Source organism: Trachypithecus francoisi, unplaced genomic scaffold (assembly GCF_009764315.1).
Source record: "Trachypithecus francoisi isolate TF-2019V2 unplaced genomic scaffold, Tfra_2.0 Lachesis_group5, whole genome shotgun sequence".
Taxonomy (NCBI): Eukaryota; Metazoa; Chordata; class Mammalia; order Primates; family Cercopithecidae; genus Trachypithecus; species Trachypithecus francoisi.
Genome location: NW_022681470.1, coordinates 96,104,639 through 96,176,359, shown reverse-complemented (window position 1 = coordinate 96,176,359; position 71,721 = coordinate 96,104,639). Strand labels below are relative to the sequence as shown.

The 71,721-nt window shown below is 40.8% G+C and overlaps 4 protein-coding genes and 2 pseudogenes across 5 annotated transcripts; 2 read left to right on the top strand and 4 right to left on the bottom strand.

Moving 5' to 3' along the window:
* Positions 1–4,297: 4,297 nt before the first annotated feature.
* On the bottom strand, positions 4,298–25,576 carry LOC117075820 (late cornified envelope protein 3D). 2 transcript variants are annotated; one of them, XM_033198551.1, is made up of 2 exons: positions 25,547–25,576; positions 4,298–4,881 (listed from the first exon to the last, which is right to left on the bottom strand). In XM_033198551.1, exon 2 carries the CDS (start codon positions 4,854–4,856, stop codon positions 4,578–4,580), a length of 279 nt encoding a protein of 92 aa, XP_033054442.1. In that variant the 5' UTR covers positions 4,857–4,881; positions 25,547–25,576; the 3' UTR covers positions 4,298–4,577. The 2 variants fall into 2 exon arrangements, with proteins under 2 accessions (XP_033054442.1, XP_033054441.1); XM_033198550.1 differs by lacking the exon at positions 25,547–25,576 and adding an exon at positions 5,385–5,447.
* LOC117075821 (late cornified envelope protein 3D-like) lies at positions 24,457–25,588 on the bottom strand. The gene is made up of 2 exons (XM_033198552.1): positions 25,547–25,588; positions 24,457–25,033 (listed from the first exon to the last, which is right to left on the bottom strand). The coding sequence occupies exon 2, from the start codon at positions 25,010–25,012 to the stop codon at positions 24,734–24,736; it is 279 nt and encodes a 92-aa protein (XP_033054443.1). The 5' UTR covers positions 25,013–25,033; positions 25,547–25,588; the 3' UTR covers positions 24,457–24,733.
* A 20,168-nt stretch (positions 25,589–45,756) lies between these two features.
* Positions 45,757–46,720, bottom strand: LOC117075593 (annotated as a pseudogene).
* A 2,605-nt stretch (positions 46,721–49,325) lies between these two features.
* On the top strand, positions 49,326–50,376 carry LOC117075105 (late cornified envelope protein 3C-like). Its single transcript, XM_033197169.1, has 2 exons — positions 49,326–49,376; positions 49,799–50,376. Exon 2 carries the CDS (start codon positions 49,816–49,818, stop codon positions 50,098–50,100), a length of 285 nt encoding a protein of 94 aa, XP_033053060.1. The 5' UTR covers positions 49,326–49,376; positions 49,799–49,815; the 3' UTR covers positions 50,101–50,376.
* An 11,752-nt stretch (positions 50,377–62,128) lies between these two features.
* LCE3B (late cornified envelope 3B) lies at positions 62,129–62,416 on the top strand. Its single transcript, XM_033195675.1, is given in 1 exon segment — positions 62,129–62,416. A coding segment is annotated over 1 exon segment (288 nt).
* Positions 62,417–68,227: 5,811 nt separating this feature from the next.
* Positions 68,228–68,497, bottom strand: LOC117076745 (annotated as a pseudogene).
* Between the last annotated feature and the right edge of the window lie 3,224 nt (positions 68,498–71,721).

The following is a 71,721-nucleotide window of genomic DNA, read 5'->3' as shown; positions in this document are numbered from 1 at the left end:
GATCCACCCGTCTCAGCCTGGAGTGCATTTTAATCAGGCCGTGTAAAACACACATAAATGACAATCTAAATAACAAAAAGATCTTCTTCATTTCCCGCAGAACAGAGTTTCCTTTCAGTTTAGGACCTTCCCATCCCCAAACCATTAGCATGACCATGGCAAGCAGCTGAGACAATCTGGGTTCTCAACGTTATCCTTGTGCCCCTATTAGAGACACAGGTACCACAGAGAGATGTGAATCCCTCCCTCCATGTTGTGGTGGTTGGGAGTAAAAGGGGAATGGGAAGAGAGTCTTACTAAAGGAAAGGATCCAGGAAGCCCCCAAACTGTCCAAATATCTGTTCTTTAAATCTTCTGTAGTTCTACCATCTCTTATTTTTCTTTTTGTCCTCCCTTCATCCCTTCCCTTCTTCCTTCCTGCCCTCTTGCCCTTCTCTTTCCATTCCTGCTCCCTCCCTCTGTATTCCTTCCCCATTCCTTTTCCCTTTCCCTACCTTTCTTTCCCTCCTGTCATTCCTTCCTTCTTTACTTTGGAATATGTTGAGCTGAATAGCTATAATCTCTATTACTAGGCCCTCTATATCTTCTTGGGCAGATGCTAAGAGTTTTCTTATGAGGGAAGTCACAGGACTCTTGAAATTCCTGGGACCCAGGCTTCCTGTAGGCCTGTCATTTAAATTTTTTCATTTATTCAATTATCAAATGAGATGTGTTGCACTGATATGGCACACCAGGCATTTTGCTATACACGGGAGAGTTATAAATGAATAAGATTTGTTCTCTGTTCTTGAGTAGCTCACAGTGCAATGGGACAGACAGACAAATAACAAAATAAGCATGATCCAGCGTGGCAAGTGCAGGAATACAGGTGTGTGGAATGTCCTTGGGCTCAAGTTCAGACTCTGTGGGTGTCAAACCCCCTTTACTTGGAGTGACTCTGTGGGGGAAAATGTGTTTAGATGTTGCCACATGCTGTCATTTGAGGATGAGATCACTGGCCTTTGACAATAGTATTTGTGCAAGTAGCAGGAGCAGAGGTATAAATCCTTGATCTGTCTGTGGGCAGCCAGCCCAGATGGTGATACCAAGAGGAGCTAATGGAACCCAGCTGATGGAACCTCACCAGGAGGAAGAGATAATCCTGGTGCTAAGGAGAAGGGAGCTGGGGGGGACCCTGGGGGATCTAAGACAAAGTGGAGTGGGCAGGATAATGGGCTTGTTCAGAGCATTCATTTTAGACTCAGACATTCCTGAGTTTGAATCCTGCTTCCCCAGGTATCAGCTGGTATGGTGGTGGGGAGCTATAAAGTGATGAAAGCACAATGGACCAAAGATGTGAGGGGTAAAATCAGAGAGAGACAGTAAGTCTATAGAGGTTGTGAGGACATGGTTTACAAATTAAAGTACATCTGAGGGCCATTGTATCAGTATCTTAGTGACTGTGGTATTTACTCTAAGAGTTCCATCGTAGTTTCTGGGAGGGAGTGATCCACCTTAGCTGGGGTGGCTAAGGGAAATTAGCTGAGTTGTGAATAATACTTCATGGATGTGGTGATGATGAGGCCAACAATGGGGAAACTTGTGAACACTGAATGGGCAGTGACTGAACAGGATTTTGCAAATTGCTATTACACAAGCTATGTAGTATATTTTCCATTGCATTTTACTATAACATTAGAGATGCATTGCCTCTGAAACACCACATTTAAAAATGGGACAAATCTTTTAAATCAAAACACTAATTAAAATGATCACAAAATGTTACTGTCTTTTATAAACGTTGATGAAAATTTTGTGTCTGGTTATCCTGTTACAGGAAGACTTATAAGTGATGAAATCTCCATTAGATGATGAAATAGGTAATATTCATGGGATGAAAAGAGAACCTGTGAGAAGAGGTTTATTCACTGGGCTGTGGAGAGAGGGAGGGAGATGGGTAAGGGCATGAGGAGAGAGGCCTGCTTGTGCAATAACTTTGTCCCCTTGGTAGTCATGATTTATCCCCTCTTCTTCCTTGGCTGTTGTCTTTTGATATGGAAGCTGGAAAACACTTAATGCCCTTTCCTTTTGTCACCACCAAAGCCACCGTCTCAGAGCCTGAATATTTTGCCTAGGCTGAGTGTCTTCTTTGGGTTTATTAAATAAATAGCAGTGTCCACTCACCTCCAGAGGCTGAGAGGCCAACTGAGGAGAAGGCCACTGTGTTTCACTCTGCCATGCATGCGAAATCGGGAACTGTCTCCTTTGGACCAGTTTTGAATGTGAGTTCCCAAAAGAAGGAACTTTGTCTCTCTGATTCCCTATTGTGTCCCTAGTGCCTACAATCAAGCACATAATCAAGGCTCAGTAAAAATGTGTCAAGTGAATAAATGGGTCCAGGGCTCAGGACTTGGTATTGCCCAGATGCAGTTTGGGGCATCTGTTTTTCTCCACTGCTGGAAACTCCCTTATTGGGCTCCAGTTTTGACCTCTCAAAACTTTTATACTTCTTTATAGATTCCCAGGATCTCATTGGTTTGCCAGCAAGTTACTTTGTTGACTCTGCTCAGTTTTCTCTCCACTCAGATTTGATCCAACCCTAGCCAGAACCCTGTCATTCTTCAGTGTAGTGGAATGAGGTGCTCTGGGCCTCCAAGCTTGTTCTGCAGCCCCTGACTGGTGGCAGGATCTAATTGTCCAGTTATGTCCAGCCCATGTCATGCTGTTTCCAGGTCTGCACAGAGATGCTGGGTCTGCATGTGGGTATTGCTCACATTCCAAGTGTAGAGCTTTGCAGGCTGTTTCAGGCATGGCACACTCTTCCCTGGGTTCTGGGCCTTCCACCCCCTTCACTGTCCCTGGGTGAGAGCTCTCCAGTGATTTCAAACTGAACTTAAACCAATGGCCCAAAGATGTGCCTTCTGCTTTAATTTCAACAAATTTCTTTTTATTTTTTAAATACCCGTTGGTGCATATCTGAATATCTGATATTAAACTTCTCTCAGGGTCTTTTTTATTTCTTATTTTTGGAGATGGAGTCTCACTCTGTCACCCAGGCTGGAGTGTAGTGGTATAATCAGCTCAATGCAACCTCTGACTCCTGGTTCAAGCAATTCTTCTGCCTTAGCCTCCTGAGTAGCTGGGATTACAGGTGTCCGTCACCATGCCCAGCTAATTGTTTGTAATTTTAGTAGAAATGGGTTTTCACCATGTTGTCCAGGCTGGTCTTGAACTCCTGACCTCAAGTGACCCACCTACCTCGACCTCCCAAAATGCTGGGATTACAGGTGTGAGTCACCATGCCAGGCCTCAGGGTCTTTTTGATCCCTAAATTTTAAGAATTAATTTACAGGATTTGATAAAATCCTTTTTTAGTTCCATGGACTTATAAGGTTATCCATCTTTATTTTTAATGCCCCCCCCTTACCTGCTCTACTTAGCCCTCACGTCAACTTCTCTCAATATTTGTAATTTGACTGTAGCTCTATGTGATACTTCTTGGGCTTTCTGGTAGTCAAAGTGAGATGTTATTCTTGGTTCACATGAAAAAACATTCCTTCAACCCCAGGAACATCTCAGTCTCACAATTTAGGCCAAAACTTGTGACTCCATTGAATTTGTAACTTCCATGTGTTGATGTCAAGGCCGTGTAGTTACAAAATTAATAAATGTTTGCTTCTTTGGTATATCTATTCATAATTCCCGCAACACTTCTCATTTTCTTCCTTTTTCTTTTTCCTAAAATTCTCATTTTGCACATTCCAATCATCTCATTGACTAAACTCCCAGCCACATCTCTGCTCCATTATCTTATTAATTTAAGCACCTCTCTCAGCTTTCATCTCTCTCCCTGGATTTTCAGTCACTGAGTTATACTTCTTCCCCAGGCTTACCTCTCTTCCCTCCATCTTTTGATTCTGCTTCTCCTCCGCCTATTTTCTGTTTCTTTGCCTCTTGATTTCCTGTTTCTTAGTTAGCACCCCAGAAATGGCTCATCAAAACAAACTAGTGATCTTTTGTCAAACATTGGAAATTCCCCAACTGTATTAATGTCCTCTCAGATTTTACAGGAAAAGTCAGTTTTTGCACTGATACCCTCTTTGAGTTTGAAGTTGACTTTCAGGGCCTCAAACCAACACAACCTGTATCCTTCTCTCCCTCCCACTACAACATGAAACTCTTCCCTTCCCTTCCATCAGTGGAGCAGGGTCAGATCCACTATGTTTTCCTGGTGCAGAGCTAAGGTTTGCCTCCTGAGCTGGGTGGTACTGACTAAGGAGCTGAGGAGAGAGACAGTGAAATGCCCAGTGAGACGCCGTTGGTAATGAGGACAAGAAACTTTATTTTTTGATAAGGTTGGGCACAAGCACTGCCAATCCTTGGCAGGTACAGGGGTAGGGGGACATATGACATCCTGGATTTAAAACAGGAAGTGCCTTCAGGGGAGAGCTCAGATGCCCCACTGGAAAACCCTCAGCTCAGCCTGTGAAAGTCAGAAGAGAGTATCTGGGAAAGCGTGCGTCAGGATGGGGCTGTTCCTGACCCCTTGGGATTCTTGTTTCCTCCAAAGATCTCTTATCTCGGCATCAGGATCTGGATCAGCAGCAGCCCCCAGAACCATGGCCACAGGCAGAGCCCCCACCTTGCTGACCACTGCCCCTGTCACAGGAGTTGGACCTCTGGCGCCAGCATCGGTGGTGGTGCCTGTGGTGGCTCAGGAAGCAGCCGCTCTCGGAGCTGGGGCCACAGCCCCCAGAGCTTGGAGCACAGCCAGAGGAAGCTGGAGGCAGACACTGTGCTGGGCTCTTTGGGGGGCACTTGGGTGAGGGGCACTTGGGTGGAGGTTGGCACTGCTGCTGGTTCTGCTGGCAGGACATCTTGTCAGGAGTTGAGTTGTCCTGGCTGAAACAAAGCCACTTGTTAGTTTAAAATCTACGGTCCAATGTCTCTAAGACCAGCTGCCTCCTGAGGCAAGAGCTGCAGGAGCGTGAGGGAAGCTGATGTGGAGTTGGTGGGACATGCCAGATACTTCTCACATTGCTTTCCACCCTGGACAGATTGCTGTCAGTCTAAGTGGGCGTGTGTGTTTCTGTTTCTCCAAAGAACCCCTAGGGGATGCACCCTTTTGGGAAAAAGAATTCCGTAGAATGGATGTTACAGGAAATGTGCCTGCCTGAGTAGAAAGAGGATGGGAGGGAATCCTGAGCTCTGTGGCCTTTGCAGGTCATGGAATTGCTGTCAGCTCCTGCAGGGTCTCCCTCCTGCCCACTTCCCCCATTGCTGCTCTCTCACAGCCCCGTATCTGGGTCTTTGTTTCAAACTTCTCTGTTTCCATCTCTTCTGCTATGGCTTAGCTTTCTGTTCTAACATCCCATATCAAGCCCTGTCCCCTGCTGAACACTTACCGGGTGCAGAGTAGGCAGGAGGAGGCTGTTCCTGAGGAGACTGCGGATGTGGAGCCCAGGGCAGGAGTGCTTTTATCCTGTGCAGGGTATGTGATGTACAGGCTGGGCATGCTGCTGCTTTCACAACCAGGGAGGTGACAGCCAGGCACACCCTTGGGACTATCCATTCATCAACTTCCTGTGCACTCACCAAGATGCTTGACAAGAGGGAACCAGGAAGGTCTGATGCCTGTATACCTTATTCTCATTAAGGCCTGCTGGAGGTTGCAATCCTACCTTCCTTGAAGCAATTGTTTTTATCACCACCCATTAGTAGTCACTCCTCATTCCACATGGCATTTTGCATTAGCTTCTTTCACTTAACATATTGTTTAAGATCTATCCATGTTGTAGTGTGTATCAGAACTCCATTCTTCTTTATGGTTGAGTAATATTTCACTTCATGAACTTAGCACATTTTATTTAGCCATTCATCAAGTGATGGACATTTGAGTTAGCTCCAATTTTTGGTTATTGTGAATAATGCAGCTATGAACTTAATCTTTATTATTTCCTTCCTCCTGCTTTATGTTTAGTTTCTTCTTTTTTTTCAGTGTTCTAAGGCAGAAGGTTAGGTAATTGATTTGAGATTTTTCTTCTTCCTTAATGTAGGCATTTGCAGCCATATATTTCCCTCTAAGCATTTCCTTTGCTGTATCCCATAATTTTTGGTAAGTTGTATTTTTATTTTCATTCATCTCAAAGTATTTTCTAATTTTCCTTGTGATTTCTATCTGAACTCATTGGTTGCTTAAGACATTTCTGAATTTTCTAGTTTTCCTTCTGTTATTGATTTCTAGTTTCTTTCTACTGTGGTTAGGGATGATACTTTGTATGATTTCAGTGTTTTAAAATTTAATGACACTACTTTTATGACCCAACAAATGGTCTATCCTGCAGAATTTTCCATGTGCAATTGAGAAAAATGTGTATTCTGCTATTGTGGTTGGAGTGTTCAACAAGATGTCTGTTAGATCTAATTGGTTTATAGTGTTGTTAAAGTCTTCAGTTTCTTTGTTGATTTTCTTCCTAGTTGTTCTTCCATTAATGAAAGTGGAGTATGAAAACTTCAACTATTATTGTTAAATTGTTTATGAGTTGTCTGTTTCTCCCTTCAATTTTGTTAGTTTTTGCTACATGTAATTTGGGACTCCATTATTAGGTGCATATATATGTATAATAATTATTTCTTTAATAGATATGGATCCTTTTATCATTATAAAATGTCCTTTTTGCCTCTGCTGTTAATTTCATCTTAAAGTCTATTTTGTCCAGTATTAGTATAGCCACTCCAGATCTCTTGATTACCATTGCATGGTGTATGTTTTTCTACCTTTTATTTGAATCTATTTTGTCTTTGAGCCTAAAATCTGTGTCTTATAGACAGCGTATAGTTAGTTCATGCTATTTTATCTACTTTGCCAGTTTTAGCCTTTTGATTGGGGTATTTAATCTATTCACAATTAATGTAATTACTATTAAGGTAGAATTTTTATCTACCATTTACTATTTATTTTCTATATATTTTATAACTTTCTTTGCCCCTCTTTTTCTTCACTATAGCTTTGTTTTTTGTTGAAGAGGCATTTTGTAGTGTACCCTTTTAATTTCAATGTTATATATTTTAGTATATTTTTTGAGTTATTTTCTTAGTGATTTCATTGGGAGTTCTTATTAACATCTTAACTTAGAGCGATTATAACTCAGATCAATACCAACTTAATTTTGATAGCATGCAAAACTTTGTTCCTGTGTAGGTTTGTTCCCTCCCCCTTCTGTATTCTGTTATTTTCATATAAATCATATCTTTACATTAGAAGGCCATCATTGCAGCTCTATAAGTATTACTTTTTTTAAAAAAATTTTTAAAATTATACTTTAAGTTCTAGGTTACATGTGCATAACGTGCAGGTTTGTTACATATGTATACTTATACCATGTTGGTGTGCTGCACCCATCAACTCATCAGCACCCATCAATTCATCATTTATATCATGTATAACTCCCCAATGCAATCCCTCCCTCCTCCTCCCTCCCCATGATAGGCCCCAGTGTGTGATGTTCCCCTTCCCGAGTCCAAGTGATCTCATTGTTCAGTTCCCACCTATGAGTGAGAACATGCGGTGTTTGGTTTTCTGTTCTTGTGATAGTTTGCTAAGAATGATGGTTTCCAGCTGCATCCATGTCCCTACAAAGGACGCAAACTCATCCTTTTTGATGGCTGCATAGTATTCCATGGTGTATATGTGCCACATTTTCTTAATCCAGTCTGTCACAGATGGACATTTGGGTTGATTCCAAGTCTTTGCTATTGTGAATAGTGCCGCAATAAACATACGTGTGCATGTGTCTTTGTAGTAGAATAATTTATAATCCTTTGGGTATATACCCAGTAGTGGGATGGCTGGGTCATATGGTACATTTAGTTCTAGATCCTTGAGGAATTGCCATACTGTTTTCCATAATGGTTGAACTAGTTTACAATCCCACCAACAGTGTAAAAGTGTTCCTATTTCTCCACATCCTCTCCAACACCTGTTGTTTCCTGACTTCTTAATGATTGCCATTCTAACTGGTGTGAGATGGTATCTCATTGTGGTTTTGATTTGCATTTCTCTGATGGCCAGTGATGATGAGCATTTTTTCATGTGTCTGTTGGCTGTATGAATGTCTTCTTTTGAGAAATGTCTGTTCATATCCTTGCCCACTTTTTGATGGGGTTGTTTGTTTTTTTGTTGTAAATTTGTTTGAGTTCTTTGTAGATTCTGGATATTAGCCCTTTGTCAGATGAGTAGGTTGCAAAAATTTTCTCCCATTCTGTAGGTTGCCTGTTCACTCTGATGGTAGTTTCTTTTGCTGTGCAGAAGCTCTTTAGTTTAATTAGATCCCATTTGTCAATTTTGGCTTTTGTTGCCGTTGCTTTTGGTGTTTTAGACATGAAGTCCTTGCCCATGCCTATGTCCTGAATGGTACTACCTAGATTTTCTTCTAGGGTTTTTATGGTATTAGGTCTAACATTTAAGTCTCTAATCCATCTTGAATTAATCTTCGTATAAGGGGTAAGGAAAGGATCCAGTTTCAGCTTTCTACTTATGGCTAGCCAATTTCCCCAGCACCATTTATTGAATAGGGAATCCTTTCCCCATTTCTTGTTTCTCTCAGGTTTGTCAAAGATCAGATGGCTGTAGATGTGTGGTATTATTTCTGAGGACTCTGTTCTGTTCCATCGTTCTATATCTCTGTTTTGGTACCAGTACCATGCTGTTTTGGTTACTGTAGCCTTGTAGTATAGTTTGAAGTCAGGTAGCGTGACGCCTCCAACTTTGTCCTTTTGACTTAGGATTGTCTTGGCAATGCGGGCTCTTTTTTGGTTCCATATGAACTTTAAAGCAGTTTTTTCCAATTCTGTGAAGAAACTCATTGGTAGCTTGATGGGGATGGCATTGAATCTATAAATAACTTGGACAGTATGGCCATTTTCACGATATTGATTCTTCCTATGTATGTTCTTCCATTTGTTTGTGTCCTCTTTGATTTCACTGAGCAGTGGTTTGTAGTTCTCCTTGAAGAGGTCCTTTACATCCCTTGTAAGTTGGATTCCTAGGTATTTTATTCTCTTTGAAGCAATTGTGAATGGAAGTTCATTCATGATTTGGCTCTCTGCTTGTCTGTTACTGGTGTATAAGAATGCTTGTGATTTTTGCACATTAATTTTGTATCCTGAGACTTTGCTGAAGTTGCTTATCAGCTTAAGGAGATTTTGGGCTGAGACAATGGGGTTTTCTAAATATACAATCATGTCATCTGCAAACAGGGACAATTTGACTTCTTCTTTTCCTAACTGGATACCCTTGATTTCTTTCTCTTGCCTGATTGCCCTAGCCAGAACTTCCAACACTATGTTGAATAGGAGTGGTGAGAGAGGGCATCCCTGTCTTGTGCCAGTTTTCAAAGGGAATTTTTCCAGTTTTTGCCCATTCAGTATGATATTAGCTGTGGGTTTGTCATAAATAGCTCTTATTATTTTGAGGTACGTTCCATCAATACCGAATTTATTGAGCGTTTTTAGCATGAAGGGCTGTTGAATTTTGTCAAAGGCCTTTTCTGCATCTATTGAGATAATCATGTGGTTCTTGTCTTTGGTTCTGTTTATATGCTGGATTATGTTTATTGATTTGCGAATGTTGAACCAGCCTTGCATCCCAGGGTGAAGCCCACTTGATCATGGTGGATAAGCTTTTTGATGTGCTGCTGAATCCGGTTTGCCAGTATTTTATTGAGGATTTTTGCATCGATGTTCATCAGGGATATTGGTCTAAAATTCTCTTTTTTTGTTGTGTCTCTGCCAGGCTTTGGTATCAGGATGATGTTGGCCTCATAAAATGAGTTAGGGAGGATTCCCTCTTTTTCTATTGATTGGAATAGTTTCAGAAGGACTGGTACCAGCTCCTCCTTGTACCTCTGGTAGAATTCAGCTGTGAATCCATCTGGTCCTGGACTTTTTTTGGTGGGTAGGCTATTAATTGTTGCCTCAATTTCAGAGCCTGCTATTGGTCTATTCAGGGATTCAACTTCTTCCTGGTTTAGTCTTGGGAGAGTGTAAGTGTCCAGGAATTATCCATTTCTTCTAGATTTTCTAGTTGATTTGCGTAGAGGCGTTTATAGTATTCTCTGATGGTTGTTTGTATTTCTGTGGGGTCGGTGGTGATATCCCCTTTATCATTTTTTATTGCGTCTATTTGATTCCTTTCTCTTTTCTTCTTTATTAGTCTTGCTAGTGGTCTGTCAATTTTGTTGATCTTTCCAAAAAACCAACTCCTGGATTCACTGATTTTTTGGAGGGTTTTTTGTGTCTCTATCTCCTTCAGTTCTGCTCTGATCTTAGTTATTTCTTGCCTTCTGCTAGCTTTTGAATGTGTTTGCTCTTGCCTCTCTAGTTCTTTTAATTGTGATGTTAGAGTGTCAATTTTAGATCTTTCCTGCTTTCTCTTGTGGGCATTTAGTGCTATAAATTTCCCTCTACACACTGCTTTAAATGTGTCCCAGAGATTCTGGTATGTTGTATCTTTGTTCTCATTGGTTTCAAAGAACATCTTTATTTCTGCCTTCATTTCGTTGTGTACCCAGTAGTCATTCAGGAGCAGGTTGTTCAGTTTCCATGTAGTTGAGCGGTTTTGATTGAGTTTCTTAGTCCTGAGTTCTAGTTTGATTGCACTGTGGTCTGAGAGACAGTTTGTTATAATTTCTGTTCTTTGACATTTGCTGAGGAGTGCTTTACTTCCAATTATGTGGTCAATTTTGGAATAAGTGCGATGTGGTGCTGAGAAGAATGTATATTCTGTTGATTTGGGGTGGAGAGTTCTATAGATGTCTATTAGGTCCGCTTGGTGCAGAGATGAGTTTAATTCCTGGATATCCTTGTTAACTTTCTGTCTCGTTGATCTGTCTAATGTTGACAGTGGAGTGTTGAAGTCTCCCATTATTATTGTATGGGAGTCTAAGTCTCTTTGTAAGTCTCTAAGGACTTGCTTTATGAATCTGGGTGCTCCTGTATTGGTGCATATATATTTAGGATAGTTAGCTCTTCCTGTTGAATTGATCCCTTTACCATTATGTAATGGCCTTCTTTGTCTCTTTTGATCTTTGATGGTTTAAAGTCTGTTTTATCAGAGACTAGGATTGCAACCCCTGCTTTTTTTTGTTCTCCATTTGCTTGGTAGATCTTCCTCCATCCCTTTATTTTGAGCCTATGTATGTCTCTGCATGTGAGATGGGTCTCCTGAATACAGCAGACTGATGGGTCTTGACTCTTTATCCAGTTTGCCAGTCTGTGTCTTTTAATTGGAGCATTTAGTCCATTGACATTTAAGGTTAATATTGTTATGTGTGAACTTGATCCTGTCATTATGATATTAACTGGTTATTTTGCTCGTTAGTTGATGCAGTTTCTTCCTAGCCTCGATGGTCTTTACATTTTGGCATGTTTTTGCAATGGCTGGTACCGGTTGTTCCTTTCCATGTTTAGGGCTTCCTTCAGGGTCTCTTGTAAGATTTTAGATAAAGGCAGGCCTGGTGGTGACAAAATCTCTAAGCATTTGCTTATCTGTAAAGGATTTTATTTCTCCTTCACTTATGAAACTTAGTTTGGCTGGATATGAAATTCTGGGTTGAAAATTCTTTTCTTTAAGAACGTTGAATATTGGCCCCCACTCTCTTCTGGCTTGTAGACTTTCTGCCGAGAGATCTGCTGTTAGTCTGATGGGCTTCCCTTTGTGGGTAACCCACCTTTCTCTCTGGCTGCCCTTAAGATTTTTCCTTCATTTCAACTTTGGTGAATCTGGCAATTATGTGTCTTGGAGTTGCTCTTCGGAGGAGTATCTTTGTGGCATTCTCTGTATTTCCTGAATTGAATGTTGGCCTGCCCTACTAGGTTGGGGAAGTTCTCCTGGATGATATCCTGAAGAGTGTTTTCCAACTTGGTTCCATTTTCCCCCTCACTTTCAGGCACCCCAATCAGACGTATATTTGGTCTTTTTACATAATCCCATACTTCTTGCAGGCTTTGTTCATTTCTTTTTCTTCTTTTTTCTTTTGGTTTCTCTTCTCGCATCATTTCATTCATTTGATCCTCAATCGCTGATACTCTTTCTTCCAGTTGATCGAGTCAGTTACTGAAGCTTGTGCATTTGTCACGTATTTCTCGTGTCATGGTTTTCATCTCTGTCATTTCGTTTATGACCTTCTCTGCATTAATTATTCTAGCTGTCAATTCTTCCACTCTTTTTTCAAGATTTTTAGTTTCTTTGTGCTGGGTACGTAATTCCTCCTTTAGCTCTGAGAAGTTTGATGGACTGAAGCCTTCTTCTCTCATCTCGTCAAAGTCATTCTCTGACCAGCTTTGATCCGTTGCTGGCGATGAGCTGCGCTCCTTTGCAGGGGGAGATGCGCTCTTATTTTTTGAATTTCCAGCTTTTCTGCCCTGCTTTTTCCCCATCTTTGTGGTTTTATCTGTCTCTGGTCTTTGATGATGGTGACATACTGATGGGGTTTTGGTATAGGTGTCCTTCCTGTTTGATAGCTTTCCTTCTGACAGTCAGGACCCTCAGGTATAGGTCTGTTGGAGATTGCTTGAGGTCCACCCCAGACCCTGTTTGCCTGGGTTTCAGCAGCAGAGGTTGCAGAAGATAGAATATTGCTGAACAGCGAGTGTACCTGTCTGATTCTTCCTTTGGAAGCTTCCTCTCAGGGGTGTACTCCACCCTGTGAGGTGTGGGGTGTCAGACTGCCCCTAGTGGGGGATGTCTCCCAGCTAGGCTACTCAGGGGTCAGGGACCCACCTGAGCAGGCAGTCTGTCCGTTCTGAGATCACAACCTCCCCGTTGGGAGATCCATGGCTCTCCCCAAAGCTGTCAGACAGAGTCGTTCGCGTCTGCACAGGCCCCCGCTGCTTCCCCTGTTGGTCTTCAGCTGTGGGCTGTCCCCAGAGGTGGAGTCTACAGAGACAGGCAGGCTTCCTTGAGCTGCTGTGAGCTCCACCCAGTTCGAGCTTCCCAGCGGCTTTGTTTACCTACTTAAGCCTCGGCAATGGCGGGCGCCCCTCCCCCAGCCTCGCTGCTGCCTTGTGGATAGATTGCCGCAGACTGCTGTGTTAGCAATGAGGGAGGCTCCGTGGGCGTGGGACCCTCCCAGCTAGGTGTGGGATATACTCTCCTGGTGTGCCTGTTTGCTTAAAGCGCAGTATTGGGGTGGGAGTTACCCGATTTTCCAGGTGTTGTGTGTCTCAGTTCCCCTGGCTAGGAAAATGGATTCCCTTCCCCCTTGCGCTTCCAGGTGAGGCAATGCCTCGCCCTGCTTCAGCTCTCGCTGGTCAGGCTGCAGCAGCTGACCAGCACCGATTTTCTGGCACTCCCTAGTGAGATGACCCCAGTACCTCAGTTGAAAATGCAGAAATCACCAGTCTTCTGTGTCGTTCGCGCTGGGAGTTGGAGACTGGAGCTGTTCCTATTCGGCCATCTTGCTCCGCCCCTCTATAAGTATTTCTTTATGCAGTTGTCTTTCAAATCAAATTGGAGAAAAAAGACTTAAAAGCACAAAATACGTTTATACTATCTTTTATATTTACCAGGTAGTTAACGTTACCATTGCTCTTCATTTCTTCATAAAAATTTCAAATACTGTCTAGTGTTATTTCATTTCAGACTGAATTAATCCTTTTAGTATTTTTTGTAGAGCAGGATTTCTGGAAAAATATTTTCTCAATTTTTGTTTATCTGGGAATGTCTTAATTTTTAGAGAATAGTTTTGCTGGATATAGAACTCTTGGTTTACTTTTTTTTTTTTCTTTAGCACTTTGAATATGTTATCGGACTGGCTTCTGTCCTCCATGGTTTCTGATGAGAAACCAGCTGTTAATGTTATTAACATTTTTTTTTTGTATTTCATGGGTCTTTTCTCTTTTGCTGTTTTAAAAATTCTCTTTGCCTTTTGACATTTGTACTATGATGTGTTTAGGTATGGAGCTCTTTGACTATACCCTGCTAGGAGTTTGTTGATCTTCTTAGATGTGTAGATTAATATTTTTCATTAAATTTGATAAGTAATTAACTGTTATTCCTTTGAATATTCTTTCTGTCTTTTTATTTCTCTCATCTCCTTCTGGGATTCTTATTATAAATATGTTGGTGTGCTTGATGGGTATCCACAGGCCTCTGAGGCTCTGTTACTTTTTATTCAATCTTATTTCTTTCTGTTCTTTAGGTTGGATAATCACAATTGACCTATCTTCTAGTTCACTGATTTGTTCTTCCAGTTCAAACCTGCTGTTGAGTCCTTCTAGTCAATTTTAAATTTCAGTTATTGTATTTTTCTTGAGACAGAGTCTCGCTCAGTCGCCCAGGCTGGAGTGCAGTGGCTGGATCTCAGCTCACTGCAAGCTCCGCCTCCCGGGTTTACACCATTTTCCTGCCTCAGCCTCCCGAGTAGCTGGGACTACAGGCTCCCACCACCTCGCCCGGCTAGTTTTTTGTATTTTTTAGTAGAGACGGGGTTTCACCATGTTAGCCAGAATGGTCTCGATCTCCTGACCTTGTGATCCGCCCGTCTCGGCCTCCCAAAGTGCTGGGATTACAGGCTTGAGCCACCGCGCCCGGCCAGTTATTGTATTTTTCAAACCTCAAATTTCTATTTGGTTGTTTTAAGAAATTCTTTTTAATTCTTTATTGTTATTATCTATTTGGCAAGACAATATTCTTATATTTTCTTTTAATTCTTAAGATATAGTCTATTTTAGTACTTTAAGCACATTTAAAATAGTGGATTTTTATCTTTGTCTAGTAAGCCCAATGTTTAAACTTCCTCAGGGACTGTCTCTCTTGACTACCTCCCTGGACCTTGCCCCTTGTGTAGGCCACACTTTCTTGTTTATTTGTAGTTGTCTCTCTCTCTCTCTTTTTTTTTGGTTAATAATTGGACATTGAAAATCATATAAAATCCTGGAAATCAAATTTCCCAACCCTCTCTAGGGTTTGTTGCTGTTTGTTTTCATTGTTCATTTGCTTTGTGACTTTCCTGAACCAATTTCGTAAAATCTGTATTCTTTATTGTGTGTGGTCATTGAACTCCCTACTCAGTTAGCTTAGTAGAGATTTCCTTAAATGCCTTGAGTTAATGTCTTTCAACCTTTGCAGAGATTTTCTCTGTGTATGTTGAGGCATGTTTTCAAGACTTAAGAAGACAGTTTACAAATCTGTCTTAGGTTTCATTTCCTGCTTGTATGGAACTTCAAGATCAGTCAAAGTTGAGATATTTGGGTCTTACCAGGTCTTTTCTGTGCATGCACACAGCCTTGTAAGTCCACATAAGATCCTAGATTTCCAGAAATATGTCATAGATTTTTTAAACTCTCTATGAAAATCTCATTACTCAGATTTTCCATCTAAGTGTTTGGTCAACTTCTGGTTTGCCCAACTATTGTCACCATCACAGGTGCCTGTGATGCTAAACATTTTTTACTGATTGTTTTTGGCAAACACCCTGGGGTAAAAGCTGTTTGCAGTGAGAGAGCTCTGAGTCAACTGGAATGAAAACAAACTCTGCCAGTTGGGATTTCTAGGGGAAATGGGAATGGGATCTTCATTATGTGCTTTATAGTCAGATAATGACCTTTCTCTAGGGATGGGGTTTTCGGATAATGTCAGATATGTTCTGTTACCTCCATGTGCTACTAGGATTTTAGATTTCAAGACTATGATGGCACTGGGAACAGGGAGATGACAATAGGGCAAGTTAAAATGTCACAAAACTCACTACTCTTACCCATATGCAACTGCTTTTCTTAAGTGAACACTCTTAATATTTTTGCAAGCCTTTGGTAAAATCTCCAGAGTTTTGCAAAAGTTGATTTTCACAATTTTTCATTTTCAAGGTGTTTTTAATGGAAGAGCAGATTTTTGGAGATCCTTGCTCAATCATTCCCAACCTTCTCTTCTTAAGTGAAAACATGCGTCCCTAGTTTGTCATCTGGGTCACAAACTTCACATCCAATAAGCATTATTATTTTGAGATATACAGCTCTTCTCATCACCACAGAGATACTTCCATATAATATCCAGGTCATATATGAGAAAGTAAGATTAAGCTTTTCCTGTTTTATTGAGATTTGACAAAAATAACCACCAAGTTGTAAACAATAGGCACAAATAACTCTCCACCTTATAAAGAGGTTGGAAGGAGCCCTGATGCTATCACTCTTCCCTTGTTATAATGATGAGAAGTTTCCAAAACTGGATAGAATGCTGTGGATTTCCCCCTTACATTTCACGTGGGGAAGCAACAGGTTATTACTCTCACCCTCCACTAGAGGAAAAGTCATAGGAATTTCAAGGGGACAAATTGTAGAACTTATCAAGCCTAAAAAACGGAAAGACTTGGCTGGGAGCGGTGGCTCATGCCTGTAATCTCAGCACTTTGGGAGGCGAAGGTGGGTGGATCACTTGAGGTCAGAAGTTCAAGACCAGCCTTGCCAATGTGGTGAAACCCCATCTCTACTAAAAATACAAAAATCAGCTGGGTGTGTTGGCTGGTGCCTGTAATCCCAGCTACCCAGGAGGCTGAAGCAGGAGAATCACTTGAACCAGGGAGACAGAGGTTGCAGTGAGCTGAGATTTCACCACTGCACTCCAGCCTGGGTGGCAGAATGAGATTCCATCTCAAAACAAAACAAAACAAAATGATAAAACACACACACACACACAAACACACACACAGCCCAGGAAGAATGAAATTTCAGGCCTCAGCATCATCAGTGGACTTGCTGAACAGTTGTCTGGCTCTTCTGAAGAGTGAAAAATATTTGGAAAGAGAAAATGGAAAGGAGAATGGGGAAAAGAGAAGCAGCCAGTCCCTTACTGATTGACATGGCCAGAGTTCATGAGTTTCCCTGAGCCAGTGGACAGTTTGGAGGGCAGCTAGGCATAGCTGTACTGCCACAGTCCTGTTAGGAATGTGACTAGCAAGGCAAGAGGCCTGTACCAATGGGGCTAAGAGTGTAGGAGAGTGTCAAAAGAGTCCAAATTTTTCACATGAGGCCACTGTGCTAAAGATTCCTTAAAGAAATCAGTCATTTATCTGGTAAGAGAGCCCTCATGGGTCAGCACAGAGAGGATGCAGCCACTGAGAGACACTAGCAGTACCAGCCAAATATGAGATATTTGCTTCATCATTCCAGCTTTTCTCATTCCAGCCTCAAAACAGTGCAGAATAAAGGGAACCCACAGGGGGCAGGAGGAGGTGGACAATACATGATGGAGCGGACCGTGTCTCTTTTCTACACACTAGATGTCTGTTTTCCACACAGTCCTTTAGGAGACAGTGGGCTGTGCTGGGTTGGAGAGGGAAGAGTTAATATTCTTATTCAGAGTTATATCCAGCTGGACAGGATGGGGTGCTCCCTGAGTACCTAAAAAATGATTGGAAAGCCCTGAAACACACTTGAGATATCATCAAAGTAGAGTCAGTATAACATAGTAGAAGACAGAGACTGGAGGAAAAATAAATCCCTATTTGTATCTGACACTGAGTTCGGACTACTTAATAAACTTGTTCAGAGACCTTTGGAAGATTTTCCTGCCAAGGATCTCTCTTGGTTCTTCCTCTCTTTCCAATATCAGTCAACAAATAAATCAATACTCAATTTCATGAATTGCATAATATTTTTTAAACTGCATTTAGGAAAACATTCCTTCTTGGAGCTAATCATCACTGTAAAATCAGGGCTTTGTGGCAAAAAATGTGAAAGACTTCAGACGTCAACAATGAAAAGTTTTGTCTCCAAACCCTATGTCACCCTCAAACCCTTCAGTTCTGTAATCTGGGTGGTCTGTAACATGATCTTTCTTTACCTTTGAGCTGGGCTCCAATTTTCAGTACAGGTCGTGGTGGGTCTGAAGTGCTGAGGAGTGGGTCAGACCTCCAATCGTCCAGGGGACTTTGAGTTGCTAAGAGTGGTGTAGGGAAGGCAGATAAAGTTGAAGAAGGTTTTGTTATTTCACAAAGTCACATATAGAAAGCAGGAGATGGGGGTGGGGGAGGTAGGGAGAAGATGGATGCCAGGCGATCAGAGAGGGTGAAATTTCTGGGTAGAAAAGAGAGCTTTCTACCTCAGAAGTTTTCAGCTTTGGCTGCACATTGGCATCATCTCGGAGGGTTTTTAAAAAATACAAAACTCTGAGTTTCATCCCTCAAGACGCTGGTTGGCTTGGCCTAGGCATCAGGGTTTTACTATCTCCCAGGTGATTCTGATGTACAGTCAGGTTTGAGAGGATCAGATTACATGAGATGGAAGAGAAAAAACTGGAGGTTGGAGAATGAGATCACTATGGGCTTACATACATACGTACCTGTTGTCCACAGAACGAACAAAAAATTCTTTGACTACAGTACTAGTCTCTGGCTGGTCAGGAACTGGCTGATTTCTCTAGTCTCAACTTCTACTATCCTCTTCTATTTCTTTACCTGTCTTTGTCACACCAAGGAGTCCGAGGCTTTTGCCTGGGCCTGAGCTGGGGGCACCTTAGTGACTGATGCTTGGTGGTCAGAGACTATCTGTCTGAACACCTTGAGGAAAGAGGCGGGTGTCTCAGGAAGTTCTAGTTCATAGACTGTCTGGACAGGATCTTGTTACCAGGTTCTATGTTGTTTGCTTATAGGCTGCAGGGTCCTGGTAGTAGGTTGGGTGTGGGCGGAGGCGAGGAAAGACTGTTTTTCTAAGAGAAGGAACTGGGATGCCCCGACTGTCCAGGTACCTATTTCTTAAGCTTGTTGTTGGTGTGTTTTCTTCTCTTTCTCTCATCCTCTTTTGGTCTCCCCCTCTCTTTCTTTATACATTCCTTCTTTACTTTCTTCTATTCTCTAAAAAAGAAAAAAACAGATATTACACAGTGGACATGGTGATAGATATGCAATCCATTGGATGGTGGACACACCTCATCATAAATAAATGAGATGTAGTCCTGGTTGAGTAGCTCACTGTGTAGCAGGGCAGACGGACAGGTGATCAAATGACTATGACCCAAGATGATGAAAGATACATAAAATGTGTGTTGAGTCCTGAGGTTTAGGCAAGAGCTTTTGGGTATCAGTCTCCTGTCTCCACAGTGTGCCCAGAGGTTGTCATTCAGTATCATTTGGCAGTGGCTGAGGTGAGGTCGGCAACCTATAGGAGCTGAAGATGGACATGGACCAGTAACAAAAGGATAAGGAGTTTGACCTCTCCTTGGAGCTTCTGGTCAGGGAGACACAGAGAAACTCATGAAACCTAAGAGGTAGAGGTGTCCCTGAAGAGAGAAGGGGAATGGACAAAATTTCTGTCTGAGGACGGAATGTGGAGGATAGAAGCGGCCAGAATAATAGGTTCATTAAGAACATAGGTTGAGGAGTCAGATATTTCTGACTTTGTTTTCTTATTTCTTCAGGTGATAGTTGTCATAAGGTAAAGGTGTTTGAAGACAGAAAAAACTACAAAGGAATGAAAGCACAGTGGACCACAGACATTAGAGCTGCAACCAGAGATGGAGATAAGGAACTAACCTACATCTGATGACTGATGTGTCAGTAAGCCACTCACTTTGTAAGTTTCTGAGTTGCAGACATGGGTCAGAGAAGAAGATGATTCACCCAGGCTGGGATAGCCAGGGAGAATTTATCTGAAAGGTAAATTATAATTAATTGAAGGTGAATAATTATAGATACATTTGGTAGTGTTATTATGTATACCTGATGTAATGCAATTGATGTGTGACTAATGCCTGTAAAAATTGCATTTGAATCAGCTCTGTAGAATTTTCCTATTGCATTTTATTATAACAATAAAGATGCATTTTCTTCTGAAATGTAAGTGTACTCAAGAATAAGGCAAATCTTTTATATCACACATGTAATTAAAAATGTGTATTTTTTTCAGACAAATACACCAATGGTTCAGAATAGAAAGCCAAAAAATAAGACCACACACCTACAACCATCTGGTATCAACAAAGCTGACAAAAACAAGCAATGGAGAAAAGACTCCTAGTCAATAATTGATGCTGGGATAACTAGCTAGCCGTATACAGAAGATTGAAACTAGACTCTGTCCTTACACCATATACAAAAATCAACTTAAGATGGATCAAAGACTTAAATGTGAAACCTAAAAAATATAAAAACTTTGGAAGACAACCTAGGCAATACCATTCCGGACACAGGAATGGACAAAGATTTTATGACAAAGACACCAAAATCAATTGCAAAAATTGACAAATGGGATCTAATTAAACTAAAGAGCTTCTGCACAGCAAAATAAACTACCAGCACAGTAAGCAGACAACCTACAGGATGGGAGAAAATATTTGCAAACTATGCACCTGACAAAAGTCTAATATCTAGCATCTATAAGGAACTTAAGCAAATCTACAAGAAAAACAACAACAACAACAACAACAACACAATTAAAAAGCAAGCAAAGGACATGAACAGACACTTTTCAAAAGAAGAGGTGCATGCAGTCAACAAGCATATTTTTAAAAAGCCCAACATCCCACTGATCATTAGAGAAATTCACATCAAAGCTGCAATGAGGTATCATTTCAAACCAGTCAGAATGGCTGTCATTAAAAAGTCAAAAAATAGCAGGTGTTGGTGAGGTTGCAGAGAAAAAGGAATGCTTATACATAGTTGATGTGAGTGTAAATTAGTTCAACCGCTGTGGAAGACAGTGTGGCTATTCCTAAAAGACCTAAGGACAGAAATGCCATTCAACACAGCAATTCCATTACTGGGTATATACCCAAAATAATATAAATCATTCTATCATAAAGACACATGTACACATATGTTTATTGCAGCACTATTCACAATAGCAAAAACATGGAATCAACCTAAATGCTCATCAAAGATAGACTGGATAAAGAAAATGTGGTACATATACACCATAGAATACTATGCAGCCATAAAAAAGAGTGAGATCATGTCTTTTGCAGAAACATAGATGGAGCTGGACGCCATTATCCTTAGCAAAGTAAGACAAGAAAAGAAAACCAAATACTGCATGTTGTCATTTGTAAGTGGGATGTAAATAATGAGAACACATGGACACATAGAGAGGACAACAGACACAGGTACCTACCAGAGGGTGGGGAATAGAAGGAGTGAGAGGATCAGGGAAAATGACTAATGGGTACTAGACTTAATACCTGGGTGACAAAATAATTTGTACAACAAATGCCCATGACACAAGTTTACCTGTGTAACAAACTTGCACATGTACCCCTGAACTTCAAATAAAAGTTAAATAAAAACACATGACTTTTGAGAAAACATTATTAGTACAGTAAATGTGTATTTACTGTACTATCTTACTGTAGTAGTTTATCCTACTACAGGAAAGCCTATAGTTGTGGCTACCCACTTTGAGATAAGGTCTAACAGGAGGAAAATGAGAGTACCTTCATACTACTGGTGCAAACATTACTTTTTCCACTGGCAAGGGTCTGAGAACATAGGCCTTCTTGTGCACTAATATTCTTCCCATCACCACTAGCAACTCATCCCTTATTCTTACTTGATTGCTGCCTGTGGTATAAAAGTAAGATGTTACTACATGAGCTTTTTGCAATAGCAAAGCTAGTATATTTAATCATCAATGTTGTTCTCAGGCGAGTGTCTTTCATTGTGTCTATCAAAGCTACATTGCTGCCTCCTCAATCCAAAGATATGGGAAACCAACTGGATAGAGGGGTGTTGATACCTTACTTTGCTGTTTTACAAGCAAATCAGAGGACTGTCTTGAATGGACCCACTAGATTGGAAGTTCCCTGAGACCATCTTATTTGTTCATTTTCTGTAATGTATCTCCAGTACTTGTAGTGGTGTCTGTATATAGTAAATGTTTAATAAATAGTTTTAAAATGAGTTATTAATTATTAACTATTGAATCCTTGGCTGGGTCGAGGTGGTCTTTATTAGTTGACCTGTTGGGGTCCACTTTTAGGGGCAGCATCAGGAACTGCTTAACATCTGTCTTTGAGTGTCTTGGTATTGCAGGTTCCAACTTCGTAAGTTGGTCCAACTCCTATTTCTTCTTCCTCCCGAGTGATCTCAGTGTGTGTAGGAGTTGGTGGACAATTTGACATCAAGAGGTTGACCTTGATAGGTGCTTTGAGCCTCCAATCCTCTTTCCATAGACTTTGACAGATGGCAGGCTTTATTTCTTCAAAGGCTGGATCTTTTCTCTTGCAGGTGATATGCAGTTAAGAATTTGTCTCATCAGTTCTAGTACTGCTCCAAACAGTGGTCCTCAGTTTCTGGACTAGTGGAGTGGTTCCGGCTAGATCTGTGGGTTCCTTGGTGTGGGGTCCATGTGGCAAGGCCTCACACACAGGGTAGCAACTCCAACCTCCCAGCCAACCTTATGCATTCTCAGTATTTTTGAGACATATTTGAGTCATGACTTGACACTGTTTCTGTCCCATGGTGGAGCGCTACCCAAGAATGTCTCCAGTTTTGAGTAACAAGCAGCTTGTGGTGATGAATCAAACAGGACAGTTGTGATTCCTATCTTCAGCAACTGTGCTGACCTGGAGAGTGATCAGAACTGGTTAGAGTATTTCTCACATCAAACTCCTTGAGAGCCTTTTTCTTTACTAAATTCCAGAGATTTTAGAAATACTGAGTTCTTAGACTTTGCAGTAAAAATAGCCAGTTTGATATTTTCAAAAGAATATTTTTGATTCAATAAACTCCTAATGTGCTATCTATATTTGTTTGTTTTTGCTTGTTGTACCCAGCTCCACACAGAGTTCTCCCACATTTTCAATTTGTAATTTAATTCATGTCCTATGATGTTCCTGTGGCTTATTCTAAGAACTGTATGAATGGCTTTGATGAACTGTTTTCTCTACGCTAGTATTTCAACAATCTGGCAGACAGAGACTCATCTCTAAGGAGTAATTCAACCTAGAGGGCGGTTAAGTATCACACATCCAAAATATGACAGAGAAAAATTTTTAAAAAGTTTTATTAAAGTTATGATTCACATAGTTGGGCTCTTAGCTCTGCATATTTTAAAAAATCAAACAAGAATAAGAACACAACACAAAGTTAAACAGGACAAAATAAATGTAAAGTATAAAATACTAATTGTTTCTAGAAATCTCTTGAAAAGTCTCCAGGAAGGTACAAGTGGCATCAGCCAGGATCATGGACTTACTGGCTTTGTGGCCTGGGTCCTGTGCAGAACTGTTGGACCCACAATTTCCCTGTTTGTAAAATATGATTATTAAGAGCACGTGGCTTATCGAGTTAGAAAATTAAATGAGTTCATAGTAGTCACTTTGGGTTTTCTAGCATCTAATAAGCAAATAAATTTTTGATCTTACAATTATACTAATTTATAAGCCTAGCAATACTTCTCATTTCTCTCTTCCTTTTTCTTAATGGTCTCAGTCCACACCCTCCACATTACTACATTCCCTAAGCTCTCAGCTCTATTTCTCCCCTGACCCAGGACTTCTTAAGCTTTAATTAATTCTACTCCCTCCACCTTCTGTCTCTGGGAATTTAATTGTTACCTGTTTTTCCTGAGACCAGCTTTTTCTTTCTTTCTTTCTTTCGTTTTCTTTTTTTGAGATGGAGTTTCACTCTTGTGGCCCAGGCTGGAGTTCAGTGGCACAACGGGCTCATTGCGACCTCTGCCTCCCAGGTTCAAGCACTTCTCCTGCCTCAGCCTCCTGAGTAACTGGGATTACAGGTATCTGCCACTACGCTGAGCTATTTTTTTTTTTTTTGTATTTTTAGTAGAGACTAATCATATAACATGTGGTTTCACCATGCTGGTCAGGCAGTCTCAAACTCCTGACCTCAGGTAATCCACCTGCCTCAGCTTCCCAAAGCGCTGGGATTATAGACAGCTGAGGCCATTTTTTTCTTTACTCATCTTTTAATTTTAGTCTAAAGGTTTTCAGCTTTGCAATTATTGGCTTTTTGGGTCAGATAATTCTGCACTGTGGGGCTGTCCTATGCTTGGTAGGAGGCTTAGCTGCATCCCTGGCCTCTCCCGCTAGATGCCAGAATTCTCTAAGTTTTGACAACAAAAAACGTCCCTTGGAGAGTCAAATTTACCCCTTTAGAAGAAATGCTAATTCTGCCTTTTTTTTTTTTTTGATAATTGCCTGCTACATCTTCACCATTTTGTAATTGGGATGTCAGAAACATCTCATAGCTCCTTCTAGGACTGGGGAGTCCATTATGAAAGGAACAGTCACATTTCAGTCTCTCTTTTCTGACAGTTAGAGGCCTCACTACAGTCCCTCTCATCACATCCTGTCCCCCACTACCTCACAACTCCAGCACAAAACTGGACAGACTCCAGAATTTTGCAGCCTAGAGCTAGAATTCTGCATCTTCCTTGTGGTGGTGCTGGATGTCAGGGGCAGATGGGAGGGCACACTTCCAGCCCCACGTAGGGAGAGACAGAATGAAATGCCAAGGGAGACACCAGTGGTAATGAGGACAAGAAGCTTTATTTTTTGACGAGGTCAGGCACAAACACTGCCAATCCTTCACAGGTACAGGGGTAAGGGAACATGTGACATCCTGGACATCAGATAGGAAGTGCCTTCTGGGGAGAGCCCAGACATTCCACAGGAAAACCCCCAGCTCAGCCTGTGAAAGCCAGAAGAGGGTATCTGGGAACTCGTGCATCAAGATGGGGTTTTCCTGGGCCCTTGGCATTCTTGTTTCCTCCAAAATCGCTTGTCTCAGCATCAGGATCCAGGTCAGCAGCAGCCTCCAGAACCATGGCCGCAGCCGGAGCCCCCGCCTTGCTGACCACTGCCCCTGTCACAGGAGTTGGACCTCTGGCGCCGGCATCGGTGGTGGCGCCTGTGGTGGCTCAGGCAGCAGCCACCCTCAGAGCTGGGACTGCAGCCCCTGGAGCTTGGGGCACAGCCAGAGGAAACTGGAGGCAGACACTGTGCTGGGCTCTTTGGGGGACACTTGGGTGAGGGGCACTTGAGTGGGGGTGTGCACTGCTGCTGGTTCTGCTGGCAGGACATCTTGTCAGGAGTTGAGTTGTCCTGGACAAAACAAAGCCATTTGTAAGTTCAAAATCTACAGTCCAATGTAGTCTCTAAGACCAGCTGCCTCTTGAGGCACAAGCTGCAGGAGGGTGAGGCAAGCTGATGTGGAGTTGGTGGAACATGTCAGATGCCTCTCACTTTGTTCTCCACCTGGGACAGATTGCGTGAGTCTAAGTGGGCATCCATGTTTCTGTTTCTCCAAAGAGTCTCTAGGAATGCACCCTTCTGAAAAAAGGCATTCTGGAGAATGGATATCATAGGAAACATGTGCCAGCCTGAGTAGAAACAGGATGGGAAGGAATCATAAGCTTCTGTGGCCTTTGCAGGTCATGGAATTGCTGTCAGATCCTGCAGGGTCTCCCTCCTGGCCCCGCTTCCCGCATTGGTACCCTCTCTGCCGTCTTCTCTGGGCTTTTGTTTCAGACCTCTCCATTTCCCTCTCTTCTGCTATGATCTTAGTTTTCTGTTCCAACATCCCAAGTTGAGTCCCATCCCCTGCTGGACACTCACCAGGTGCTGAGGAGGCAGGCGAAGGCTGTTCCTGAGGAGACTGCGGATGAGGAGACCAGGGGAGGAGTGCTTTTATCTTGTGCACGGTGTGTGATGCACAGCCTGGGCATGCTGCTGCTTTCACAACCAGGGGAGGTGACAACCAGGCACACGCCCAAGACTAGATTTGTAGCTTGGGTACTTCCATAATATCCAACCTATGACACTGAATCTGGAAGCAGGATGGCTGTCCACATACCTCTCACCTGGGAGCCTACCACTGCTTCCTTTCTTCCTCCCTTCTTCCTTCTTTCAACTCAGGTGCTGTGGAGCAGAGTCTGTCCCTTACAATTTCCTGGGAATTAGTATGACATAATTCTTTCTTGAGTCATGACTGGAGAAATAATAGTCATTTCAACAAATGGAGCTGAAACAGTTGGGCATCTATATGTAAAAGAAATCATACTTAATGCTAGATATAAAAATTATTAGATTGTGATTTAAAAAATTAAAAATTAAACTATGAAACTTCTACAATAAAACAAAAAAATCTTTGTGACTTTGGGTTATGCAAAATTTCTTAGATATGCCAAAAAGGTACAATTCAAAAAGAAATATAGGACTTCATCAAAATAAAAAACTTCTGCTTTTCAAAAGGCAGTGCTAGGCAAATGCAAAGAAAATTCACAAATTCACAGACTTAGAGACAATATTGTAAAACACATATCTTACTAAGGACTTGGGTCAATAATTTTTTTTTTTTTGAGGCAGAGTCTCACTCTGTTGCCCAGGCTGGAGTGCAGTGGCATGATGTTGGCTCACTGCAAGCTCCGCCTCCCGGGTTCACGCCATTCTCCTGCCTCAACCTCCCAAGTAGCTGGTTCTACAGGCGCCTGCCACTATGCCCGGCTAATTTTTTTATATTTTTAGTAGAGACGGGTTTCACTGTGTTAGCCAGGATGGTCTCGATCTCCTGACCTGTGATCCACCCCTCGGCCTCCGAAAGTGCTGTGATTACAGGTGTGAGCCACTGTGCCAGGGCAATATTTTTTAAATTCTCAAAAATAAGTAATAAAACAGAAAATATGGGCAAAATATTTGAAGAGACATTTTAACAAAGAAGATACATGGGTGGCAGGTAAGCACATGAAAAGATACTCAACCTAATCAGTCATTAGAGAAACACAATTTAAAAGCAAAGTGAGATACCACTCTACACACATCAGAATGGCTAAAATGAAATAAATGACAATATCAAGTAATATGAGGGATGTAGAACAACAAGAAGCCCAAGTCATTGCTGGTAGAAATGCAAAATTACATTAGTTGGCAGTCTATCAAAACAATTAAACATACAACTTACAATTTGCCTCAGAAATCCTATTCTTAGATATTTAGCCAAGAGAGATAAACTTGTATGTTCACAGAAAAACCTGTAGGCTAATATTTATAGTGGCTTTATTCATAACTGCCCTGAACTTGAAGAACCCCACATGCTCTTCAACTGATGGAGTTTTTAAAATGGTATATCTGTGCAATGGAAGGATACGGAATCAACTACTGATATGTAAAACAACAGGGATGAATCTCAAATGCAAAAGAAGCCAGACTTTACATACTACATATTATATGATTTTAATTATAGGGCATTCTGGAAAAGGCAAAATTATAAGAACTGAAAAGAGGTCAGTGGTTGCCAAGGATTGGTATGAGGGAGGGATAGATTTAATAAGCACATGAGGGAATATTTTGGGGTGATAGAACTGTTGTATATCTTAGTTGTAGTGGGGTCTACCTGACTATATATGTTAGTCAAAGTTCATAGAATTGGATAATTAAATGGATGACATTTTGGTACTCAATATCTCAAGAAATGAAACTTAAAATAGAAAAAACAAAATAACAATTTTTAGAAATAAAAATAATGAAATATATAAAATGGGAAGCAAAGAATGATGAATACAAGATTTAGAATCATGGTTATATTAGATGGGACAGGCAGGGACATGGGTGAAGGCTGAATTACACAGGTGCATATAACTTTCTATCAAAGTTATCATTTTCCCTTGGATGGTGAATTTTTGTGTGTTTGTTATTCAAATAATAAACACGCAGTTAGGTACATTAATTAAAAAGGCCAAGCATGGATGAATTGTGAGCATATAATATGAACAGAGGATATTTGTTAATCCAATTTTGCGTTTCTGAAACCCAATAGTAAGAAAATTAAATGACATAAACTCCATGACAACTTGGACAACTTCCCAAGTTGCCTTTTTTGGCTTATTCATCTCATCTTACCCAAGAATGACTCAGCTGCTTTTCATAGCATCAGTCATATATTGCAAAGGAGAAGGGTTGATCCTTGGTTGGTTCGTTGTCCACTCATTTATTACTAATATGCCTTCTTAGAAGACTCACCCTGGAACTAGACCTCAGATAAAGCACTCCCTGGCCCAGAGTTAACATGCTTGTTATTAGGTCATAAATTCCACATTTTGAGCCAGTCAGGTAAATTTCTTCTTCATCATCCCAGGTCCTCAGGATGTCAGGGATACTAAGAAGTTCTCACAGTGCAGAACATTTGGAGCTGCTCCATGCTCTGAGAGAAGTAACTGGGCTGTGGACAGTATTCTTTTTTTTTTTTTTGTCTTCTTCTTCTTCTTCTTCTTCTTCTTCTTCTTCTTCTTCTTCTTCTTCTTCTTCTTTCTTCTTCTTCTTCTGCTTCTTCTTCTTCTTATACTTTAAGTTCTAGGGTACATGTGCATAATGTGCAGGTTTGTTACATATGTATACTGAGAAGAACAAGTGGTTGGAGATTTCATAAGAGATGTGTGAGAATAAGGAATTCCATCCCAAGAAGTAAAAGAATGTCTCCAAATCAGTATATGAAGACAGAAACTCAGACAGGGACTCAAGACAGAAACTCAGACAGGGACTCAGTGATGGGACTAGGAAAAAGCCAGCCACAAGTCCGTTTTCAATTTATGAGGAAACGGGGACCCTCCTGCTGACAAGTTCTGAAATGCTTTGAGTCACACAGACAGGGGGACATGTGTTATACTCAAAATGAAGTCTTACAGCAATTTAAAGTTGTACATCATTGGGATTAAATACGGACTCTGTACTTATTTCTGGACAATGACTGTACATGGAAAAGTAATTATTCACTTCTGAAGCTAGATTTGAACTCCAAGACAAAGACAGTTCTCTCACCCACACTATAATGCCTACATTTTGCCTTTAGGCTCAGTCATCACAGATATAAATACCATATTTGTGTAGTGTCTATCTTCTCTGCTAGGTTGTAAGATCCCTGAAGAAAGTAAATGTGCCCCTTACTGCTGAAACCCAAGCTGAGCAAGCCACTTACTGGCCTTAGCAGATATTTAGCTTGTGTTTCTCAAATAAAGGATGGTGAGAGTCAATTTCAGCATGTAAGATTGGTGATGGCGTGTCGGCAGGAGAGAGGCTCAGGTCAAACTTTGGGCTTGAGGAGAAAAGTTATGGAGTGATGTCTCCAGTGAGGGTTGCAGATCAAAGGTCCCAACAGGGTGTTTAGGATTCTCTGGGTGCACCCTCTCACTCTTCTCACTCAGGCTGCCCCATCCCTGTTCTCTAGGCTTTAGGTCTGACACCACCAGCATTTTTTCCAGTATTTTTTTTCCACTCTCTTGGTTCCTTTTCAGCCTCACCATCTAGTTTGACATAAAAAAGCACATTGCTCCTGTTATGGGACAGTCAGTAGATGAGCTAGTGGGCTGTTCTCAGTGCAGCAGTTAAGGTGAAAACGCAAATACAATCAGAAACCCAGAAGGGAATGGGGATCTGATTTTGAAGACCAAGAGGATTTTTGTGTATGGGGTGAGATGAAGGTCCAGTTTCATTCTTCTGCATGTGAATATCTAGTTTTCCCCAAATCATTTATTTAAGAAACTATCCTTTCTCCATTGTGTGTTCTTGGCACCTTTGTCAAAGATCAGTTAACAGGAAGTGTGTGTGTGGGTTAATTTATGGACTCTCTATTCTGTTCCATTGATCTATGTGTCTTTTTTTTTTCTTCCTGTTTTGATTACTGGTGCTTTGTAGTATATTTTGAAATCAAGTGGTGTGATACGTCCAGCTTTGTTCTTTTGTCCTTAAGATTGCTTTGGCTATTCAGGGTATTTCGTAGTTCCACATGAATTTTAGGATTTAAAAAAAAATTCTATTTTATTTTTCAAGATGGTATATTAGAGGCTTTAGCATGCCTCATCCACTTGAAAATAGCAAAATAATGCATAAAAGTTGAAATTATGAGCTTTAATTCAAGAATGAAAATGGGAATTCACTGGAATAGCAAAAGACACCACAGATCCTAAGGAGGAGAAAGCAGGCAAACAACCCTTGCTATAGAGTCCATCTGAAAAGTGAGTGAAGCCCCAGTATGTGAGAGGGGCACAGAGTTGCTCTCTGTGACTTAGTTTTCTAATGGGGATCCATGCAACCCAGGCCAAAGGAGAGCACTGTGTTTCTCCCAAGCCCTGGAGCTAACCTGAGAACAGGTTTGGAGACACTGAGAGGGAAAGACACTGGGAAAAGCGGCAGAGATTTTCCCAAACCCAGTACTGAAAGCAGGATGCCATTTTTAACCCAGGCGCATACAAACTCAACCATTCTCTGATGACTCGGCAGTATGGCTGTGCAGGCATTTTAGTCTTGGGCCAGAGACTGGAGCACTTACCCTGGAGTAGGGTAGGGGTCTCTATAGCCAGAATCTAATGGCAAGTGTGGAAAGTGCCCCACAAGTAGGTGCTGGAACTGTGTTCTCCCCTATGACAGCAGTAGGAGAACTACTGCAGCTGTTGTTTCTTCTGGATGAGAAGACTTGCAGCCAGGGCCACCTGGCATGGAGACCTGGAACCAGTCTGTATGTCATTCATGGGTGCGCCAGCCTGCTCCCTGAGATTACCCTGCTGCAGCAGGGTAATTTCTGCTCCATGCTCCTATGGATCTTCAAACATTCAAGACTCCAGTTGCCTGGATCAGCAGCCTGAGCTGCCCCATTCTTCCAGTGCAGATTGTGGTAAAGCAGAGCCCTCTATGCTCTAGGTCCAGGCAGATATTCAGGCATCTGGAGCACCCACTCTCCTGGATTAGGAGTTTAGGCTGCTCCCAACACTTCCATGCAGAGAACTTGGGGCCAAGGAGGTTTCCCAGCTCCAGGCCTAGGCACCCCTCTGGGAGCCTTTCTCCCTTGGTGCTGGTGCTTGTGCCTGCCATCGGAGGATCAGTTAGGTGGGCTGTGCAATCTGGCTCCACCCATCTTGGTATGTCCCCAAGAACTGAACAGGGACCTCAAACCACTGAGCACCCCACAGATCAGCCCATTGCCTGAGGCAATTCAGAGCTTCTGTCTGTAAACAAGTATCAAATATATGACTATTTGCATTGGCCACTGCTGGCTTTTACTCATAAGCACCATCTACTGGCCTGTAGGTCAAATTGACCAGCCCAAAATAAAACCTGCCAATAGAAGTGCATGGGGCATAGGGCTATAAAGTCAAAAGACCCTACCCAACATTTTCTACAGTCACACCTTCTAGGGAGGAAGGGGGAAGGAAAAGAAAAATAACAAATCAATAAAATTATAGGAAAATAAATAAAGAAAAAAAACTTATCCACATTAAAATATTTACATAAATTAGAAGTGCTAGCTAGCATCACCAGATGAGAAAGAGCTAGCACAAGGACTCTGGTACCGTGAAAAATCCGAATGTTGTGACACCTCCAAAAGATCTTCAGCAATGGTCCCTAACCAAAATGAAATCTCCGAAATTACATATAACACATTCAAAACATGGATTGCAAGAAAGCACAATGAGATCTAAGACAAGGTTGAAAATCAACATAAAGAAACTTCTAAAGCAATGCAGAAAATAAAGGAAGAGATAAGAAAACTTAAAGAAATCAGAGATTCTGAATTTAAAAGCTCACTTAAAGAAATTCAAAGTATGATTGAAAGCTTTACCACTAGACAAAGCAGAAGAAAGAATTTCACTGGTATGAATACCAACCTTTTGAACTAATCCAGTCAGACAAGAATAAAGAAAAAAGAATTTAAAAAATGAACAAAGTCTTTTGAGAAATAGGATATTCTGGAAAGCAACCAAACCTACAAATTACTGGCATTTCCAAGAGAGAAGGAGAAAGAGTAAACAACCTGGAAAATGTACTTGGGGGACTAACTCAAGGAAATTCCCTTCATCTTGCTAAAGAGGTAGACATTAAGACACAAGAAATACAGAGAATGTGTCCAAGATACTATACAAAACAAACATCACCAAAGCAGATAGTCACCAGACTGTCCAAGATAAATGCTAAAGAAAAAAAATCTTAAAGGCAGCTAGAGAAAAAGGTCAGACCACATACAAAGGGAAGTCCATCAGACTAGCTGCAGACTTCTCAGCAGAAAACATACATACAAATCAGAAGACATTGGGGGCTCATTTTCAGCATCCTTAAAGAAAAGAAATTCCAACCAAGAATTTAATCCCCTATCAAACTAAGCTTCATAAACAAAGAAAAAACAAAATATTTTGCAGACTAACGATCACTAAGGGAATTTGTTACCACTAGACTAACCTTACAGGAAATCTTTAAGGGAGTTCTAAACATGGAAACAAAAGAACAATACCTGGTCCACAAAAACACACTTAAGTACATAGCTTACAGACCCCATGAAGCAGCTACACAATAGAAACTACAAAGCAGCCAGCTAACAACTTCACAATCAAAACTTCACATATCAATATGTGGGCTTCAGTGTAAATGGTCTACATGCCCAATTTAAATGGCACAGAACGGCAGGTAGGACGAAAAAGCAAGACTTATCCATCTGATGTCTTCAAGAGACCCATCTCAAACGTAATTGCAATTATAGGCTCAAAGTAAGGAGTTGGAAAAGGATCTATCATGCAAATGGAAAACAAAACAAAGTGGGAGTCATTATTTTTAGATAAAATAGACTTTAAATCAACAAAAACTAAAAAAAAAAAAGCACAAAAGAAGGCAATTACATAAAAATAACACATTCAATTAAACAATAAGATTTGACTGTCCTAAATATATATGCATTCAACATTGGGGCACTTCAGTTCATAAAACAAGTACTTCTATGTATATGAAAAGAACTTAGCCACACAATAATAGTGAGGACTTCAACACTCCATTGGCAGTGTTAGACAGATCATCGAGACAGAAAACTAACAAATTCTGGACTTAAATTGGACACTTGATGTTGGGCTAACAAACATCTGCAGAGTACTTCACCCATCAATCACAGAATTCTTCTCACCTGTGCACGGAACCTACTCTAGGATTAACCACATGCTCAACCATAAGGTGAGTCTCAATAAATTTAAAAAAATTGAAATCATACAATTTATACTTTTGGACCACAGTGGAATAAATAAAAACAAAAGTCAATACTAAGGAGATATCTCAAAACCAAACAATTACATGGAAATTAAACAACTTGTTTATCAATGAATTTGGGGAAAATAACAAAATTAATGCAGAAATAAAAAATTCTTTGAAATAAATGAAAACAGAGATGAAACATCCAAAAAGTTAACAACCTAACGTCACACCTAGAGGAACTAGAGAAACAAGAACAAATTGACACTAAAGTTAGAAGAAAATAAATAACTAAAATCAGAGCAAAACTGAATAAAATTGAGATCCAAAACCATACAACTTCCTAAGACTAAATCAGGAAGAAACTGAAACCCTGACCAGACCAACATTGAGTTCCAAAATGGAATCAATATTACAAAAAACCTACCAACCAAGAAAAGCCCTAGACCAGATGGATTCATAGCTGAATTCTACCAGAGGTACAAAGAATAGCTGGTACCCATTCTACTAAAACTATTCTAAAAAATTGAGGAGGAAGGAATCCTCCTTAACTCATTCTATGAGTCCAGCATCATTCTGATACTAAAAATCTGGGAAAATTACAATGAAAAAGGAAAATATAGGTTAATATATCAGGTGAACAGACAAAAATCCTCAACAAAATACTAGCAAGCTGAATCCAGCAGCACATCAGAAAGTTAGTTAACCACAGTCAAGTAGGTCTTATTCCTGGCATTTAGGTTTGGTTCAGCATATGCAAATCAATGCAAGTGATTGACCTCATAAACAGAATTAAAAACAAAAACCTTATGATTGTCTTAATAGTGCAGAAAAATCTTTTGATAAAATCCAACATCCTGTCATAATAAAAAATCCTCCACAAACCAGGCAATGAAGGAATATATCTCAAAATAATAAGAGCCATCTATGATGAACTCAAAATCAACATTATACAGAATGTGTAAAATCTGGAAGCATTCCCCTTAAGAACAGGAACAAGACAAGTAGGCTCCTTCTCACCACTCCTGTTAAATCTAGTACTGGAAATTCTAGTCAATCAGGCACGAGAAAGAAATAGAAGACATCCAAATAGGAAAATAATAAGTCAAATTATCTCTTTTCTCTGATTTTGTACCTAGAAAACCCTAAAGACTCTGCCCTAAGTCTCCTAGAACTGATAAGCAACTTTAGTAAAGTTTCAGGATAGAAAATCAACACACAAAAATAAGTAGCACTTCTACTCACCAATTATGTTCAAACTAAGAGTCAAATAAAGAATGTAATCCATTTACAATAGACACAGAAAAATGCCTAGGTATACATCTAACCAAGATGGTGAAATATCTCTATAAAGAAGACCAAAAATCGCTACTGAAAGAAATCGTAGATGACATAAAGAAATGGGAAAACATTCCAGGCTCTTGGATTGGAAGAATCAATGTCTTTACAATGACCATATCACCCGAAACAATCTACAGATTCAACACTATTTCTATCAAACTACCAATATAATTTTTCACAGAATTTTAATAAAAACTACTCTAAATTCAATATGGAACCAAAAATGAGACAAAATAGCCAAGGCAATTCTAAGCAAAAAGCGCAAAGTTGGAAGCATCATATTACCCAACTTACACTATACTGCAAGGCCACTAACCAAAACAGCATGGTACTGGTACAAAAACAGACATATAGACAAAAGAAACAGACACATTACCCAGAAATAAAGCGATACCTCTACAGCCAGCTGATTTTTGATAAAGTTAACAAAAATAAGCAATAGGGAAAGTATTCCTTATTCAATAAATTATGTTGGGATAACTGGCTATTCATATGCAGAAGAATGAATCTGGACCCCTACCATTCATCATATACAAAAATTAACTCAAGGTGAATTAAAAATGTAAATGTAAGACCTCAAACTATAAAAATTCTGGAAGAAAACCAAAGAAATACAATTCTGAACATCAGCCTTGGCAAATAATTTATGATTAAGTCCTCAAAGGCAATTGCAACAACAGCAAAAGTCAAGTGGGACCTAATTAAACTAAAGAGCTTCTGCACAGCAAAAGAAACCATCACAGAGTAAACATACAACCTACAGAATAGGAGAAAATATTCACAAACTGTGCATACAACACAGTTCTAATATCCAGAATCTGTAAGGAATTTAAACAATTCAATAGGCAAAACCTCCCCACAAATAACCCCATTAAAAAGTGGGCAAAGGACAATACAGACACTTTTCAAAAGAAGACATATAAGCGGTCAACAAACATTTGAAAAACATTTGATATCACTAATCTTCAGAGAAATGCAAATCAAAACTACATGAGATACCATCTCACACCAGTTAGAATAGCTTTATTAAAAAGTCAAAAATAACAGATACTGGCAAGGTTGTGCAGAAAAGAAAATGCTTGTACACTGCTGGTGGGAATGTAAATTAGTTCAGCCACTGTGGACAGCAGTTTGGAGATTTCTCAAAGAACTTAAAACAGAGTGCTATTTGACCTGGTAATCTCATTACTGGGTATATATCCAAAGGAAAATAAACTGTTCCACCAGTAATAACAATAATAATGATAATAACCCATACACTCTTAAGTAATCACAGCACAATTCACAATAGCAAAGACATGGAATCAGCCTAGATGCCCATCAACAGTGGATTGAAAAATTATAACGTGGTACATATACACCATGGAATATTACACAGTCATATAAAAGAATGAAATCACATCTTTTGCATAAGTATAGATCCAACTGGATGCCATTATACTAAGAAAATTAATGCAGGAACAGAAAACCAAATATTTCATGTTCTCACTTATAAGTGGGAGCTAAATACTGGATACACATAGACATAATGATGGCAAAAATAGACACTAGACAGCTAGAAGGGGGAGAGGAAAGGACGCAAGGAGTGGAAAACTGCTATTGGGTACTATGCTCAGTACCTGAGTGAGGGGATCATTTGTACCCAAACGTCAACATTGTGTAACATACTAATGTAAAAAATCTGCTTGTATACACCTGAATCTAAACTAAAAGTTGAAACTGTAAAAACAACATCAAAAAAGTCTGTCAAAATGTCATTGGAAGTTTGATAGACATTGCAGTAGATTGCTTTGGGGAATATGGACAATTTATTCATTTATGTATTTTAATGTATATTATTTTTAATTGACAAACCAGAATTGTATTACATTTATTGAGTACAATGTGTTGTTTTGACATTTTGTGTAGTGATATATTTGAAATTTGCTCTCTTTATTTTGAACTATACCATACATAATTATTGACTATAGTCATTCTCCTGTGCGAAAGATCTCAAAACATATCCCTGCTGTCTCGTTAAAAATTTTAACTTTTTGATTAACAACTCCCCAAGTCCCTTGCTGCCCTCTCCCTCTAGCCTCTGTTAACCACCATTATACTCTCTGCTTCTATGAATTCAACTATTTTTAGATTCAATATATAAGTGAGATCATGCATTGTCTTTCCATATCTGGCTTATTTCACTTAGTGTAATGTCCTTTGGGTTCATCCTTGTTGTCACAAATGACGGGATTTCCTTCTTTTAAAAGGCTGAGTAGTACTCTGTTGTGTATGTATGCTACATTTTCTTTTTCCATTGATAGGCACAGGTTTATTCCATATCTTAAATACTGTAATTAATGCTATAATAAATATGGAAATGTATATATCCCTTTGATACAATGATTTCAATGCCTTGGATATATTTTCAGAAGTGAGATTGCTGAATCATATTTTAGTTCTATTTTTAGATTTTTCAGGAACATCCATGTCATTTTGCGTAATGTTTATAATTTACATTCCCACCAACAGTGTACAAGTGTTCCCTTTTCTCTGCATTCTTACCAACACTTTTCTTTGCCTTTTTTTTTTTTAATATATAAGCCATCCTAACAGGTGTGAGCTCTTATCTCGCTGTGGTTTTAATTTGCATTTTCCTGATGAGTAGTGATGCTGAGTCTTTATTTTTTCCTAAACCCGTTGGTCATCTCTAGATCTTCATTTGAGAAGTGTCTGTTAAAGTTCTTTCCTTATGTTTAATTTTTTTTTCTTGCTACTGAGTTGAGTTCATTATATATTTTGGATATTAACCATTTATCAGAATATGGTTTGCAAATTTTTTTTCCACTCTGTGGGTTGTCTGTTCACTTTGTTAATTGGTTCTTTGGCTGTGCAGGTTTTTAGTTTAACTAACAAAAGCAGTCCAATTTGTCTGTTTTTGCTTTTGTTGCCTGAGCTTCCAGGGTCATATTAAAAAAATTATTGCCCCAAGCAATGTCATTGAGCTTTCACCTTATGTTTTCTTCTAATAGTTTTAAAGTTTCAGGTATTATGTTCATGTCTTTAATCATTTTGAGTTTATTTTTGTGCATGCTGCTAAATAAGGATCTAATTTCACTTTTATGCATGATAACCAGTTTTCCCAGCACTACTTATTGAAGAGACTGTCCTTTCCCCATTGTGTGTTCTTGATACCTTTGTCAAAAGTCAATCAACTGTAAACGCTTAGGTTTATTTCCTGGCTTTCTACTCAGTTGTTCCATTTGTCTGTGTGTCTGTTTTTATGCAAGCACTGTGCTGTTTTTACTACTGTAGCTTTGTAGTAGATTTCAAAAATAGGTCATGTGATATCTCCAGCTTTGTTATTTTTGCTTAACATTGCTTTGACTATTTGGGGTCTTTTGTGCTTTCACGTGAATTTAAAGATTATTTTTTTCTATTTCTGTGAAAATGACAATGGAATTTTGATGGAAATTTTATTGCATCTACAGATCACTTCGAGTAACATGAACATTTTAACAATGCTAATTTTTTCAAACAATGAACATGGGATATTTTTACTTGTTTTCTTCAATTTATTTGATCAGTGTTTAATAGTTTTTAGTATACAAGTTTTTCACTTCCTTAAATTTACACCTGAGTATTTTATTTTCTTTTGTAGCTGGTGTAAGTGGGATTGTTTCCTTAGTTTTCTGTTTGAGTAACTCATTATTAGTGTGTAGAACACTACTTATTTTCATATGCTGATTTTGTGTCCTACAACTTTACTGAATTTGTTTATCAGTTTTAACAAGTTTTTGGTGGACTCTTTAGAATTTTCTTTATATAAGGTTATATTGTCAGCAAATAGAGACACTTTCATTAATTCCTTTTGTCTTAGGATTCCTTTTATTTCTTTCTCTTTCCTAATTGCTCTGGTTAGGACTTCCAGAACTACATTGTAAAGAAGTTGTGAGAGTGGGCCTTCTTCTTTTGTTCCTAATCTTAGAGAAAAAGCCATCAACTTTTCATGATTAAGTACAATGTTTGCTATAGGTTTGTCAGATATGGCTTTTATTGTTTTGAGGTGTATTTCCTTTATACCTATTCTATTGAGAGTTTTTATCATGAAAGGATATTGAGTTTTGTCATATTCTTTTTCTGTATCTAATGAGTTGATTACATGGCTTTTATTCTTCATTTCATTAGTGGAATGAGTCACATATATTCATTTGTATATTTTGAACCATCCTTGCAGCCCAGGGTTAAATTCCACTTGATCAGGGCAGATGATTTGTTTAACATGTAGTTGCATTTGGTTTGCTAATAGTTTGGTAAGGATATTTGCATTTAGGCTTTTCAAAGACATTGGCCTGCAATTTTCTTTTCTTGGAGTGTCCTTGTCTGGATTTGGTATCAGAGTAATGTTGTTTGATCAGAATAATCAGTTTGAAAATACTCCTCTTCTTCAATATTTTGGAAGAGTTTCAGAAGGATTGGTATACAATCTTCTTTAAAAGTTTGGTAGAATTAATTTTTAAAGCCACCCATTCCTGGGCTTTTCTTTGATAGGACAGAACAGGAATTAAAAGAAATTAAACAATGTGTAAGCAAAAACTCAGTTGTATGTAAGAAAACCCAATTCCCCCTGCAGAAGAGAAGGAGCTAGAGTCCTTTAAAATTAACTGCCTGTTTTTCTGTGACTAGTGAGCCTTATCTCTCCCTTTCCCAGGCATTGTGAAGACCCTGCTTCTCTAGCTGTGCAGCTGCAAGGTCACTAGACAGATAATTTCAAGTCATAAAACATGTTGCTCCTTGAAAATTAACAAATTATGTAATGTGTGTCTTAATTGAATAACTGTCTTTGTTTCTCGCTTCTGTAATATGCTTCCCCCTGCACAGATCTCCGCCCGCCCCACAAAATGCTTTAAAGGTAACTGAACTCTTTGTTCAGGGCTCAGTCCTTTGGATGTTAATCCGACTGGGTCGATGCACCTAAATAATTAAATAATTCCTCCTCAACCCCTCAGTATCTCTGATTCCTTAACCATCCTGCTGCAAGGAGACTATCACTGATTTAATCCCTTGTTTATTGCTGGTTTAATCCCTTTACTCACTATTGGTCTGTTAAGGTTTTCTATTTCTTCATGATTCAGCTTTGTTAGTTGTATGTGTTTAGGAATTTATAAATTTCTTCTAGATATCCAATTATTTGGCATACAGTTGTTCATAGTAGCTTCCTATAATCCTTCCTATTTCTGTGGCAGCAGTTACAATGTGTCCACTTTCATTTGTGATTTTTATTTCTTTGAGCCTTCTTTTTTTTTTCCTCGTTAGTTTAGCTAAGGTTTGTGGATTTTATCTTTTTAAAAAACCAACTCTTGGTTTCATTAATTTTTTTCTACTGTTTTCCTAGGCTCTGTTTTATTTATTTCTGCTCTGATCTTTGTTATTCTTTTCCTTCTCTTAACTTTGGGCTTAGTTTGTTCTTTTTCTAGTTCCTTGAGGTGTAATATTACACTGTTTATTTGAGATCTTTTGTCTTTTTGATATAGACATTTATTGTTATTTTCCCTCTTAGCACTTCTTTTGCTGCATCTCACAAAATTTGTTTTGTTGTGTTTTCATTTTTGTTTATCTCAAGGTATTTTTTGTTTTTCTTTTTTATTTCTTCTGTGACTTATTGGTTGTTTAAGAGCATCTTGCTTGATTTTCACATATTTTTGAATTTTATAAGATTTCTCCTGTTATAGATTTCTAGTTTGACGTCATTGATTGATTGATTGGTATAGTGTTAATCTTCTGAGATTTGTTAAGAATTGTTTTGTGGTCTAACATAGAGTTTATTTTAGAGAATATTCTATGTGCTCCTGAGAAGAAAGTATTTTCTGTTGCTGTTGGGTTGTATGTTTTATATGTGTCTGTTAGGTCTTTTTGGTCTGAGGTGTAATTCAAGTCTAGTGTTCCCTTACTGACCTTCTGCTTAGATGAGCTGTCGATTGTTGAAAGTAGAGTATTGAGATTTTCTGTTGTTATGGTATTGCAGTCTATCACTCCCTTCAGATAATTTAATAATTGCTTTGGTTATATGTGCTCTTATGTTGGGTGCATATATATTTATGATTATATTCTTTTGATGGCTTGACACTTTCTGTTGTTGTAAAATGACCTTCTCTGTCATTTTTATAGTTTTTGACTTAAAGAATATTTTATATGCTGTAAGTATAGCTACCATGCTCTTTTCGTTTCCATTTTTATGAAGTATCTTTTCCCATCCTTTCATGTTCAGGCTATGTATGTCCTTAGTAGGAAAGTGAGTCTGTTGTAGGCAGCATATGGTTTGATCTTTAAAAGAAATCTATTGAGCCGCTCTGTCTTTTGATTAGATAACTTAATCCTTTTACATTCAAGATAATTTTTGATAGTTATAAACTTACTACTCTTATTTTCTTAATTGTTTTCTGGTTGTTTTGCAAATCTTTGGTTTCTTTCTTAATTTCTTGCTCTCTTCCTTTGTGGTTGATAGTTTTCTATGGTGGTCTTCTTTGAATTTTCCTTTTCTATTTTGTTCTACAGGATTTTGCTTTATGGCTACCGTGGGACTTATATAAAACATCCTAAATTTGAAACAAGCTATTTTAATCTAATAGTGACTTTAATCACAAACGAAACTGCACATTAATTCCCTTCTTCCCCTTGTATACTTTTGATATTTACCTAGTTTTAAAATTTATATCCCTTAATTATTTATTGTAGCTACAGTTATTTTTAATAGTTCTGTCTTTTTAATCCTCATAGGACAGATAAAATTATTTTATGCTTCACCCTTACAGTTTTAGAATATTCTGAATATGATTACATAGTCATATTACTTATACCATTGAGTGATTTACTTTTGTGTTTTATGTTATTAATTAGCAGCCTCTCATTTTAGCTTAAAGAACTCCCTTTAGCAATTCCTAAGGAGCAGACCTAGTGATAATGAACTCCCTTAGCTTTTGTTTGTCTGAGAAAGTTTATTTCTGCCTAATTTCTGAAGAACAGACTTTACAGGTAGTGTATCCTTGGTTAGCACATTTTTCTTCAGAATTTTGAATATATCATTCTACTCTCTCATGGCCTGAAGAATTTCTGCCAGGAAAGCTGTTAATGGCTGTATTGGGACTGCTTTAAATGTGATGTTTCTTATCTGTTGGTGCTTTTTCTTTTGTCTTTCATTTTTGATAGTTTTATTCTAGAATTTTTTGATAATTTTATTCTAGAATTCATCATTGGGTTGGATTTACTTGGAGACTTTTGAGCTTCCTGTACCTGAATGCTGTCATCTTTCTTCAGACTTGGAAAATTTTTAGTCATTATTACCTAAAATGTGCTTTCTGGGCCTTTGTCTCTCTCTTCTTCTTCAGAAACTCCTATTATGTGGAGATTAATTCTTTTAGTAGTGTCCCATAATTTTTGTAGGTCTTTTCTATTCTTTTTTCTTTTTACTCCTCTAACTGGATAATTTCAAATATCCTATCTTCAAGTTATTCTTTCTTCCACATGATCAAGTCTGCTGTTGAGGCTTTCTATTGAATTTTATAGCTCTGCTATTACATACTTTATCTCTAGGATTTCTATTTTTATTGTTTCTATTTATTTGGCAATCTTCTCATTTTGTTTTATAAATTATTTTCCACATTTAATTTAGTTTTTTATCTATATTTACTTGTAGTGCCCTATAAGTAATACAACTATGTATCACATTCAGAATATTCTAAAACTGTAAGGGTGAAGTATAAAAAAACTTTATCCCTTCTGTGATGATTAAAAAGACACAACTATTAAAAATAACTGTAGGTACACTAAATTATTAAGGAATACATTTTATAAAACTAGGTGAACTATTTTTTTTTTTTTTTTTGGAGATGGAGTCTTGCTTTGTCACCCAGGCTGGAGTGCAGCAGCACAATCTCAGCTCACTGCAACCTCTGCCTCCTGGGCTCAAGCAATTCTCCTGCCTCAACCTCCCGAATAGCTGGGACTACAGGTGCATGCCACCACATGTGGCTAATTTTTTGTATTTTAGTAGAGATGGGGTTTCACTGTGTTTAAGATAATTATTCTGAATTCTTCATCAGTCATTTTATAAATTTTCACTTCTTCAGGGTCCCTTATTGGAGCTTTATTAATTTCTTTATGATGGTGATGTATTTTTTCAGATTTTTCGTAATCCTTGTGTCCTTGCATTGGTGCCCAATCATTTGAGGAAATGGCCATCTCTTCTATCTTTGTTTGTGTTATTTGGCCATGGTGTACCTTCACTATTTGATCAAACCTGGAATTCTGATTAAGCTAGTTGATTAAGACCTTGAATGGGAAGACCTCGCTGTCATGCTCTCTAACTGGCTTGAACTACTAACTGTGTTGGTTGAGTAGAATTTCTGTCTGTGTTCCATGGTCTGGTGAGAGCACTAACTGGACTCTATAATAAGACAGAGCTGCTGGCTGAAATTGCCTCTGATTGAGCTATATTGTTTTTTGTCTTCCTTGGATGGCCAGTACTACAGTTTTGAATCTGTAGTTGGGCAAGGCCATGTTCTAGGTGTCAAGGCTGAACAAGGACTCAGATTGCTACATATCCACACAGGGTGACAGGACCAGAGGCTATGCTCCATAGATTTACATGGGCATGGATTCACCTCTAATCCTAGGATGACCTAAAGCAGAGCACCATGGCTTGACATATTAGCCACTTGGATGCTGGGCCTGGATGGGACAGATGCTCCTTCTACAGTTAATTGCCACCATGCCCCTGTTTTCTGGCTTTAGGAAGCATTAAGGAGCACTGCTGAGATCAGCTCGGTAGGGGAGACCCTAACCCAGCAGCGCTAGAGGAATTAAAGACACACACACAGAAATATAGAGGTGTGAAGTGGGAAATCAGGGGTCTCACAGCCTTCAGAGCTGAAAGCCTGGAACAGAGATTTACCCACGTATTTATTAACAGCAAACCATTCATTAGCCTTGTTTCTATAGATACTAAATTAACTAAAAGTATCCCTTATGGGAAACGAAGGGATGGGCCAAATTAAAGGAATAGGTTGGGCTAGTTAACTGCAGCAGGAGCATGTCCTTAAGGCACAGATCGCTAATGCTATTGTTTGTGGCTTAAGAATGCCTTTAAGTGGTTTTCCGCCATGGGCAGGCCAGGTGTTCCTTGCCCTCATTCCGGTAAACCCACAACCTTCCAGTGTGGGCGTTAGGGCCATTATGAACATGTTACAATGCTGCAGAGATTTTGTTCATGGCCAGTTTTGGGGCCAGTTTACAGCCAGATTTTGGAGAGCTTGCTCCCAGGAGAGCACAATGGGCGGGGCTTGACTGGGTGAAAGTTTGGCAGCTGGGAATGAGTGGGGCCAGATGTTCTCTTTGTGGGTAATTGCCATCCTACCCTTATCTCCTGGCCTGGGGAAGTTTCAAGGGGAGCACTGGGGCTGAATGTGGAAGCTGAGCAGAGATTCAAGCCTGGGAGACTAATCAACTGTGCTTCTTGTTGAGCATTGCAAGCCTCACTGGTGGTGTGCCTCTGCTGGCCAGAATGCAGAGCAATTGTCAAGACCCCTGAACTGGTCACTGTGAGTCTCACCGTGTTCTTAGTTTCTTTTCTTTTCTTTTTTTAAATCTCTAGTTTATTTCTAACAAACACCACTTGATGCTTGACTCACAGGTTTTATTTACATTTGTCTACAGTATCATTTCCTTATGAAATGAACTAGTACAGTTTAGTTAAACCAAATGAAATCATAATCATCAGAATTGTCTGTAAACTGCTATTAGCTAAATTATAACCTTGCATTTGCTTAGTACAGCCAAAGTTTTAAATACAGAAAGCACAAGAATAAACCAATGGCAACATGTAGAATCTAGATCATCTGGGCAATTTAGAAGGTAGACTTTCAAAAAGTCTGAGGCACAATTACAAGTGAGTAAAAGTTCTTGTGCAACCTACATAAACGCAGCAAAGAAAATTAAGACATAAAAACATGGGAAAGCTCACTGTAAAAATATTATCAAAATATTTCTACATTAGATATTTTGCTTTCATTTTAGATCATTTTAGATCAGAAGAGAAAAACATTCACTTTAAAATAAAAACATATATTTTTTTTGGTCTGTCTACGAAATATCTTAAAATGTCGTCATTTTTTATTTAAATTGCAGCAGACAATATTATGGAAAAAAAACAAGAAAAAGAAATCAATATCCCATAACAAAAAGCCCCCAAGCACAATTGTTGATTTCCTTTGATATACTTACCTTACATTGTCACTGGAAATACTGTTAAGAGAAACCTTTTTATTTTTTAAACCAGAAAACAAACTGAAGCTCATATGACCAGATTTTAATTTTGAGAAATGAACTCCGAAAGCATTATAAGCCATAACTTACTTCAAATGAATAGGAAAAATAATGATTTTTGCTTACATCAGGTAGAGATAAGCATTCACTTGTTATTCAGAAGAAAATTGTATGCAGTATGTTTATAGTTAACATCTTGAGGCAAATGTTCACTTAAATTCACAATGTCTCCATTGGCCTTTCATCAAAAGAGAAATATACTTTAAAAGCTTACTTCAATTTGCTCATTGACTATGATTTAGCCTTTTCTACCATATCATATTTGGTAACTAGATTTTGAAAAATATCACACAAAGCTTCTTAAAACATTGGTAAACATTTTGAGATGTCTTTATCAAGCAACTATATCAGTAGAGAAGAGATAAACTCTTAAGACTTTCTTTTTTGCCCCAAATTGTGTGTCAAAAAGGAAAATAAATCCCACTCCTCTCCTTGTAGATGTCACAAGATTCTTTTGCATTAAATGTGGAGCAAAAAAGTAAAGCTAGATAAAAGAGACACAATGATTCTAAGGCACCCTTAGCAGAGGGAATTTCAAAGTAAATACATTTACAGTTGGCTGCTTACAATATAGTTTAACTTTTTTTTGGTGAGAATCACTTTGACATCTGTTAACAGCATAAACAGGTTGACTGTCTTTTCCATAAGTATGTTTCCAACTAGTTTCCAGTCTTGCCTCCAAGCCCAAAGTTCAGGCAAGCCTAAGTAATCCTGTCTTAGCCAATGGACAGGATGTATTTGAAAATGAGAAAAACAGGTTTAAATTAGGAAGCAAAGTACTTTGTTATAAATGAAGCAAATGATTGTAATAATGAATGACAGAGCATCTATTTTGGGACACTATGGCTTAAAATGCTATTTACTTTTAACTTCACAAATAAACACAGCTGTATTGTTTTGAAAAGCAATGAAAGGTATGCACCTCTACTAGCAGATTTAGCACTTCTGACCAAGTAAGACACTAACTTCTTTAAAAATATGCTTCATGCACTGAGCTGGATTTTTTAAAGATGTAAATTTTAATATATTATTTCTTTTTTGAACTGGAACAGGAACCAGAATGGGATGATCCAGAAGATGACCTATGGCGTCTGGGTAAAGTAGTGGTCTGTAGGGGTTGACCCTGGGCTCAGGGTTGTTTAGTGTTTTCACCAATCACCTAGCTTTCAGGTGACCGTGATCTTGTTCGTCTTTTTTTGTGATCACCAGATGAAGAAGATCTAGAATGGCTTCTCTTTCTGTTCCTTTCAGGAGAAGATGATGAACTTGAATAAGATCTTTTTCATGGGGAAGAAGAGCCCCTGTGGGACCTGGAGCTGGATCTTGATTTCGACCACGAGATCTCGAATGTTCTCTGGAACTGGAACGAGATCTTGACTGCGAACTGGAAGAACTTCTTGAACGGGACCTGGACCTAGACCTTGAACTTGAGGGGGAGGATGAGCGTGATGAAGATCGTGAATGTGAAGATCGAGACTTTGAATGACTTTGTCTATTAGATTTCTTTTTATTACTATCTTTTTCTTCACTGGCATCAAGATTATATTTTGAGAGATCAGCATCATCTTCATCCTCATCCTCATCTAATTTATATTTAGAAAGATCTTCATCCTCATCCTCTTCTTCTCCCTCTGATTCTTTATCTTCCACTTCCTTTAATACAGATGCAGGACCAACTGCCTTCCCTCTGTATTTTTTCATTTTACGTCCAAACTCATCATATTCACCATCAGATTCTTCTCTTTCTATATATTCAACATTTTCTCTTTCATTAAAACCACCACCATATCCTGTTCTTTCTTCTAATTTAGCATACTTCAGAGTATTACACATATTACACTCTGATCTTCTGGCCCAATTCACATTGCTGCAAGTTTTACATTGCCAGTCATTAGCACTAAATAGGCCTCGGTTCTTTTCTGCAAGTGTCTTTCCTATTTCAGTGCCCCCAGCTTTCATCATCTTGGCCTCAGTTGTTTTCTCCCGACCACATCGATTACAGCTGGTTCTTCAAGCAAAGTTTACATTTCCACATTTTTTGTCAGGGCAAATCCAGTCCCCATCACTGACTCGGAAATTCTTGGTCGACATCTTGAACACCCCGTTCTTAGTTTCTAAATAAACATTGCTAATGTTTCCTGTGAGATAAGACAAGAGAGTTTCTTGTGCGATGGATCCCAGAATGGTGGGAAAGCTGAAAGTTCATTCTCAACTCTCTCTTCCCTCTGTAAAAGTCATGGGTTCTGGGAATCCTCTTTTTTTTTTTTTTTTTTTTTTCTGAGACTGAGTCTCACTCTGTCGCCCAGGCTGGAGTACAGTGGTGCAATCTCAGCTCACTGCAAGCTCCACCTCCTGGATTCATGCCATTCTCCTGCCTCAGCCTCTCGGTACCTGGGACTTCAGGTACGTGCCCACCGCCACGCTCAGCTAATTTTTTTGTACTTTTAGTAGAGACGGGGTTTCACTGTGTTAGCCAGGATGGTCTTGATCTCCTGACCTTGTGATCTGCCCATCTCGGCCTCCCAAAGTGCTGGGATTACAGGCGTGAGCCACCGCGCCCATCCCTGGGAATCCTCTTATGTGTGATGCTGTGCTGGCTTGGGGGAGGGACAGTGTGGTCAAAGTAAAACCTCCTCTTGCCCTGTGTGTGTGGTTTTTCTCAGTACTGTGGTCCAAGGGGATGTCTGTGCCTCATTTCAAGTTCTGAGATATTCACAAGCGTATTCTTGTCTGCTGTTGGTTGCTAGTTGGATTTCTGTGGTGGGACTATTGGAGTCAGAGAATTCCTATTCTGTTATATTTCTAACATCTCCCCTAGTATGAACATTTTAGCAACATTCACTTTTCCAGTCTGTGAACATGGAATATCTTTCTATTTGTGTCTTCATTTTATTTCCTCAATGTTTTATAGTTTTTAGTATACAGATCTTTCAACTCTTTGGTTAAATTTCTTCCTAAGTATTTTTTGGATGATATTATAAACTGGATTTTTAACTTCTTTTTTGGATAGCTTTTTATGGTATATATAAGTGCTACTGATTTCTGTATGTTAATTTTGTATTAAAGTCTCAAACATAAGACTTGAAATTTTAAAACTACTGGAGTAAAACACAGGGGGAAAACTTCTTGACATTAGACCTGGGCAAATATTATTTTTGAATTTTGACCCCAAAAGCACAGGCAACAAAATAAAAAAATAGACAAATGTGGTTGCATCAAAGTAAAAAGCTTCTGCAAAATAAAGGAAACAATCAATGGAGTGAAGAGACAACCTATACAGTATGTGATAAAATATATGTGAACTACACATCTGATAAGGAGTTAATATCCAAAATATTTTAGAAACTCAAACAACTCAATAGCAAGAAAACACATAAACCAATTAAAAAATGGGCACAGGGGGTTTCCCAAAAGAAGCCATACAAATGGTCTACAGCATGTATAAAAAAGTGCTCAGTATCACTACTAATCAGGAAAATGCAAGTTAAAAACACAGTGTCACCTCACACCTGCTAGAATGGATATTATCAAAAGACAAGAAATAACAAGTATTGGCAAAGACTTGGAGAAAAGGGAACCTTTTTACAGTATTAGTGGGAATATAAAGTAGTATGGCCATTGTGGAAAACATTATGAAGTTTCCTTAAAAAATTAAAAATGAAACTACCATGTGATTCAACAATCCCACTACTGGGTATATACCTAAAGGAAATGAAATCACTATTTTGAAGAGATATCTGCACTCCCATATTTATTGCAGCATTGTTTACTACAGCCAGATAAGGAATCAACCTAAGTGTCCTTTAGTGGGTAAATGGATAAAAAAACATGATATATAAGTGTAATGAAATACAATTCAGCCTTATATAAAAAGGGAAGTTTCTAATTTGTGATAACCTGGATAAACCTGAAAGATATTATGCTAAGTAAAATAAGCCAGATATAGAAAGACAAATATTCCATGATCTCACTTATATGTGGAATCTTAAAAAGTGAAGTGCATAGAAGTAGAAATGATCATTATCAGGGGTTGGGTTGGGGAGTGGGGAAGAACTGGGGAGATGTTGGTCAAAGGATACAAAATTTCAATGAGGCAGGAGTAATAAGTTCAGGAGATTTATTGTACAGCATGATGACTATAACAATGTATTGTATTCTTGAAAATTTCTAAAAGAGTAGACATTGTTCTTATTACAAAAAATGGTAAGTGTGTCCAGCTGTCATTCCTGGAGAACATCTGAACACCGTTACCCTTTGGGACCATCAGTGCAATGGAGGACTGACTTACAAACGCTGTGGTCTTAGGCTTGAAGTCTTTTAAAACACTTCCGTGATAGTGCTTATTTCATCAGATCAAATATATTTACTTTTCTGAGTGATAGTCCATTTAGGCTGCAAGGTACTCAATGGAAGAAATATGTCCAATACATCTCCATACTACTACTGTTGAAATAAGTGAAACAAACAGAGCTGTACTTCCACAGTCACGAGGACATCCTGCTTCCATCTTACTAAATCTTTAGGCATGTGCCCAGGAGGACACATGGGGTCGTCTTATTACACCTTTAGGCACATGCTGAGAAAGCAGGCAACTGGGAAGTATCTGGTGCTGTCACCTGCCTGGTTGTGAAAGCAGCAGCATACTCAGGTTGTGCATCATGTACGCTGCACGGGATAAAAGGGCTCCTACCCTAGGCTTCTCATCCACAGCATCCTTAGGAGCAACCACCTTCTCCTACCTCCTCTGCATCTGGTGAGTGGTCAGCAGGGGACAGACCCTCAGCTGGGAGTGTTTGGGAAAGAGAGGCCTAGAACTGAAATGGAACCATCAGAAAGAGGCCCACAGTGGGCAGCAGTGGGGGAGGTGATGGTGAATAAGGAGCCTCTAAGGTACATATCAGGAACTCATGAACTGCAAAAGCCACAGGACCTTAGTATTCCTTCACATTCTTGTTTGGAGCATGTTGTCAGGAATGCACATAGATCCATTTTACATTCTTGAGGATGCTTTATCCAAATGCATGTGTAGGGTTCCCTCTACTACATTTCCATTTCTCTCCCACAGATATTGGCTTGGAAAGTGGCTTCATCAAGGGTGTCAGTGTGTGACAAACCCTAAAATAAGGAGATGATCTGAAGGTTCTGTGCTCAAATGTTTCTATTATTTTGTTCAAGGTAAAATTCCTGCAAAGATGTCCTGCCAGCATAACCAGCAGCAGTGCCAGTCCCCGCCCAAGTGCCCCTCACCCAAGTGCCCCCCAAAGAGCCCAGCACAGTGTCTGCCTCCAGCCTCTTCTGGCTGTGTTTTAAACTCCAGGGGCTGTGGCCCCAGCTCTGAAGGTGGCTGCTGCCTGAGCCACCACAGACACCGCAGGTCCCATCGATGCCGGCGCCAGAGATCCAACTCCTGTGACAGAGACGGTGTTCAGCAAGGTGGGGGCTCCTGCTGTGGCCATGGCTCTGGGGGCTGCTGCTGACCTGCATCCTGATGATGAGATGAGTGATCTTTGGAGGAAACAAGAATCCCAAGGGCCCAGGAAAAGCCCCATCCTGATGCATGCTTTTCCAGATACCTTGTTCTGGCTTTCACAAGCTGAGCTGGGGGTGTTCCTATTGAGTATCCAAGCTGTCCCCAGAAGGTGCTTCCTGTCTGATGTCCAGGAGCTCACAGTTCCCTCATCCCTGCCCCTGCCAAGGATTGGCAGTTCCCTGTGCCTAACCCTGCCAAAAAATAAAGCTTCTTGTTTTCATTACCAGTGGTGTCTCACTTGTTAGGAAATTATCCAGGATGTATCCATCCAGGCCAGGTTCTCCTGTCACCTGACCTCCAAGGACCTTAGAAAGCCAGAGACTTAAGTGTGTTACCCCTGGTAGAAGTGACCCCAGAGAACTGACCTCATGCTCTGGGCAAGTAGCTGGACTGTGGTCTCTCAGCCAACCCTCTGTCATCACAGGACGGCTGCACAGCCTCAGACCTGTGTAGTTTTTGCTTTGATGACAGAGGAGCCAGGAATTGGGAGCCCCTCATGGAAGGGAGGAAAGGTTGATGGGCACCATCACCAGGATAAGTATAGAGCCTCCCAAGCCAGGGTTGGGGCTGCGGAGAAAGCCATGTGTGGACATCTGCTGCATTCCATAGGAACAGAAAGGGGCCCCCACTACAGTTCTGGGGTGTTCTGAAACTTCAGAACTTACTCCTCTGTTGTATCCCAATGACTACAGATTTTACTCTTAAGAAGCAAAAGTGGCCACTCAGCTATATTCAGCCCCACAATCTGGCTACCATGAGAAAGTCCTTGGTCCATCTCTTGTAAATGTCTCTTTGCAGGACAGAGGCCACTGAAGGAACCCTTAACATTATAAGTGAAGTGGCCACTCAAAAGCAGTTCAAGGGATAATTCTTGAAAATACTTCCAAGACAGAGACAGGGGTCATGTGATGGAGGCAGGAAAAGGCTGCTGAGAATATCAATAGCTAAATCTACCCTCTCCCCAGTCCACATTCGGAGCCACCCTCTTTCCTATGGCCCAGTGCCTTTATGCTCCCACAGGCATCACTATTTCAGTTCACTAGAGTGGACTGTCAGGCAGAATGTGAAGACAAAAATTATAACCCCGATAGTGAACACAATTTAATTTTCATTGACAATTATAATTTAATTTAAATATGGATAAAGTTTGGTTACAGCCTGACTAATTTATCTTGAAAGATATCTAGCAAAAGGTATTTAATATTAGATATTAATTGAATGAGAAATGTATCTAAAATTAAAATGAAATTCACAGGGAAAATAGCATTCAGTTTGCATCAATTCTCCCTACCCAAAATATAGACATGATCAGGTCAGTTCCATTACATGAGATGTACCCAGCACTATCATCAACCTCAAAAGCAGCACACATACCAAAGTCATCTTCATCAAGCCCATCCATTATCATGCATGCTTGCAGAACTTCATTTCGAGTCCAAGCAGATGAACGACTCCTCCCTTGGTGTTTTCATGGTCTTCAAATAAAAAGCACACATTCCCTGGATTTTGATGGAAGGTCATGCCTTTTGTAATGTGCTTATTGTGACTCTTGGCCTTCCAATTGTTGTACTTTCCTTCTCCATATTTGCCCCTCAATCGGGTATTCATTTGGCTCTCCTCCTCTCTTGCCCAGGGCCCTATGTTACTTCCTGGGTACCAGTGAGTCTCTCAAGAGTCCTCATCTCGGCTGACTTTACGCTTCCATCTGTTTTACACACAGCCCATTCTGAATGTCCAGCATCTTTAACTCAGTCACTACCCCAACAGCAAGTGCTGATCACATTTGGTGCTTGATTTTCCTAAGGGAACATTACAGAAAAAAGTAGGTGGGCAAAGAACCATGGACTTTGTGGGTAGTCATTTACATTGCAGTACTTATCTCATGGAAGCAGGCTCCCTGTTTACTTGACTGCCTGTGCAGTTAGATAGTCAATTTCTATAGGTCAGGTGATGTGTCATATTTAACTCTACCTTCCACCACAATGCATGGAGCATGACATATTTTGAGCACACATGTAGGCCTGGGTGGGAGGTGTACAAGTGAGGACCAGGGCTTCCTGTGTCAAACATGTCATCCTGTTGCTGGGAAGACGGTGAAGGCCTGGACCTCGGCTGTGGTGTTTGGTGCTGTCACCTCCCCGAGCAACCCATTCATGCTGCCCCTCACAATCTAGCAGCTCTATCTTGGGCTTCCCAGACCATGGACTTTTTCGAATAAGCTTTCTCTTGCTGCCATGAAATCAGATGGATGTCAAGCTATAGACAGGACCTGGAGCTGGAAGACTTAGGAAGACAAACCCAGGCTTCCATCAGGGGAGAAGGAAGCAGAGGGTCTGGGATGGAGGTAGCAGAAAGAGTGTGGGATTAATGGGCACCCTTCCGGGATGTTTCAGGTGTCCTGTGACTGTGAAGGTCATGAGTCTTCAGCACACTCTCATCTTCTTCCTATATGTGTTCTGAGAGATGCACTGATCTCACCAGACATCATCAAGGAAGCTTTACCCAAACAAGTTTATTCTCCTCTGTGATTACATGGAGATAGGACACCTTAGGTGCTCAATTAGAAAAGACCTAGTATCATTTTGTAGCAGGTGACCAAAGAGAAAAGAGCATCTTTCCAGGATAAACTAACTCCAAATTGATTTTCATTTTCTCCCTATATTTCTTAGTGCAGAAGTACACCCATCAGAGAAGAGACATTACAAAGATTCATTTGCATTATTGCATTCTCTCTAGAGTCATTGATGCTTTGTGAGATTTCGTGTCAGCAAAACCAGCAGCAGGGATAGCCTCCAAAGGCTCCCAGATTTACCCACCCAGTCCGAGCCCCATGTCCACCTCTTGTCTTCTCCTGCTATGGCTACAGCTCCAGGGGTTGCTTTTACTCTTAGGGGGTAGCTGCTGCCTGAGCCACCACAGGTGCTGTCTCTTCCACTGGCACAGGCATTAGACACATGACTGCTGTGAGTTTACCCACTGGCAGTTGCAGCTGTTGGAGGGCTTTAGCTGCTGCTGCTGACCTTGGCAGTGCATTGAGATAAGCAGTTTTAGAGGAATCAGAGACCCTAAGTGCCCAGGATTAACCTCAGTCTGATGTACCCACTCCTAACCTCCTGCCCACAGTCTGAGCTCCTGAGTTCATCCTAATGAGGGCTGTCAGTGATCTCCAGCAGTCTCCCTGGGTGTCCCTCATGGTTGTCTCCACACCCATGTTCTGGTCAGTGCTTAGCAGCACTTATGTCTCACTCTGTAAAAAATAAAGCTTCCCTTTCCCACCTACATTTCTATATTGCCCCTCCCAAGGCTGCTCCATTGCTGTCTCACTCCTTATCTCCCAGACTGAATGTTTCACAGGATAAGAATGAGAGACAACACTTCTCTCCACTCATAGGGAGACCATGAGGACTTTATGTGTTGCTGCTAGAAAGAGGCTGCAGAAGGCCACACTGCTGCAGGGAGGAATATTCACCTTATTTTTCTATGGAAGATCTGGGTGTTGAGGAGGTAGGAAGGGATCCTTGAAAGGTGAATAGTTGATGGGTGCAAGGAGAGAGATGGAGATGGTTGCAGAGGTACACACTGAGAGGAACTTAGGGGAAGCAAGAAAAATAAAAACCTAATCATTGCAGGAGTTGTAAACTGGATATATTCATAGGGCCAATGACTTGTATACTACTCATGATGTGCCAGTGGCTTGACATACAGTAAATAATTTAATCCTCACTGCAGTCCTTCCAGTTAGGTACAACCCTTGTCCCATTTTACAGATGAGAATCATCATGGAATGAGTGTCCAGGGTCTCCCAACAGCTGCCATGAAAACCTTGGCAGTTTTGCTGAGAAGCCTATGCTCCTGATGGCTGTGGTGTTTGGAGTTCTTCTAAAATGTTTTAAGAGATGTGAGTAAACAGTGGATTTGTTTGGTAATTATTTTAGTCCACAGTATTTTGTTGTTTGAATTATACATCACTAAACCACCAAACCATATGAATCACACTTCTAAGGAGTTCATCTCCTAGAGTTTGGACTCAGAGTAGTATTCAGCTGCACCACAGGATTAAAATCATTATTCTTGATGTGCCTTAAAAGAACAATTCACTTTCACTACCAATTTTGAGAATGTTAATGAACTGGAGAAAGACTCAGTAAAAATTCAAGCCTTGGTGCTCATCAGGAAAATACTAGTAATCCAAGGAGGTCTCATAAACTGAGCCAAAGTGAAAGAGCAGATCTTAAGAGTAGTTTAGGGCTAGATACAAGAGAGAAATTAATGTATCCAGTAATAGGTGAATATATTAAATTTTAGAAGCTTTTTTCCCAAACTCTTGGGAAATAGGGAAATGAAAATTACTCCCCTTTTCTGTGTTCATAGACATTCATTTTCTTAACTCATTGGGGTGAAAAAGGTACCCAAAGGGATCCTATGAGGAAGTTGATGTCAGAACTGCTCTGATGAGTTTAGATCAACTGCCCAGCTCAATCCCTCTTAGTTGCCACTCCTGGATTTATTGCTCTTGGATGGATACAGGCTCCACATCTTACTCATTCCATTAACTGTCCCAAGTGACAGCAGGTGACACCATCTGGATTCATCATTTACTCAGGCTGGATTCATCATTTAGTCATTCAACTGGCTAAGAAAGATTTCTTTAAGAAGTTACCACAGCTGTAGGACTTATAAAAGCCTATTATATACACTTTTGATTCACTTCTACAACCACTTGCTACTCAAAAATTGAGAAATTCTTGAATAAAATCAGCCTAGGAGACATAAAGAATTTTGTGTTATGACTTGTAGACCAAGTCCAACACCCATTCATTCATAATTTATCTGCTCATAGTTATGTGGCACTGGTCTAGGTACTTGGATCAGTTTGAAACAAGACGGAGTCCCCTCTTAGGGAGCTTATGTTCCAGTGGGTCCATTAGAGACGTTTTCCGATTTCCTTGCCTGACAGCACATTTAGACAAAGGTGGTTCTATATTCAGTTGAATTCCCACTCTGGAGCACTTGACAGATGCTGGTAAAGGGTGGCTAAATCCAGTGAAGGCATCCATCATGGGCAAACTTTTAAGAACTGGGTATCATTGTTTGGGTGAACACAAAAAGGGCATTCAATGTCTGGTTGCTTCCACACCGAAGGTAAGAGCTTAGTGAGGCAAGGGGTAGGTGGTTGATTCCAATGGTGAAATGTTTGTTTACAGTTAAAAAGTCCTTGTCCCTTCCCAGTGCCTTTCTCATTTCCCAGTTCTCAGTGAACAACCCCATTCACCCAGGTATCTTGAAATTGCTTCTGTTTGGTACTTGGCTATAATGTATGGACCACATTAAAAAAATGGCCACACCTGTATCCTTCCCTGTATCAGGATACTCAGACACATTTAATGCAATAATAATGTTTTATCAAAACCTTGTAATTTTAGGATATGTTTGAAACTTACTTGTGTATTCCATTTTTATATACTTTTAATATGTCATGATTCAGGATAAAATATATATCTATTGTTATAATAAATGCATTGGACAAATACTATAGAGTTTAGTGCTCTCTCTACAACCTTGGTCCACTTCGTGTCTGGTGCTCACGGTGATCATATTAACCTCATTATAATCATACCCATCAATTACCATTTCTGTGTGGACAAATCTCTCTTAGTCATCCCATCCAATTCCCTGGGTCTCTTAGAATCAATACTACAGTCACTAAGATCCTGACACAAGGTTACTTAAACGTATGTTAATCCATGATGCATATTACCGAAGCCGTTGTAGATTTCTTATACTTGTCTCTGAATTTACCTGTGATATCCCTGGGTCATTTTGCCTTCATATAAACAGATTCGTTTTGCCTCAGACATCTCTACCTTAATACAGCTATTAGGAAAAGCAGGCAAAGAGTAAAACCTGGAAGTTCCTGTCTCCAAAACAGATGCTCTTAATGAGAAAATTATTCTACCTTTGAGATTGTACATGTCCCCAGTGCTCCCCTCAGCCCCGTTCTACCTCGACCTCAGCATTGTCTCTTTCTCCTGGGCACCTCCTTGATGTTTCTTGGGTCCACAAATTTCTCTTAGTTGCCATGCCTGGGCTTACTGTCCTTGGATGGATACAGGCTCCACATCTTACTCATCCCATCAACAATCCCAAGTGACAGCAGGTGACACTATCTGGATTCATCATTTATTCAGAGTCACTACAGAACCAAAAGGGACTAATGCCCCAAAACCATGACTTCAGGCCTGGGGAACCCCACACACTGTATTCCAGCACCCCCGCCTGGCTCAGGCTTAGTTTTCTACTTATCTGTCAGTCTCACTACTCCATCAGCCTAAGAGGTAGGGATGGTGTCTTCTTCAGTCTTGAATATGCTTTGCCCAGCACAATGTCACCATCTCAATATAACTTGTTTAAAGAAGGAATGATGTTAATGAATGAAAAATAAAGAATTGCAGACCTACAGAAAGACTGAGGCACAGATATGTGAATAGTCATGGGGTTTTTTGAATCCCCACTCTCCTCAAAACTCTTGACACTTGCCATGGAGATGCAGAGGCCTTGGGGCTACAAAGGCAAAGAAACTGACTCCTAAACAAGACCCACACTCTCATCCCTCCCAATCCCACCACCCATTTGCTGCCTGCAAAACAAAATAGAAAAAGAGCTCCAAGGTTTGCTCAGTCCTCACTTGAATCAGGATACCTCAACCCAAGCTACTTTCTATTTCCTGCTCTCCTCTGCTCGGAAATTTTTCCTAAGTTGTGGATTCAAAGACACATATGCTTTGAAATAAGTATAAAAAGATCCAATTTAAAAAATTAATACAATTACCTATTATTATCTCTCTTTTTACTTCATCTATAGTCATTATACTTTTCCCAAGACATCCTGGAAGTAAAACTAGGAGAAGCTTCAAGCCTCTCCCAATGTCCCTCAAAGTGGGTACTCAAACATGCTCCTCAGTGTCCACTGCAGTCTCTTCCCACTGAGCCACGGCTCTGGGGGCTGTCATAGCCTCAGCTCTGGAGAACGCTCCATTACAGGCTTTACACATCCCACTAGGCACAGCATCAGCCCTCTGGATGCTGTCACTCATGCAGTGACCAGGGCACTGAAAACCACAGTGGAGCAGGGCTGGATGATCCAGTGAAGCAAAGAGACAAGCCTCTTCCCAGTGTGGTGCTTTTCCTCCTCCCTCACCTCTGCATCTCCTTGGTGGAGAATTCCCAAGTAACATTAGTAAAGATGATAAGGATGGGAATGCCCTTGTAGAATTTACTCTTAATAGTCTGAAAATTGGGCATGCACCATATATTCTAATCTTTTGTGTTTCAAAGCCATTTGCATCAACAAATGTTTGGTTTCTAACTCAGTGTATCCTTGTCTTAGTAATCCCTTCTTAGGTCTTATTTCTAGAAAGATCCTCACTCAACAGAATGCCCAGGTGTAGTTGCAGCCAGAACACTCTTGTTTTGTCCACTCCAGATTTTCTCTGTCAAATATCATTGAGCTCTTTCAATGCTTCCATTCACTTTTCCCCTAACCACTCTGCTGAAGTTTTGCATTCCACAATGAACAAACCTGTGTCCATTCTAAGCTCCCTGGAGATGAGACCTCCCTCAGAGCCAAAGTATATTCATTGAGCACACAGTATCTGTCACTAAAGTGATGCAGCCGCCTGGGACCTAGCACAGATCCTTCATGCTTCTAGTATGTCCAATACACTCCCTACATTCAGGATAGGCAGAACATTGAGAGAAAACATGGTAAAAGATAATTGCAGCAAAGAATTGGCAAAAGGGATGGCAATTGTTGAAGAAAAGGAATTTGGCAAGGGTCATATTGGTCAGGGTCTTCTATTGCCTCCCAGAGAGTTTTCCTTTTTCCCCATGGACTACAGGTAAGTAGCACATGAATATTCTCACCATCCAACACCCAGCTCCCTGTCCTCCCTCTTGATCTTCCAAGATCTTTCTTCCTGAAAGATTTCCTCCCTGACCTTCCAAACCCCATCACATCTCCAGTAACTACCCAGTTTCTACTTCCAATTGCCTTTACAGTACCTGTGTGTGGTCATTATGAAGCTTCCACCCAACATTCCTGAACTTGCTTCTCGTTTGCCCTCGGGGACCTGGAATCTTGGCATTTATTGATTTGATTGATGCTAGAAAGGGTGGGAGCATCCAAAACTGCCCCCTTCTTATAAAAACCCAAGAGCCTATGAACTTGTGTATTGAACATTCTAAAGTCAGTACAACAAAAACAGGAAGCATTGTCTTTTCTGGTCATTGTTTTTTCCTATGCTGTGTTGAATCTCTCTTGAAAATATCTCAGGGAAATTTCACATTTCATCAGTCACTTCCATGGATATTAAAGTCCAGACCAGCTAAATTTAATTCTGAACAAAACTTGAAACTCAAATTCTCCCTTGCACCCAAGCATTGCCCAGGTATCTCCCAGGAGACTGGAGCTGGAAGGGGAATATGATGGGCTCTTTCTCTCATTCACTACCACCTCTCCATCTTTTTCCTGAGTACCCCTTCCTCCTCCTTTGTATTGGGAGATGGAAAAGGGGAGGGAAAATCAGTATACATATGACTGTACCACTAGCTTCCTCTATTGGCAGGTTCTGCAGGAGGGCTATCTCTGCTCCCTCTGTGTGGCAGGTTCTGCAGGAGGGCTGTCTTATAGGGTGCTTCTGTGAGTGCTTCTGGAGCATCTTGAAGGATTTTCCTCACAGCATGCTTTCCGGACATGGGATGAGCAGTCAGATTTAACCCTTCAGGTACTGCCTAAGCTCCTACCTTCATTGTCACCAGTCATACTTTCTCGATAATGAGGTCTCTCTGCCCAACAGAAAACCATCCTGAGCACAATACTAGCAAGACTGTGGAAGCTGGTCTTCCTTCTTAGATGTCATCTGCTGTTATGTCTCAACGTCCTGTTCTATCTCTTCAGTTCCTTTTCTTTATTCAACAATAGACTCAGAGGTTAGAACATCAAGTCTACTACCATAGCAGATATTCTGCTGAGGGATAAAGGAATAAAGATTTCTTGAAGGAATCTCTAACATCTACAAGCTGTCATTGTGAATCCTGCCCTTTCAATTGACCTCTGTTGTAGGACAACCAGTTTTCCTCCCCTGTACAAGATTAGGGGGAGACTACAACGTTGTCTTTCAGGACAATAACTTCCCTATCTAAAAAATTCTCACCAAAGTTCAGCCTTCCAAATATATAGCTGAACCAGAGAAATAGAGTTCCATTTTTTTTTCTTAGCAAGTCCTGCAGAGATTTTCAGCAGCTTATCCTAAGGTTACTTTAGTATATGGGGATAAGAGGCATCTATTATTTTCATCTTTTGACTTCAGCCAACATCCTAATACAAGAAGAAAATTTGAGTCCAACATCTTCTTACACACTGGGTCCTACCAGAGCTTTCTCAGGAAAATAGAGAGAGGTGTAAATATCTCAAAATACCACTTAATCTAAGGGGAAAATTCAAATTCATATAAGAAACTTAGGTATGTTGGAGATATGTGGCACTTTCTAGCTACTGCTTCCCATTTTCCTTAAGAATGACTTAGCTGCTTGCCATGGAATGTAATAGTCACAGTCATAGCAGGAACAGAATGGAGAAGGAACTGTGAGTTTTAAGCAAAGGGAGAAGAATTCTGTTTACTCATCCTTCATTGCTGATGTGAAATGTCCAAAATGCACTCCAGGGAGCTAAACCTGAGGTCCTGCAGTGCCTGTTCCCATAGTATCAGTTGGAATGACTAAGAATCAATGAAATTCTTCCTGGATTCATCCAGCCAGAGCAGTCTCTGTATTTCCTTGATGTCTTTGGACCACCGGAAGCCAAGGCTCCTCAGGATGGGACTCCTGGGACTTATCGTTCTCAGGGAGGTGGCCTTGTGCTGTAGGGGAAGTGACCAGATCATGATCTTATAGCTACTGTTTGTCAGCACAGGACAAATCCTGTGCATGTGAGGACTGTGGACACCTGATCTCAGAAGGAGGACAGTGAGTGACAGGAGGAATCACTAAGGTAGAAGGGAGATTAATGCGCTCTCCAGGTCTTGTGGAGTGGCTTTCAAGACAGGCAGTCAAGAATGGGGCTGGAGGAAAGCCTAACAGTCATCCACTGTGTTTTATAAAACAGAGGTAACATGATATATTGATTGTCATTGGCAAGGATGTTTTGTTCCTTTGAAACTTGCCCAAAATGTGTGATTTATGTTTCTTTCTCGATTAATGCTTCCACCTCCTACCTCTCCCAGCTGCCAATGACTCAGGGTTGCAACTCATGCAGGAAAATGGCTATCATGCTTTCTGTGTTGGGAGGACAAGCCTTGCTTATGATAAACACAAGATATAGAGAAATGAATGTTCAGATTTGCAGCAAAGTCTAAACCCCAGTAAGTTTTTAACTGAATTTTTCAAAAGATTGTGCCCCTCTTCAGCTTCACCAGTATGGAATGAGAAAGTACACATTTCAACCATCATGAGTAATTCCTTCCAATGCACTAGCAATTGGTGGGTTCTAAAGAATGTAAAAGAAATGGACACCTAGTGTAGACCTGGAGCTAAGCCCAAAAATATCCCTTCAGCAAGAGGCCTCTGCAGACAGAAGAATATCAGAGAGGAGAGTCAATCCTATTCCTCCTCCTCCATTCCCAAGCCACATTCCTAGAGACAATTCACTTTCTCTTAAATATCTCAAAATAAATCATGGAATTCTGCCTCTGACCTCCCACCGTGTTTTAAAGAGGGTAAGTTGTAAAGTGCATGCTCTGATAAGGAGTTTGTTGTCTAAAAGCCATAAACTATCAAGTACAGGGAACAATAACAGGCATTTACCATAAACATGTATTATTTAAAATTACCATTTAACTTAACTATAATGTTCTGTTATACTTTTGACTTTAATTTTTTAGAAACAAACAGCAAAGTACAGGTATAATAATAGAGATGAATTCAGTGAAAAAATCATGTCTAAAACTATTATAAAATCGAATGGGAAAAATAAGAATCAGACTTTATATTTCATCCTACAGAAACCTTAGAATGTATAAGGTTTGTTCCATTAAATGTGATGCCCATGATGTCAATACCATCACTAACCTCATCATCTGCAATTCATTGAACAAATCATCTTCATGACTCTCACCAATTATCTTATATATTTTTGCTCATGGACCATTTTATTTGCTTACAATCAGTATCATACATCCCATGGGAAGCTAAATATGGGCTAACCTACATTTTTCATATTAAGTATGAGTCTTGTGATCTCAACTGTTGCACGTTCCTTAATTATTTCGTCTGCTTATTCATATAATCCTACCTTAATTCTCTTGTGGGCTCCAACTGCCCCAGACAGGGCCTGGGTCCCTTCTCCTCCTTAGTATCTTTTGTATCGGGCAAGTATCTAGAGGGGACGCGCAGCTAGGGATGTCTGGGGAAGATAAGCCCAGATTTTACTAAGGAAGGGGGAAGCAGAGGTATCAGATGTACACATGGCGGGAAGAGGACTTCAGAGGGCAACTGAGGGTAGGGGAAGGGGCAGTGAGCAAGGAACCTCTTTGGAGTGCATGGAAGTCTGTGACACACCAGAGCCCTGGCTCTCAGCATTCTCTCTACTCTTCCTAAGAGATGCATACATGCCCAGTGATATTCTCTGAGAATCATTACTCAATTAGGTGTTTTTGCATCAGTGTTTCTATGAAGACAGGGGGACTTGGGGCCCAGTTAGAAGACACCAGTATTCTTTTCTGGAAGAGGGAAAAGTGGAAGGAAATATCTTACGAGGCCAGTTTTACTTGAGATCAGTTTCTGTTTTTATTCCTGAAGTGTATATCTCAGGAAGCAACTGGTCTTAGGACTTCATAAAACCATTCGTAGAAGAGACACTAGCCTGGAGCTTTTGCGTTGAGCTTTTCCTTTTATCTATCCAGGCTCTCACCTCCTGCCAAGATGTCCTGCCAGCAGAACCAGTAGCAGTGCCAGCCTCTGCCCACGTACCCCTCACCCAAATGCCCCCCAAAGAGCTCAGCACAATGTCTGCCTCCAGCCTCCTTCTGCTGTGCTCCAAGCCCTGGGGGCTGTGGTGGCCCCAGCTCTGAGGGTAGCTGCTGCGTGAGCCACCACAGGCACGGCAGGTCCCATCGATGCCAGCGCCAGAGCTCCAACTCCTGTGACAGGGGCAGTGGCCGGCAAGATGGTGCCTCCAGCTGTGGCTATGGCTCTGGAGGCTGCTGCTGACCTAATTCCTGATGTGGAGACAAGCGACTTTAGAGGAAACAAGTATCTCAAGGACCAAGGAAAAACCCTAACTTGACCGATCCTTTCTTAGACATCCTAATTAATCATTCATTCATGGGGAAGGATTATGCTTTTTCCAAAAGACTCCACCCATGTGTTTTCCAAGATTATGGAAGCCTCCTTTCCTCCTGACAATGTTATCACTTGTGTCTGATTATACAGAGAAATAAAGCTTCTGAACAGCACCTGCATCTCACTTGTCTTTCACTCTGCTACACAGAAGGTTGCTCAGTGGGTCTCCCCTCCATCAACTCCTGAAGGTCTAGCACACCCTTCATCCAGAATAATACCGGCTTCTGGCTGGAAAATTAATGGGCCAGATTTTTCTTCATGCAGGGGGTCCCTGTGGGAGATTTGAGGATAGAAGTATAGGAGAAAGGGGAGGTGTTGAGAGAGGTTGATGAAAATCTCTTAGCAAAGGCCTGACTTTTCTTGTGTGATACTGTGGGAGGAGTGATTTGATCTTGGAGCCCACAGTTTCTGTTGAGGGTGGTGTAGAGAATCAGAAAATCGACAAGAATGAGACCAAAGAGGATGGAGGGTGTGGAGGCAGAAAGGTCTGAAGGATGACGATCAAATCAAGCTGCACATAATGGACTTTAGGGAGGGAGGTGAGCTGAAGTTAGCAAATTCTGAAGCAATTGGAATTGAAGTTTTCTCTGATGGGAATGCTAATGAGAGGCTCTGTGCTCTGAGAAAACAGAAAAAAGAGACAGGATTAATGTTTCCGGGGGTATAGATTACATATCTGTAAATTTCTTTTAAGAGATCTGAGATAGAATTGAACTCATTATTGTTATTATTTTCTGTCATGTGTTACTTTTTGAACTCATCAATAATGAGACACAGCCATATTATAGTTGGACTCTAATTGGGGAGCTCCTGTCCCAACATTGGAATATGACAGTGTTTTATCTCTACTCAAACCAAAGTGATTGATGTGAATCATCAGTGCTGTTTCATTTTGATAGCTGGATTTTGGAAATAATATTGCAAAACAGGGGGCTGTTTAACCCAAGCCATGATGGTTCTCAAGATAACTTCAGAAAGATGAAAATAAATCATATAGCTGTGGCTAAGTCAAAGTAGAAAGTTTTGAGGGAAATCAGAGGTTGAGCATGAACATTTTAGACAGAGAATAAGACCTATATGATACTTTGGAAATTCAACTGATTATAATACTTTCTTTAAAATTTCATTTTTAAAAAGTGGCAAACTGGAAATCAGTTTTGCTCCAATATACTTGGACACATGATTCTTTTTTTTTTTTTCTTTTGAGGCGGAGTCTCGCTCTTTCGCCCGGACTGGAGTGCAGTGGCCAGATCTCAGCTCACTGCAAGCTCCGCCTCCCGGGTTTACGCCATTCTCCTGCCTCAGCCTCCCGTGGACACATGATTTCTTAAGAAACTGGAATGAAAAGTGTCAAAAGGAACCATGACTGAAAGTTGAAGTCAAATCTGCTTTGCTAGTCAAATCACTTAACTGGCTGAGAAGGGTTCTCTGAGAAAGTGAACAGAGATATGAAACTTATAATTGGGTATACTTGAATCAATGTAATAGGCTTCTTGCCCTGGTGCACTTAAGACATGCTTGGGAAGTACTCTTGAAAAGTCAGAATTAAAACGCATAATGTATAAAAAAGAAAAAGGATAGGCAAGCTCCTTATGGGAATACCTGAGTCCCACACTAAGCTATGTTGTACATGCAAAGCCTCAAGCATTGATGAAGCTAGTTGGCCTAAAATTCATAGGAATTGTGTGCATTTCAGGGTGCATAGAGACTGCGATTGCACAAACATTTGATGAGTGTTGGGGTGATCAGACCCAACACCAGCCTGGGGAGGGGGTGGCTATGAAGTCCGGTAGAGTCAAAGGAATGAGAAAAGACAAGTTAAGAGAGAAAGTGGGACCAGGGGGCCAATGCTAGTATGGAGTCTGCAAAGGCCCTGAGTTCTGGGAGCCCACGCTATTTATTGGTGATCAAACAAAGAAACAGGTGGTGAGGATGTGGGGGTTGAAAGGAAGCTATGTATCAAGCAAATGAGCTACAGCTGTGATGGTTAGCATTTTCTTTGAAACATATGGCTACTTGAGATAATGGAAGTGCTAGAAGCAAGGAGCCAGAAAGTCTAGACACAGTCCAGAGGCCATGATGGGTTTTAGACCCTGGACCCCAGACATATTCCAAGCCCTGCCTCAGCTTCTCTCCCAACACTCAGCTTTTCTCCCAATAATGAGAGTATCTCCAATGCCAGGTGCCACTCTAGGCATTGTAGGTACAATGGGAACAGATGAAGTTTCTTTTTACTTGGAGCAGACATCGATTGAGCATGTTGCAGACTGACATTTTCCTTGCTCTGCATTCAGTTGGATTCTCATACCCTGTGTGTCATAAGTGTCAATGTAGGTGAGGTAAACCTAGCTTTGGAAAAACATTAAGGCATGAAAGCGGTGAATTTTGCAGGGACCGAGAAAGCTATCTAGTGGCTATTGGCACCTCAGCAGAGCCAACAACTTTAGAAGGAGGAAGGTAAGCTGCTGATGGCAGAAAATCAGTGGAGTCCTATTGTTACGTAACAAATCACCCCAAAACTTAGTGGTGTGAAACAACACACTAAATGATGTGGAATGACAGCCATCTTGGTTTTCTCACAATTTTATGGGTCAGAAATTCAGAAAGGACTCAGCAGGGCAATTCTCATTTCATGCATTTTTCAGCAGATGTTGATTGGAGCTGTGGTCACCTGAAGGCTGACTGGGCTGGACATCCAAGAAAGCTCACTCGGATTGTTGGCTCTTGATGCTGGATGCCAGCTAGGACCTCTTCTGGGGTTGTCACCTGGAGGACCTACATCTGGCCTCTCTTGCATGATGGTCTTAGAATAGCCAGACTTTTTACATGGTAACTGGCTTCCCCAGACACAGCCTCCTAAGAGGACAAGCTGGAATCTGCATGACCTTTTGTGACCCAGCCTTTGAAGTCACATAGCATATTTCAACCATATTCATTTGGTTAAAGGAGTCACAAGCCTGCTTAGATTCAAGGTAAGTGGACATAGGCCTAACTTCTCAACGAAAGGAATGTCAAAAAACTTTGAACCATGCCTGAAAACCACCACAAATAGGTATTAGCCAAATCCTCACCCTCTTGTCAGTTCACTCTATGTATTGCTGAAGCCCTAGTATAAAATTAATGTTCCCACAGTGTTTCGAAAAGACACATATTTTGGTCATGGTTGTAACGTAATCAAGCTTTGAAGAGGGTGGCCGCTCCTCTTTATGGAACTAGAATGTTCAGAACTATTGCTGCAATAATGATGTCTTACCAAAAGATATCAAAGTTATTTACATATGCCAAATAATTATCTAATTCCTGGCCAACATGGTGAAACCCCATCTCTACTAAAAATGCAAAAATTTACCAGGCATGGTGGCTCGTGCCTGTAGTTCCAGCTACTCAGGAGGCTGAGGCAGGAGAATCAGTTGAACCTGGGAGGTTGCAGTGAGCAGAGATCGCGCCACTGCACTACAGCCCTGGAGACAGAGTAAGACTCCACTTAAAAAAAAAAAAAATTAAATGCAATGGGAAAATATTAAACAGCTGTTATTTATATTCAGCAGAGACACTGGTGAAATAAACTTAATTACCACTCTTATCAATCACTTTACGATTCCTCCCATCAATTATCATTCAATCCCTCCGTTTTCCTAAAGCGTTCTGCCCGATGTGATATGAGCTTCCCTGTGTCTGAACCATTCCTATCTCTTTGATCAATAGTGCAGTCAAGTAAATGCTGAAGCAATGTCTGTCACGTCACAGATCTAGACTGCTAGATTTGCAAGTCTGTCATATCAAAGATCTAGATTGCTAATTGGTGTCTCTGCTTTTAATTCCAGCATTTCTGGTTCATTTTGCCCTTATTTTTTGGTTTGTTTTTCCATAGACACCCAGTATTAAAAAGAGGGAGGCAATGGAGTCTGACTCCAGTGCTCATATTTTTGTTCTGCACACTATTCTGCCTTCCATTATCTTAGCTTGCTTCCCTTTCAGATCCAACTTCTCTCAAAGGGCAGCTTCATTTCTTCCCTCTGCCAGGAAACCTTCTGACCAGGGACTCCTGGCTCTTGGGTCCCATTAGTTCTTCTTAGTCACTTTAGCTAGGCCACCACAGGACCATCACAGGTCATTTTGCAGGCCAGAAACCTCACCCAACACCCACAAACGATACTAGTGACAATGTCTGAACACTTCACTCTTGTCAAGGAAACCGGGAGTTACCATCCAAAGAATAAGTCCCATGGACTTCCCACATACTTATGTAATAGTCCATATCATTCCAGCTCATACGTGGATTGCTGACTTGTCAGTCAGCATCTCAAGGATGAGAATCGTATTTTACACATTTCTGAGTCCTTTGTGTCAACATATATCTGAACTGTGTCCTCATCTCCTGTTGTTTGAATGAATTAATTAATGAATAAAATAGTATGGACAATTAGTTTTCAACAGTCCTGATAATCAAGGCCAGATATTTGGGTGTTGTAGGGACTTCTTGTTTCCCTTCTATCAGAAAACATCTCGGCACCTACTGAATAATTGTTGAATTTCCTACTGAAGGGTTAGATTTTGAAGAGCTGTTACTTGGAGTAGAACCCATCACCATCATCACTCTCCATGTCCTATCTCCTTTTTTCTGATTCTAACTCAAAGTAGGAAGAGAGAATACCTTGATCAGCAAACACCCTGAGCCAGTTCATCCCTGCCCAAGGCCCTGTTTCCCTGCTGCCCTTAGGTTAGCAAAACTGTGAGCTTAGGGTCATTGGGTCAGGGTCTGAGAAAGATGGTGAGGGACAAAGGGAGATAGATAGAAAGAAAAAAAACAATGATTTACTTTTTCATTTCTTCCAGGGATCACTGAGCTGAGATGTCCTGAAAGGAAAAACTAACAGCTTTGTCAGCCCCCTCCTAAGTGCCTAACCCTCAAGTATCCTTTCGGTTGTTTGCTGCCAGTCTATTTCTGTTGTGGTTCCAGCTCTGCAGGAAGCTGCTACCAGAGTCACCATGGGCCCACAGATCCCACTGACATGCCCACCAGAGCATTCTGGAGGCTCCAGTTGCTGCCACAGCTCTGGGGGCTGCTGTGGTCCTGGGTCATGAAGACTACACAGTTTCGGAGTTGGAGGAACCAGAGGACCAAGGACCTGCTCCAGTCTGGAGCCTCTCCACTTCTCTGCCATGCCTAGGGCTGAGCTACCAAAGTGTTTTCTGAAGGATCTGAATGGGCCCAGTAAGCTAGTTCCCTTTGCTTTCCAGAGCTCTGTGTTTATTCCCAACTCATGCTTCTGTCCTTGACCTTGTGACAGACTGCTCACCTCATTCCCATACTAATATACAACCCCACTAAAAGGGTTTTGTGAGTTGAGGGGTGTATGACCCACTTGTGTCTGTTCCTAAGATAGGCCTATGTACCCAATGTGGGGCAGCCCCCCGTAGGGCAAAGACAGGAACGCACTGGACAGAGGGTGCAATGAGAAAACATAGCTTTATTCTTCACAACACAGGGATATTAAAGAAGGAGGGGAAACACTGAGACCAGCAGGATAAACCCCCTGGGGGAGTGCTTGAAACTTATGAAGGAACATCTCAGTAGGACAGAGGGGACAGGAGCAAAGAAGCACCAGGCTAGGGCTGGTTCCAGTCATTCTGGCACTTTCTTTTCTCAAATATTTTCACTTAATCTCGTAGCTCAGGTCAGCAGCAGCCCCCAGAACTGTGACCACAGCTGGAGCCCCCACCTTGCTGACCACTTCCCCTGTCACAGGAGTTGGAGCTCTAGCGCCAGCAACAGTGGGACCTGCGGCATCTGTGGTGACTCAGGCAGCAGCCACCCTCGGAGCTGGGGCCACAGCCCCCAGAGCTTGGGGCACAGCCAGAGGAAGCTGGAGGCAGACACTGTGCTGGGCTCTTTGCAGGGCACTTGGGCAGAGGCTGGTACTGCTGCTGGTTCTGCTGGCAGGACATCTGGGCAGGAGGTCAGGGAGCCTGGGCAAAATAAAAGCAAAGCAAAATACGTGTCAATGCAGGTTTCAGGCCAGGGCCTCTTCATGCTTTGCTTTAATTGTGGATCCCTTTCCCTAAACTCAGTCTGCCCTCCAGCCAAGACCTGGGGAAGGGGAATGCAAAGGGATCTGAAGTTAAACCGGCTTGATACTGCCCCTTCCTTCGGCCCTCTCCCCTGCCTGGGAGGCAGCTGACACTCCTGGGTGGGCCTCTGGGGCTCCAGGGCACGCCCCGCGGGGCCTGTCACACCTCCGGATCCGATGCGAACAGCGCCTCCTGCAGGCGTCCCGTGAACACAACGCCCATGACCCTCCAGGGTGGCGTCTCTCTGGACGCCTGTGAGCGGAGGGTGTGAGGAGGCAATGCATCTCTGGGCACATGAGGAAGGGAGAGTCCAGAGGTCGCAGCATCGAGGAGCCCCTAAAGTGGCTCGCAGACTCGTCTGTCTTCCTCATAACCCCGCTCGTCTCCCATCCCAGTCCCAGCCGGCCGCCCACCACAGCCTCTCTGCCGCCTCCACCCTGTCTGCCTCCTCCCCTCTCCTTGTTGAAGCACAGGCGTGTTTGTGCAGCCCTTTCAGCCCAGTTCCTCTTGCCAGCTGGACGCTCACCTGGTTTGGTGGAGGCAGGCGAAGGTTCTTCCTGAGGTGATTGTGGACTGAGGAACCTAGGGCCTCAGCCCTTTTATCCTGGGTATTATGATGCACAGCCCAACCGTATGTCCTCCTTTGCTCCCCAAAGGGAGGGGAAGCACCACAGGCTCCCAAGGACCAGGCTTTCAGCATATTCTTAAGGCGCATATTTTGAGGAATGACAAAAGGGAAGCAGGAAATCCCGATGACGGTCCAATTATCCACCGTTCAGGCCCCCTGGCTGCTGTTCCACTTTTTTTTTCTTCATTCAACTCACATGCTCCGAAGCCAGGGTACGTCCTTTGTGGGCCCTGGTAATATAGGGACAGACAGAGCACATTTCTCCCCTTGATTAGCTCACAGCTTCTCAGAAGGCCAGATGGACAACTGAGCAATTAAATCAGATCCTATGTGCTAAGCGACGCAGCACAAGTGTGCGCAAACACAGCAGGCCTGGGGTCACTGCCTTTGGGTGTCAGTCCCCATTGCTTTGTGGATTCCTTTGCATGGGTGATGGAATCAGCCGCTGTTCTGAGGTGTTGGCTGCACTGAGCTCACTGGACCTGGGTTGAGTAAGGGATGGAAGAATGGAGCTGGGGCCACAGTTTGAGAGGTAGTGCCTTCAGGGAATATAATGGCATCTTACAGGTGGCATAGGGCACTGTGGGGGGAGAGGAGTAGAGTGGAGGGAGGAGCTGATGGTATAAAAATGTGACCTCCATCTGTGGGGTCAACAGAAATCTCACTTAATGGGAAAAAAGGGGCATCCATTTTTGGCTGTCTGTGTTTAATCCTATACATTATGTTAGTGATTCATTAAAATTTCATTGAATTTGTTGATAATGATGAGGTTGATGGGGTTGTATGCATTTCACTTGATGAAAATCCTTGATAATGCTTGAAGTTTGTATATGATGAATTCATATAAATGGAATATTATTTCCCATTTGGTTTTACTTATATCTGTGATAAATTTATCAATTAATTCACCTCTAACAATACAATACAATATGCTATAGCCTCTAAATAAAAACCACTATCATGAATTTTAAAATAATCTTTATTATGCTTTATATTCTTCCAAGGAAAATCATCACAATTCAGACCATATTGAGTTTCTAATAATAATAAATTTAAATTATATTGTAATTTTAAGCAAAATGTTATTTTGATCACAGAATATGAAAGCTTGAAGATGCTTGCTTTTGGCACAAAATACACTGCTAGAGGATATTAGTTCTTTCTTTCCCTTTGCCTGTCACTCCGCTTTGAACAATTGCAATACCATGCATTCTTTTTTTTTTTGAGACAGAGTCTCGCTCTGTTGCCCAGGCTGGAGTGCAGTGGTGCAATCTCGGCTCACTGCAAGCTCTGCCTCCCAGGTTCACACCATTCTCCTGCCTCAGCCTCCCGAGTAGCTGGGACTACAGGCGCCCACCACCATGCCCAGCTAATGTTTTGTATTTTTTTTAGTAGAGACGGGGTTTCACTGTGTTAGCCAGGATGGTCTCGATCTCCAGACCTTGACCCACGGGCCTCGGCCTCCCAAAGTGCTGAGATTACAGGCGTGAGCCACTGCACCTGGCCAATACCATGCATTCTTTTAAGAGTTCTATGAGGTCAGGAGTTCAAGACCAGCTGGTCCAACATGGCAAAACCCGGTCTCTACTAAAAATACAAAAATTAGCTGGGTGTGGTGGCGGGCATCTGTAATCCCAGCTACTTGGGAGGCTGAGGCAGGAGAATCACTGGAACTGGGAAGACAGAGGTTGCAATGAGCTGAGATCGTGCAATTATACTCCAGCTTGGGTGACAGAGAGAGACTCTGTCTCAAAAATTAAATAAATAAATGAATAAATAAATAAGTAAATAAATAGTTCTGTAGAATTATGAATGGAAGAGTGGGAATTCCAGGTGGAAAGCTGGTGAAAAGCTAGGACAGTTGTGCCAGGAGCACAAACTACCAATGACGTTCTTCACAAACTAGAAAAACTCTTTTAAAATTTAAATGGAACCAAAAAGGAGCCCAAATAGCCAAGGTAATCCTAAGCAAAAAGAACAAAGCTGGAGGTATCACGTTACCCAATTTCAAACTATACTACAGAGCTACAGTAATCAAAACAGCATATTACCGGTACAAAAACAGACACATAGACAAATGGAACAGAGTAGAGAGCGCAGGAATAAGGCTGCATAACTATAGCCATCTGATCTTCAACAAAATTTACAGAAATAAGCAATGGGGAAAGAACTATCTATTCAATAAATTGTACTGAAATAATTGTCTAATCACACACAGAAGACAGAAACTGGACCCTTTCCTTGCACCATATACAAAATTCAACTCAAGATGGATAAAAGACTTAAGTGTAAAATCTGAAACTATAAAAACGCCAGAAGACAACCTAGGCAATACCACTCTGGATGTAGGAGTGGGCAAAGATTTCATGATGAAGATGCCAAAAACAATCACAACAAAAGCAAAAAATTGACAAGTGGGATCTAATTAAATTTAAGAGTTTCTGAACAGTAAAAGAAACTATAGCCGGGCGCG

Coding starts and splice junctions, on each gene's coding strand:
- LOC117075820 (XM_033198551.1), bottom strand. CDS start 4,856: ATGTCCTGCCAGCAGAACCAGCAGCAGTGCCAACCTCCACCCAAGTGC.
- LOC117075821 (XM_033198552.1), bottom strand. CDS start 25,012: ATGTCCTGCCAGCAGAACCAGCAGCAGTGCACACCCCCACTCAAGTGC.
- LOC117075105 (XM_033197169.1), top strand. CDS start 49,816: ATGTCCTGCCAGCATAACCAGCAGCAGTGCCAGTCCCCGCCCAAGTGC.